We start from the raw sequence: 72,089 nt of genomic DNA, 5'->3' as shown, positions 1-72,089 counted from the left end.
GGTCATTTGGCTAAAGTTAGAAATTTGAAGGTTTTTGAGAAGTTTCACCGGAAGTGAAATTTTTTATATCAAGGTCCGAATGGAATTCCGAGACCGGGAATAGTTTTGTAATGTCATTTAAGACTTGCACATAAAATTTGGTGTCATTCCGAGTAGTCTAAGTATGATTTGACGCGTTCAGAGCGATTTAATACTTGAAGTTCAAAGTTTGATTCAATTTGGTTGTGGGGTGTGATTCTTGGATTTGTTGTTTTTCTACGCGTTTCGAGAGTTTGATCAAGTTCGTATTATGTTTATATACTTTTTAGAGTAGTTGGACGGGGTCCCAAGGGGCTCGGGTACGTTTCGGACCGCCCGTGGTTGAGTTGAAACACACCAGATTTCTGCTTCTGGTTTCCTTCTTCGCGAACGCGGTCAGACCCTCGCGTTCGCGATGAAGGACTTGGGGTACTGTGGGCTGGGGAGCTTTTTCCCTTTGCGTTCGCGTGTGCAGGACCGCGTTCGCGGAGGTATGGGCCCTCTAGCCTTCGCGTTCGCGTAGCCTGGTTCACATTTGCGTAGAAGAGGTTGAGCTGGGTGGCCGCTGTTCATTCTTCGCGTTCGCGAAGAAGCACTCGCGTTCGCGTAGGGTAGGCCAAGCGAACCTCCGCATTCGCGTTGCTCCTGTCACGTTCGCGATGGGTAAATTTCCCTTGGCCTGGGCCGTTTGCCTTCGCGAACGCGAGGCCTTTTCCGCGATTGTGAAGAAGGCAGACCTGGGCAGAAACTTTTTAAAAATGGGACTTAGGCTATTTTAGCTCATTTTTTCCATTGTTGGGCGGTTCTTAGAGCTCTTAGAGAGGGGATTTCACTTCGCACTTTGAGGTAAGTAATTTCTACACAATGTGAGTTAAATACATAGTTTATGGGTAGATTATAACATGTAAGTTAGTGAAAATCATGGGTTTAAGTGAAAACCTAGGTTTTTGATAAAAATGAGATTTAATCACGAGATTTGTTATGGAATTTAGTAGAAATCATATATTCATGTTCCTAAGGTTATGGGAAATAACTTTCTTCAAAAAGTTTTGGAATCCGAGCACGTGGGCCCGAGGGTTGCTTTATCAATTTTTTCGAGCGGAGTTAGAAATTGTTATAAATTGATTAATTATGAGTATTAGAGCATATTTTGATTGGGTTGCAACTTATTTGACTAGTTTTGGAGCAATGAGCGTCGGTTTGAGGCGTTAGAAAGGCCTTGAAGCCGGTTATAGAATTTCGGAGCGAGGTAAGTCTCCTTTCTAACCTTATAAGAGGGAATTAACCTCATATGTGAACTAAATTATTGTGTGCTTCTATTTGTGGGGGCTACGTATGCACGAGGTGACGAGAGTCTGTACGTAGCTACTAGCTATGCCTATGTCCGGGTAGTTTTAGGCTCACATCATGCCTTGTTGATATTGTTATTGATTTATGTTTATTGCCTGCCTTGGGAGGGAGCGAGATTGAGTTTACTTATTAAATATTTTTGAAAGGAGTTGAAATTGAAGAACGTAAGATTTAAAAGGGTTCGTTTGAACTTCGTAATTTCGAAATGGATTAAGTAATGCTATAATAGCTTAAGAAATCTTTGTGTAACCGCGTCGCATGTATGTTCGCGAGCGGGGTAATTTCCTTAAAAAAGCTACAAGCTGAATTTCCCTTATTTTGAAAAGAATCAAGAAAGAGATATGATTTTAATGTTAAATTTATATTTGACCGTGTCGCACGTATGATTCGCGAGCGGGGTATTTCCTTCTACCACTCTCATGGGATCGGGCCGTTCGCCTCGGTAGGATTTATGTACCACACTCTAATGGGAGTGGGTCATTCGCCTCGGCAGGTTAGTAGATGCATCTATGGTTCACATCGTTCGACCCTCGCCAGTGCACAATTTACTTTTATGTTGGATCAGGTCGTACGCCTCGGCATTTCCAATATATATTATCCTCATGGAATTGTGCGTAACGTTTGGCAAGAAGCCAGTGTATCTAAGGATTTTTCCCTGATTCGGATTATGACAACCTCTTTAATGAAATCCACTATATCTATACATATGCTCCGGTTACGGAGGGAACTTTCTAGTTGAGAGCTTGAGTAAATTGTAAAGAGGAAAATTGTACTACGTATTTTATACTTGTTTGTTTCATATATTTACTCTGTCTCATATTCATTCACTTCTTTACTGTACCTGATATTATTGGACCAGTAGTAAGTGTCGAAGTCGACCCCTTGTCACTACTTCTTTGGGGTTAGGAGAGATACTTACTGGGTACACGTTGATTTACGTACTCATACTACACTTGCTGCACATTTTTGTGCAGGTACACATATGTTTAGCGGCCTTATGGGCGCAGAGGCGCGATTATGGCGGGGACTTAAGTGAAATGCATTCTATATGTAATACCCTATATTTTGTTTTTTATAAGGGTGTATTGGTCATTAGCATAATAATAATAATAATTATAAGAAACTAACTACAAGGAAAAAAATAAAACAAACATCTATCTGCCAAATTGAAAGGGATTAGGGGAAGGGGAAACGCAGACAAAAGCAACGGGTTTCAGAAGAAAAAAAAAAGAAAAATCCCTAGAAGGAAAGGAAGAAAGCATCGAACGGGAAAAACAAAAGAAAGAGAGTCTCAGGTGTTTCTTTAGCACTGAAGATCATGTTTCATCTAATCTTTGGTATACAATTCCTTGGGTTTCAGTAATACACTCCAGGTAGTTACATGTATTTCTTCCTCTTTTAAGACAATGGAATTTTATATACATAATTTTGATACGGCCGAGTAGATGTAATTTAGGAATTGGATTAAGAATTTGAAAGATAAAGCTAGAAAATTTGGAGAAATTCATGAGACTTTTCCGTAAATTAACTGGGTATATTATATGAATAGGTTGGAGTTGATAGATTAGTAATTACTCATATATGGGTAACTATAATTTGGCGAATTAAGAGTTAAATATAAAACTTGGAGGATTGGGTATTCTAAACTAGTGATGGATTTAGTCTAAACAAGAAAATTAACACGAGATCGATATTATGTAATTATAGATTGACTGGAGGAAGTTGTACGAATTGCTCGAGGTGAAGCATTTTGTTCTTTGGCACGAGTACTGTGAGTAGTAATCTTACCGCAATTTATGTTTTCATAACTTGCATGATTTATACATGATTTTTAATATGAATATGTTACCGATTATTTTGAGTTGCATATGGGATAAGTCTTTTACTCAATATGATACCGAATAGATTTTTGACATGATTACAATTGTTTTAAATATTCTTGTTGTCATTAGATATATTTTACCGTTACTTGAATTTACTATTATCGAAATGAAATTACATGATTTGATAAGAACCGAAATGCCCTATATTGTTTTAAAATATTTTTCTATGAGTATATACGGATACAAAGACAAGTATAAATGAGAGTAGACCTTGAAGGATCCCGTAGCTAACAGCGGGTTCGTTAGGCCTGGTACACCTTGTAATTATCGATTACCGTTACAGGCCTCGCTAGAACTAGCATACCGTTACCGATTTCCCTCGAGTAGGGACTACCGTTATATTTGACTTCTTGCGAAGAAGTCCAAAGTTATAATGATTATATGATCCGTTCATAGAAACCTCCCAAAATGTGAATATTGATGTTATATAGTGGTTACCGAACTTATTAAAGAATTGTTAATTGTATTATACTTCAAGAAAAGCATGATGAGACTGAAAATTATTTATTGTTTCTGAAAGGGCATTTTTATGTTATTTTCTGTTTGAGATACTAGCATATTTTTCTGACTTGTCCCCAATAAATATGGTTGTGGTTAAGTGTTATTACTCACTGAGCTAGCGACTCATTTCTCGCTAATTCTTTTACAGAGACAACAGTTGACGCGGGCGAGGATTTCATTAATTAGAGCGCACAGGTTGATAGTTCTTGGTGAGCCTCGGACTTATTCGCGTGGGCGGAGATTTTATTTATTGTTATGGTCTTTATTTGATCTCTTAGAGTCACTCCATAGTTAATATTTTAGTGTCATGAGTATTCTTTTGTTATTATAGTCTTATGTTGAGTATCATTCTTTATTATCAAAGTTGGAGATAAATTAGTATTTCTGGTTGTTAGTGGGTTGATTAGTAATGATGGAGACTTGTTTTGGTTAATTGATAAGTTGTCGATTGTTTGGTTTGATATTAGGATGGTTGGTTATTGATTTTGAGACAGGGAAAATTTTTGGATAGTCCAAAAACAGGGAAAACGCTTCCCGATTTTCTGTAAAATACCGTTGAGGCTTACTTGGGAGCACTTGCTCCTAAGAGCCGGCCACAATCCTAAATTGGGTCGTGACACTATACGACGATCCACATCCAACAGAGTCTCCCTCAGAGTACTTACATTTTTCCTATTCAATTTGTATTCCGGACAGTTGTTGTATTTTATTTTATATTCCTAGTTAATTCTCATGCACTTGTGACACCGGGTTTTGGGGTGATTATGGGTTGTCTTGTATAGAAATTGTTGAAAATATTATTATTTACTTTGTAAACTCCATCTTTTGCTATTTAATGGAAGGAAACTATAATTTCAAAAGTAACAAAAATGAGAACCCAATTAAGTATTTATTGTTGGCTTGCCTGACAGTGGAGTCTAGCGCCATCACGACATTTATAGATTTTGGGTTGTGAAAACATGGTATCAGAGCACTAGGTTCACTTAGGTCTCACGAGTCATGAGCAAGTCTAATAGAGTCTTACGGATTAGTTCGGAGACGTCTGTACTTATCTTCGAGAGGCTACAGGGCTGTTAGGAGCACTTTCCTTCTTGATTCTTCATCGTGCAATTTGATTCCTTTGAGGCTAATGCCTTCATTTCCTTCCCATTCAATCTTGTGCTACGTGAAGCGCTGGTTACAAATCGGGAATTGAAGAATTTTAATGGAACTACAGATGTGGTGCAGAATGTTTCTCCTTGCGTAATTGTTTGGGCTATTGTCGTCGCCTTGCGGAAGGATATTTTGTCATTTCAGCTCAGTAACTGTACTTATGAGAGCTTTGAGGCTATGCACAGGTTGTTATGATGCTCAGGAGTTGTTGTTATACAGTATTGATGTGATGGTAGGATGCTTACCTATGTGTCGGGGCAGTGAATGACTTAGAAGGAGGTTTACTTAGTGCATGGTTTCGAGATTCAATATCTTATTTCGGCAGAGGAAAAGCAATTGGCCTATGAATGTCCAGATTTGGGTTGATGGAGTAACGATGCTTGGTATTTTCTAGTGTGATGGAATCTTCATCCGAGGTATGGTGTCGTCGTCCTTGATTGAATGTGTTAAGTTCGCCGGTGTTATTATTTTCTTTGATTCGCCTTTGGGGTAGGGTAACATATGGCTTCTGTGGTAGGATGACTACCCACCTTGAGAAAGTTTAGAGTGACTTGGGATTCATGGTGGACCGTGACTAGGTCTACAGACTTAATTTGGAATATTGGTTGCTATATTGAGGAAGATTGGGTGTGACAGGAGGGAGTTGCTTGATATGAAGAAGGATACAACATGACTTTGGATTGAAATGTATTGTCGCACCTTTAGTTGATGTCCATGAGGAGTGAACGAACATGTACAACTGGTGAATGAGCACGGGCTTATGATGGGTTACTGATTTCGTAGTTATTGTACCTAGTGCAGCGACATTGGATAATGTCGGCATGAATTTCTACAGGTGGGTTATCTCCTGTGAGCAGGTTAACGGTTGTGTAGTGTTGATGGGGCTGTCATGAAAAACTTCTACTGGTTATCCGGCAAGAGGTCGAATACGTGAATGTGGTTAGTGATTCAGAGTGTTCATGAAAGATCAAATGGAAGGATTTTGGCGAGTTGGTTGTGCAAGAGCAGTTCAACGATCAAGAAAGAATCTTGGTGGGTTCTAGAGTTATGCAATGATAGCTTCAAGCTAAGTGGGAGAGTTCCACCGCCTATGGTTGGATTGCATGGTCGGCTAATTGTGAAATTTCTGGTTATCGGCATATTGGTGGGGTATTATGACTAAGGAAGAGGGTCATCAGTGGTGATTTGGGCAAAGCATTTGAGGAACGTGTGCTATAATTGGCCTTATCGATTCATGTTCAGGCTTTGGGAAGACTTAGAGTTTAAGTTTCGTATGTATGTGATGTACAAGGAAAGTGATTCAGAGGGGTGCTTATTGAGAGGGTGTTCATGTGCTAGCAGATCCTTAGAGTTGATTATATTCGGAACCAAGTCAGAATGGGTGACTCTAAAAATGGCCCTAGTGGATTCAAAAGTTAAAGTGCGGTGCCTAAGGATTTCGGGCTTGTAGTATGGTTAAGTATCGAGCTTTTGCAGCAGATTATGACAGGGGCTTAGAGTGTTCTACGTTATCTTCGGGTTACGGTGTAGCATTGGAGGATTGGAAGAAAATAACTTCGAATTCATAGAGGGATTTTCCAGAATATGTGTACTAGTGGAAGATACGAACATGCGCACAAGGAGGGTGTGAGATGGTTCGTGGGATTTGAGACAGCGTGGTCTCGTGAAATAAGGTCACTCGGGACGAGTGCAGAATTAGGTTCATGATGTAATGCTTAAAGATATTATTATTTCTAATGCAAGTTAAGTATAAATTGGGAAAGGACGGGTCGGCTAACAATGGTTGAATTGGCATGACAGGGGCAATGATCAGTTCTTTCAGCGTTTTGAGTTATGCATGTGATTTGTGGCGGTATGTACGAGGCTTGACGACCACCATAATTGATTTTATTTTGAGGAATTCAAGTATTGTGGCATGTTATGTGTAGATAGATCTCGGAAATGTTATGGTGGTTTAGACCACTACTTGAGGTTGGTATTTTCTGCGGATATGAGGATTCAATTGCGTGTTACAATGGTTCTTTTGGAATGAGTAAGTAGAAGGTTTCTATATGATGAAGTGTTTACCCTATTAGTGGTTCAGGAGTTATGATAAAATTCGTGTACTCTTGCGCATTGGTGTGATTAAGCGCATCAAATAGCATGAGATTCGAAATTTGAGTATTCAAGATTGCGGTTCGGTGTTGACAAGGATGTCATGAGCTCGGATGAGCAGGAAAAAGTATTTAGATGCTTAGAGTAAGACGGTATTGTTTTCGGCGTTACCTAAGGTCGATGTCATGTGTAAGAGGCCATGTGTATTGATTTGTGGATTCTTGATTTGCTTTACAGCTTTAGTGCAGTTGGTGGTATGGATGTGCAGACTTGTTACCTGGTGTGGAAGGACGTGGGAGCGTATCCCACGGGAAAATGGTATAAGTATGGCGTGTAGTCACTTAATTGAATGAATATTGAAACCAAGTATGAATATTGTGGTAATATCGCTAATTCGAGAATTTATGCCTGGAGGGCGCTTGGTTCATTTGGTTGTGGACTGTGGAAGTTTATTTCGGTTATGATGGTTGTTCTCGTGTGTTATGGGAAAACGGGTTATTATGGATCCTTGAAGGTCCAGATGTAAATCTTGAAAGTTCTTAAGTTTCTTTGACAATCTCATCCGTTTTGGTGTCCGATTCATAGTTCTAGGTGTTATATTGGTATTTTAATCGTGCGAGCGAGTTCATATGATATTTTTGGACTTGTTTGCATGTTTGGTTTGGAGCCTCGAGGGCTCGGGTGAGTTTCGGACGCGTTGCAGAGTGTTTTGATAGAGTTCAACACTACTCGTTTTTGTGCACAAGCTTCAGGTCTCGCAATTGCGAGAAATGGGTCGTAATTGCGAAGTTTATTTAGGTCTGTTAAGGTCGCATTTGCGAAGGAGGGCTAAAGTGCGTGTAGCTATTTCGGGAAAACTATTTTTAAAACCTATTTTCAAATGTAAGGCTCACGTGGAGGCATAAGGAATGATTGTGATATAAATTTGAGAAATATGAACAAGAAGCGGTACCTCGGTTGTTATTCTTGATTATACAAGGCAGTACCTCGGTTTGATTTCATTGTGCACGAGGCGGTACCTCGTTATGTTTCTCGTTGTTATTTCATGTTGCAAAGTGTCGTGGAAAGAATACTTCTTGTTGCTCCATTCGTTATCATTCTAGTAGTTGTAGTCTATACATGATCTTTGTATCACTTTAGTTGTTCCTTTCATGTTATTTCTACTGTTGATTTTTCCGATTTTAGATCATGCTATCATCTTGTTCTGTATTAGTTGCTTTCTTACTTCCCATTTTATATCCGTAGTTCATTTTATACTATTTATTTCATATCCTAGTAGGTGCCTTGACCTGGCCTCGTCACTACTCTGCTGAGGTTAGGCTTGATACTTGCTGTGTACCGTTATGGTGTACTCATACTATACTTCTGCACATCTTTTTGTGCAGATCCATGTACGTCTGCTCATGCCGGTAGATAGATAGTCTTGCTAGCTGCTTTTACCAGAGACTTCAAGGTATGCATGTTCGGCGTCCATAGGCCTCAGAGTCACCTTCTCTTATTTTATTACTGTTGTATTTCCTTTTCGAACAGTGATGTAGTAGCGTTCTATAGAGCTTATGACTCAGTTCCACATGTTTTGGGGTATGAGATTGTGAGACTTTATTTACTAACGATTTTTCCATTATTTGGTCACTTTCAGTATCTTGTAATTACATATTTGTTCAGTGGTTTATAATTGTTAGACTTACCTAGTCATAGAGACTAGGTGCTATCAGAACATCCTTCGGATGAAATTTGGGTTCGTGATAACCCAACTCAAATTGGAAGATTCCTAAAATTTACCTCCGGGCCCACATTCCCGGATTCCGAAAATTTTTGAAGATAAATGTTACCAATAACCTCACGAACCCAAATATATAAGTTCTATTCAATTTCATTATCCTTTTCGTGGTCTAATCCCATTTTTACCAAAACATAGGGTTTTCCAACAATCCCCTAATGTTTCCACAAGTTCTATGTTTAAATCTACCCATAACACATGGTTTAAAATTATTGTGTGTAGAAATTACTTACCTCAAATTTTCTAGGTGAAAATACCTCGTCAAAGAGCACTAAATTCAACCAACAAGGAAAAAAGCCCAAGCCCAAAAACTGGGCTATCGCGAATGCGACCAGCGCCTTACGAATGCGAAGGCTTGTATGGCTTGTCGTACGCACACGCTAGGGCTTCTTCGCGAAGCGGCCACCCCTGCCCAGCCCACTCTATGCGAACGAAGGCCCATTCACGAGAACGCGAAGGCCACAGGTCCCACACCTTCGCGAATGCGGAATGGGTGTTGTGAACGCGAAGCACAAATCCCAGTACTCCAATTTTCCTTCTATGCGAACGTGTCCTCACCCACACGATCGCGAAGGAGGAAACCAAAACCAGCAGTGACAACATTTTGGAATTAGCTCCGGGCAGTCCGAAACACACCCGAGCCACCCGGGACCCCGTCCAAATGTACCAACAAGTCCATAAACATAATACGGACCTGCTCGAACTCTCAAAACATGTAAAACAACATCAAAACATATAATCGCACCCCAAAACCGAATTGAACCAAGTTATGAACTTCAAGCTCTTCAACTTACTCCAAATGTACCGAATCATACTTACACTACTCGGAATGACGCCAAATTTTGCATACAAGACATAAATCATCATACAGAACTATTCTCAGGCTTGGAATCCCAAACGAAGCTTGATAACACCAAAATCTACTCCAAACCAAACTTAAAGAACTTGAACGCCTTCAAAGCGCCAACTTTCAATATTAGGCGCCGAAATGCTCTCTGGTCATCCGAAACCCGATCGGAACACATGCCCAAGTCCAAAATCATCATATGAACCTATTGTGACCGTCAAATACCGGTTCCGAGGTCGTTTACTCAAAACGCTGACTTAACTCAAACTTGACCATTATAGGCCAATATTAAGGAACTAAGTGTTCCAATTTCAACCCGAACCCTTCCAAACCCAAGTGAACCATCCCCACAAGTCATAAAATAGTAAAGGTATATACGGAGAGTCTTAATCAGGGAAATGGGGATCTAAAAAGTAAAGTAACCGATCGAGTTGTTACAGAACCGGAACAATAGCCCAAAATATGAGGCTCGCCGTAAATTAGTTCCTCCGGCCAAGCTTCTTTTATAGGACAATGTTAAGAGGCAACGATAACCAGCAAAAGTATCAAGAACAACACTGAACTCAGTCCAAAAATTCTAAGGCAACAATAATGATTGAAAACACAGCAAGATAGTGAAAAACAATATTCCTAAACGGAGATGGACCAGTACGGCAAAACAAAATGGCAAACAATGATATACGATGGTCGCCGGAACAATGTCAACTAGATCTGAAAAGGCCTGGGTTTACCTGTAAAGGAAATTAAAGAAGGAGAAGAAGACCAAAGAAATGGAAGCCAAAACTTTAGGATTTATAGACGAAAATTTCCAGATCTATTTTTGTAAAGTGATTGCCGGTAATAGCCGTTTTGGATTCGCCGGTGGTACGAAGGCATGACAGTGGCGAGGGAAGATGGAGGCTGCAACGATAGTAGCCTTGGTGGCTCGTCAATGACGCTGGATTCCGGCCAATAGTAGTGGGAAAAGAGAGATGAGCGACAGTCATCTCTTAAGAATGAGAGAGAGCTCGAGAGGGGGAAATGGGGAAGGAAATAACGACCACTAGCTCTCTCGAAATATGAGAGTCCAAAAATGAGAATCCCCACTTAGGGTTCTTAGGAACCCCCCCAAAATATCTGATGTCCCCTATGTGTATGTAGTACATTTTGTACTTTATAGTAAGTGTGTTAAAGAAAATATGTGGACCAAATTTTAGTAGAAAAATATAAAATATAAAAAAGATATGTGGTCAAAATTGAAAGAAAGTCATGTCTCATCAATGTGACTTGTCATGTCGATATGACTTGTCACATCGAATCACATCAAGTCAAAACTTATGTATTTTAAATTGATTTGTATTTTAAAATAAACTTTATCGCCATCCATGAAATTATTGGAGTGTATTAATATTTGAAAAATAGGACAATTATCAATAAATTATTTAAAATTTAGAAAAATATACAAAAAATGGTAGTATTTAACTAATTGCAATAAATGATAAAAATTCTTATATCTCGTAAAAATAAGAATAATTATCAATAAATTACATTAAAGCTAAATAATGTGTAAAAAACTATATTTTTATCATTTTTTACTAGGAAGCCCGTAGAAGTTAATATTTTAATACGGAGGGTTAAAATTGAGTGTCAACAGGTGCCCATCTTTGACCAGAGATGATGTAAGAGTCTTCGGGCAAAGAAATTGACAACATACTCGATTTTGACCCGACATGACAGAGTGGGGAATGAAACGATTTTGAGGATTGTGACTGAACTCTAGTGTTGAGTTGCCTACATATCTCTGGTTGCACGAGAATCATGTCCCTTGTAGTTCTGGAAGATTGAGTACTACTCATGAATTGTAGCCTCACGGAGTGGAAGACAAATGTTCGAGGACAAAAGGTTCATGCGATCTCGACATTGCTTCCAAATTTGCCCCAGTGTCGGACTGTGGTAACATCGGGATGTGGATGTTGTGTAGTTGATGGATTGATTGATGGATATTGATGTGGATGCTGACATGCTCTGTGTTGCATTTTCCTACATATCTCATATTTAACGAGAATCAAGCCGATTATAGTTCGAGAAGCGAGGGATGATTTGATTTTTGATTTTTGATTTGAAAATTGCCCCATCATCAAGCTGTGATGGTACTGGGTGTTTTATTTTAACTATGGGGGTTCAGATTGCCTACACACCCCATGTCAATGGGACGTAAAATGATACTTGGGGACATGTCGTCAATTGTTGTTGGAAAGCTTGACGTTCGTCCTCAAAATCTGCCCAATTTATTTGCTAGAAGATAGTTCCATGTTGTGTCACGTCAGTAGAGTTGATGAGGTGTGGACTATGCTTTCGTTTGAGGAATATGGATTGTAATGGCGTGAATGATATGTGAAAATGATGATTATGGTTTGAGTGAAATAGGGTTCCAGGTTGGAAGTCTAATTCGAAAGGGATTTGGGCTAGATACCCGTCCGAAGTGATCGAAGCACTTGGATTATTGAAGGAAATTCGAGCTGAGTACCGGTCCGATGTGATCTAAGCGCTTGGATGAAAAAGAAAATCTAGATTGTGTACCGGTCCAAAGCGATATCGGAGCACTGGATGTAAAGTACCCGTATTAGAAGGTGGGCGCCTGCAAAATTGAAATTGAAATAAAATGACCATTGTTCTAGAGGGCACCTAAAATGTTTGAACTTCCAATGAAATTCCCATTGTTTAGGAGGGTGCCTGGAAAGTTTGGTTTTGAAATAAAATGCCTATTGTTCAGGAGGGCACCTGGAAAAGCAAGAATCTATATTTGTTTTCTATATAAAAAATTGATGAAGAGGGTTCTGTTATTAATGACTCAGGTAGGCAATATATGTGAAAATGATAGAATTTTGATATGATATGGCCGGGTCTGACCAAGACCGTCTACGTATCCTAATGGAATCAGGCCAAAACGCAGTTCGATTGCAAAAGATGACTGAATCCGATGTGGATTGCCCACGTATTCCTACAAAAAGAAATCAAGTCGTGGCGTAGTTCCGAATATGTAGAAATAATTTTTTGTTTTCTATTACAATAGTGGGACCGGACCCTATGTGGGTTGCCTACGTATCCCCTCGTGGGAAGTCAAGTCGGGCATAGTTCTGTTACAACAAAATCTAACTATGCCGTCAACAAAACTTGACTCTTTTTGTTTTCTCTATTTTTTCGTTGTTTGTAGCTTTTATAGAGAATGTTTGAAAATGTGAGAAGTAAAGAGAGACTGTGATTTTATTGATCAATCATTTTGACTTGACTTTGGTTGGTACCAACAATTAGTTTTGTGCATATGAATTTCCACCATATACTTTCCAACAAACCGTGATCAGCTTATGGGTAATTCCTAGCTTCGAGTGATACCTCATGTATACGTAAGTTCGACAAGATTTATTCATCTTGCTTCAATCAAAGGTTTTGAATTCTACCTATCCTCATCTAACTTTTGAGTTGGATTTCATCTCGGGAGTTCATCTTCCAATATTCCTGAAATTAAGCACATTTTATCAGTTTTCGGGAACACAATTAAAAACTTTTGGACTAAAACGAAAGCTAAAAGGCGCTAATAAGTAGTCAAAATCCCCACTTATCAATCTACAAGATTCAAAGGAGAAAATGTTCGAGTCTCTCTTGGATGAAGTTATAAAATTAAGAGGGTGTAGAGTTAGGCCGTGCAGCTAGTAGTGTATCCGGTAGTGATCGAAAATGCAATGTCGGCATCCCATGATGGTTTGTGTTGTCCCTCCTGCATCCAAAGAAAAATTCTTAGTTCGAGGGAAGGAATTGATTTTTGTTGACTTGAGGCTTCACTCATTCTTCTTTGTTTGTTCGAGTCGTGCGATCATGACAATTCTCAAAAGTTGACTAATAAAATGTCCTTGCAATAAAAGTGGAACGACTTATATCAAATCTCTAAATTTGGAAAGTGGAACTCAACACCATGACTCTGTAGCCAGGTGTTTGAAGAAAGGACTTACATCCCGTATGTTGGGATTTAAGTCAAGTGAGGGTCAGCGTAAGGTTGGCTTGGTATTTTGAGATTTGGATTTTTGGTGAAATTTGGTTGACGCTCTCGGAGATTTCAGGTTTGAGAGCATCATTGCACTGTTCCAAAAGAACTGCCCCAGTTCTAGTATTGAGGAAATTAATTTGAAACAGTTGGGAGACCGAACCCACCCTTATATAGTGTTGCATACCTATTGATAAGTTGGTATTTTACCAACTTATCTCTTCTTGATACTTAGGCTTTTGTATGATTTTGTTGAGAAACTAAGACATTTATTATGGTTTATTGGCATATTTTAGGTATCAAGTGCTTTAGAGAAGATGCGGAAGAAACCAAGTCAAAATGTGTTAAAATGAGAAAAAATGACAGCTGCCAGATAATGCTCTTCGCGATCGCGAACATTGACATGCGATCGTGAAAGGCCAGGAAAATATACATCGCGAACGCAGGGAAAATTTTACAAACGCAATGAGGAAGCTGATCAACGGCTGTCAAGTACCCTACGCGAACGCGGGTTGTGGTTTGCAATCGCAATGCTTTGAAGCATTACTCTTTACGATCACAAGCCTGTTTTCGCGAACGCGATTCACAAATCTGGGCAGTTTTGGCATTTCACATTTTTTTACCCCAAAACCATTTAATACACAACCTAGCTTATTGGAAATTGATCTTTGGATTATTTTCAGTCTCTTGAGGATAGAACACAAGTATTGGAGCTAGGGTTATTGTACACACCCTTGGGACTTGAAGATTTGAAGTTTTTTGGTTGAGAATTTCTTACCCATTTATGTTCATTTTTTCATTTTCTTGGTTTGTATTGTATATCTTAGTGTGTAGTATTTTTTCCAACACTTGAATCTTGTTTGTGGGAATATTCGTATTTAAAGTGTTGATAAAATACCTTATTGTGCTTGTGAATTGAACAATTTCTAGTTATTATGAAGTGAGTTATTGTTTCTTTAATTATTCTCGTTATTTAATGTTTTCAAAGGGATTAGCTAACCCTAGGACTCGCCCATTTACTTCAAATTAATTTTGGGAAAGATTAATTAACAAGAACTTGAGACGTTTTCCCTCACTTTATAGATTCTACCTAGGGATAGGATTAAACTACTTGTATCCAAATTCGGGTGTGCTTAATCTCTTAATTATTTTAGGGATAATTCAATTAGGAAGTCTTTTTAGTCTTCGGAAGAAGCTAATATAGAATTATTACCCGAGGCTAATTAATATAAACTCGCTCATATTTGTAAAATTGTGAAATACATTGGATCGTTACTTGAGTGTAATTCCCAATAAATCCATGCTTGTAACCATTGATCATTTTACTTGCTTTCTAGGTTAGTTTACATTTTCGCAATTAGTTATAAATATTTTCTCAAAACCTTTCTAAGTATTTCGCTTAGCATAATAAGTGATAGTTCTCTTACACGCCTAATTGCCTACATATTGTTCTCTGTGGGATTCGACTCCGACTCATAGTTGGATAAATTATATTGTATGCGACCGTGTCCATTTACTTTTTAGTAGTGAATTTGGACCGTGACCTAAGTGTTTTACTTTCCTAAGAATAGAAACCACCTCCACAAGGCGACGATAATGGTCTACCCATATTCGCAGGGAAAGGCACCATGCGCCGCATTTGTAGCATCTTAACAACTCGTCGGTGCCCAATTGATAACAAGAACTCCACACCGTATAAGAATGAGTAGAAAATAAATGAAGGGATAAGCTTCAATGGAATCAAATCGCACAACGAGGAATCGAGAAGGGAAGTGCTCCTAACAGCCCTGTAGCCTCTCGAAGATAAGTACAGACTTCTCCGTACCAATCAGCAAGACTCTACTAGACTTGCTCATGACTCGTGAGACCTAAGTAAACCTAATGCTCTGATACCAAGCTGTCACGACCCAAAGTATACTGTAGGCCTTGATGACGCCCAACATCGCCGCTAGGCAAGCCAACGGTGAACTACCAACTTAATTATTTATTTTATTATTTTTAAAATCATAAATATTATTTAGATAGAGAGGTCAGTGCATTAAAATAAATCATAGCTACGCACAATTTAATTAAAATAATAAGTTAAAGCATATCAATGTAGAACTATCCATAAACGAATTCTAGAATACCCCCAAAACCCGGTATCACAAGTGCATGAGCATCTACTAAAAGGTACAATAACAATACAACATCTGTCTGGAATACAAGTTAGACGGGAAAATGTAAATAAATTATGATGGAGACTCTGTATGCTGCGGGTCATAACATAGGATACAACTCACCGTAAAGCATACCCAGTAAGTATCAGGCCTAACCCCGGAGAAGTAGTGACGAGGGGTCAACATCGACACTTACTTTTGGTCCGATAAATTAAGTACAGTAGAAAGTAAACAAGTATGAGGCATGGTAAATAAATAGTGTAAACAAATATAACTACGCGGTACGATCCTCCTCTGAACTGTAAACACCAGATCTCAATTATCGTTTATCTCCTCAACCATAGTCCCCACCAGATAGGTCGTCACAACTCAAATCAGAAAACTTACAGATGCACTGGCTTCTTGTCAAATATTACGCACGATTCTGCCGAGGTGTACGACCCGATCCCATAAGAGTGTTTCATGAAGTTGCCAAGGCGAATGGCCCGATCCCATAAGCGTATTTCATAGAAATGCTGAGGCAAACAGCCCAATCCCATAAGAATATGACAATGCCGAGGTGAAAGGCCCGATCCTATAAGAATATGATACTGCCGAGGCAAACGGCCCTATCCATAAGAATATAATAATGCCGAGGCGAACGGCCCGTTCCCATAAGAATATGATACTACCGAGGCGAATGGACCGATCCCATAAGAATATGATATTACCGAGGCGAACGGCATGATCCCATAAGAATATGATACTTTAACGGGTCCTTGACCCTACTCACAAATATACGTGTGAGTATGAAATTTAAGGATGTTTTTCGATGAAAACGCACAAGGCAGGAGAAATTTGTAAGGGAAGCACAATTATTTCGCGGCTATTCAAGTAGCTCCTCAAACCTCTACAATAGCATGTCTATCACTCTACGCAAGCCTAGTCTCAGGTCGTAACGCTAAATCAAGTAACTAAGCCGCCAATAATAACTCAACCAGTACAAATAAAGCATGGTGTGAATCCTAGTCTACCCGGACATACTTAGGAATTCTAGCATGTGTACGGACACTCGTCACCTCATACATGTGCAACTCCCACAACATGTAACATATAACAAGAATATCACCTACAGGGTAATTTCCCCATCACAAGGTTAGACAGGAGACTTACCTCGCTCTGAAATTCCATAACCGGCTCAATTGCCTCTCTAACACCTCGACTCAAATCCAAACGATCCGAAACTAGTCAAACAATGTGCAAATCAATCAAAATATACTCCAATGCTTATAATTAATCAATTTATAACAATTCTCAATTTCGCTCCAAAAGTCAATAAAGTCAACCCTAGGGCTCATGTCCGTGATTTCGAATATTTTCAAAGATAACTTTACCCATAACCTCACGAACTCAAATATATAATTTATTCCAAATTCCATGTCCAATTTCGTGGTCAAAATCCAAAAATACGATTTCTAGTTTTTTCTTCACAAATCCCACAATTTCCACTAATTCCATGTTAAAATATGTATATAATCCATGTCTTTAACTCGAAACAAGTGGGAATAACTTACCTCACAATAGATGGTGATAATATACTTTTAATAACCAAGTAAAAATGTAAGAGGAATGGACTAAACCCCGAAATAAAGTTTCAATAACATCCTCAGATGTTCGAAATTGCGAACCAAGGCAATAATTGGCAGACTTCGCAAATGCGAAGAAATATTCGCAATTGCGAACCAAGGAAAAATTGGCAGACATAGCAAATGCGAAGAAATATTCGCAATTGCGGACCAAGGCAAAATTGGCAGGCATCGCAAATGCGAAGAAATGTTTGCAATTGCGAACCAAGGAAAAAATTGGCAAACTTTGCAAATGCGAAGAAATATTCGCAATTGCGAACCAAGGCAAAATTTGCAGACATCGCAAATGCGAAGAAATGTTCGCAATTGCGAACCAAGGAAAAATTGGTAGACTTCGCAAAGGCGAAGAAAAGATGTCGCAATTGCGATACCTGAGCACCAGCAACACCAACAGTCTATTTTTTGTTCAAAACCAATCCGTAATCACGAGTTGGACGCCAATACGCATGAAAATCACAATAAACTTCAAGAACTTCTAGAATTGCAACCAATCGTCCGAACCACATCAAATCAAACTTATGAAATTCTTAAACTTCTGAAATGTCAACCTTCCATTATAACCACCGAAATGCTTCCGGACCACCCGATACTCAACCTGAACATACGCCCAAGTCCGAAATCATCATAGGAACCTATTGGAACCCCCGAATCCTGATTCCGAGATCGTTTACTCAAAAGTCAAACCTTGGTCAACCCTTCCATTATAAAGCTTCCAAATTAGGAATTTTCCAACCGAATCCACTCTGAACTTCTCAAAATTCAATTCCGACCATACATACAAGTCATGATACATGAAGTGAAGCTTCTCAAGGCCTCAAATCACTGAACAACGCACTAGAGCTCAAAACGACCGGCCAAGTCGTTACATTATCCCCACTTACCCGGAGTTTCCCCAAAATCACTGTTCAACACCTTGTGTACCTACCCGTGTCACCACAACCCAGGTGAGCAGATTAGCTCGAGCCAGACTGAAGATCCCTCCTTTTATTTTTTCCAACAAGCCTTAGGACCAAATTACAACCTCTGAATTTCTTTACAAGACTTGGTTTTAGCATACGAACACTGTATCAATCTCCACACGCTAAACCCACACATGATCATGCACCCATGATGACATGACATCACAGAATGCACCACATAACTCATTTTCCCATGGTAAACTCCTCCAAGCACAACAATCGCAAATTCACTAACCTGACGCCTGTAGTATACTTTATAACACAACTAACCCCGGTCTCAACCATCACAATACTGCAATGATGAAAGAGATGCATAGGAACTCATAACCACCCATTAAATCAATAACTCACGGAGTTCCTCCGTTCGACAAGAACCATTACCTCATTCTACACTGAATAGTGACATTTTCCCTTTAATATACCTTACATAAATCCGATCGCACTAATTTTAGTTCCAATAATCTCGTCTCACCCAGTACAAGCTGCTCAGGCAATAAGCCACCTCAAACACTAACCAAGATCTCATATGAAGCCATTAGTGCTCCAACAAGCCACAACTTGAATATGATACATAAGGAAGAACGAATTAAACAGCCAAAAAGTTGCTATGAACCCTTCTCAGCGAATGAGAAACAAAATACACAGAAATAAGTATAGGGAATCGTACTCGACGTCTCACTGTTGCATCGTGCAACCCGATCCACACATGATACCATTGCGGCTTGCAACCTGATCCAAACAACATACCCGTGAAGACATGACACCCTATCCACACCTGACAATAGACAAGGAAATACCTATCAAGCCATAATGCTTATACCTACGAAATACCTGAATATCGGCCACAAGCACGCCAAGTGCATATATACGACTCCGGGGAGACGGATAGCGCCATGCCCCACAAAACTCGAGCTCGACTAAGGTGCAATAACGACAAGCTACACAACACCACAACACCCGAAGACTCCTCCATAAACAATGTTATGCTGAATGAACACATCTGACCTACGGTAGAGCAAACGTTCACATTAGATTTACTAGCGGACCTCAACCCGATTCCGATCATCCCATATTGGGCCAATAACCTTCTAATAATCCGCAATGACCTTATTCATGACACATAAGAACAGTCGTCGAATTCGTAACAAACTTCCACAGTCCACAACCAAAGGAATAGAGCGCCTCTCAGTCATAACCTCTCCCATTTGCAACATTACTAAAATCTCCATACCTATTTTAAATCTCTAACAATCGAATGACTAACACTTATACGATCTTCCCGTGGGATATACTCCCACAACCTTTCGCACCAGGTAGTAAAATCTGAACATTAATGGCTATCGACCATGCTATTTCTATAATACTGGCCAAGCATCTACGTTTCAATACCCAACACTCCTACCACAAAACATACCATCCTCAGGCTGCCCGAAAATAGTGCCAACATATTGTGAACATCTAAAATCTTCACGTGCCCCTCCGAACTCATGACATTCTTATCGAAACCGAACCGTAACCTTTATCCCAACTTCCAATTACTATACCGCTCACTGCACCTATCATGCCGCTATGCGAGAGTCCAAGAATTTCATCATAACCCCTAAACCACCAGAATAATACATACTTCATCGGCTAGAACCCCTTTAAATCCACTTATTTTTTAAGAACAATTGCAAGACCAATCAAATTCCCATAACCGCAGAAAATCAAACCTCAAGTTGTGGTCTAAACCACCATAATTCTTCCGGGATTCATTTACATATAACAAGACCATCAGAATCAACTACTTCCAAATCAATCAAATTACGGTGGTTGTCAAGCTCGCACGTACAAGCACGAATCACCTGTATGTCCTTAATACACGAATGAATTGATCATTTCCAAAACCATACTGATTTAATCCATTGTCAACTGACCCAACTTCTTCCAATTTACTCTTGACTTGCCTTCGAAGTAATAATAGCTATATTCAAACACATAACATGCCTCTAACAACACTCATCCCGAGTGACCCAAATCACGAGACTAATAAGTAGGGATTTTGACCGCTTATTTGCTCTCTTTTACTTGCGTTTTAGCTCAAAAATGCTTAAAGGTATTCCCGGGAACTAATAAAATGTGCTTTCGTACAAGAATATTGGGAGATGGGCCAAAGAAGTCAAAATCAACTCATAAAGGACTTAGAAATGAACAAGGACCAAAACAAGGCAAAAAGGCTCACAGTGCGGACCGCACAATACTGTGTGCGGCCACAGAACAATGAAACATCACAGTCAGACGTCCTTCAGAGTATGCGGACCGCACAAGTATGGTGCGGCCGCAGAAGAGAAGATTCAGAGAGTTAGTTTTGGGTAGGCAGAAGATATGCAGACCGCACCATAATTGTTCGGCCGCATGATGATAAGTGCGTCCACACTCATAATTGTGCAGTCAACAGAAGAGAAGAATCAGAGAGCCATGCTCCAGTCCAAGTTCAAGTGTGCGGCCTCACAATCAAATAAAGTGCGGTCGTATCCCACTTTGATGCGACCGCAGAAGGCCCAGTTGACCAGTCAAGCTCAGAGTACGAACAACACACAGAATTGTGTGGCCGCACAACCTCTGTAGGGGCATTTTTGTTAGATACTTTCAGCTTAGTATAAATAGAACTTTTTGTCATTTTTAGGGCAAATTCTGTTTTGGGAGAGCACCTGAGTCATAATTCTCTAATGTTTTGAGTAATATTGTACTAGATTAGCTTCTAAATATTATATTTTCTTTCCCTAATCAATTATTATGCATTCTATCTTAATTTCTTCTTGTATTTCTTCATTTTCCATGAGTAGCTAAATTTCTAGTTAGGGTTGTGGCCCAACCCTAGTGTGGGTACTTAATGGGTGTTTGATTTAGGACTAGTTTGTGATTGGGTTAGTGATATTTAGCCTAGTTCTTGATTGAATTCAAGAATTAATGATTGCAAACATTGATTCATGCCTAATTGACTTAGTCTCTACTTGAGAAAGAGAGACTATGTATAGGAAAACTTGGCTAACAAGAAATTGATAGCCCTAATTAAAGGGGTTAAATCTAGAGATAGTAAGACCCAACTTGAGCATTTATCCAAATGGTTTTATGCAATAACCATTTGGACTTGAGAAAGCCAAATTGGGCAAAATCACTCAAACTATCGAGAGGTATAGAGTGGGTAATTACGTGGATTCCTATATTACAACCCCGACCAATCAAACTTGCCCTAGAGTTTACAACCCATTAGGTAACCACTTAGGTGGAAGTCACGGCCCTAGATATTTTATCATTTGGAAAACAACCAAAATCAAAAATATTGTCTTCTAGTTTTATAATTGCAATCAATAGTTTAAAGTAGAAGTAGAAATAACAAACAAGAATGTGGAAGTATAATCTAAGTCATATCATACAATTACACTAAATATATACCTAATCCCAATTCTAACTCCTTGAGGATTTGACCCCGACTTGCGTTGGATTTTATTATTGCTTCGACCACCTCACTACGTATATTTGTGATGTTAGTTTGGGCGACATCAATTTTTGGCGTCGTTGCCGGGGAGGTAAACGGATTTAGCTATATATCTAGGTTTTTGTGTGATTTGTTTTATTTTCTTTCCGAGTCACTAATTTTGTTTTTGAATTGCTTGTAGGTACGAGAATAGCTCTCAACAACGAGCCTATTGGTAATTTTCCATTGGGGAAGGAAGTGTATTATGATCAAGGAGATAAGGTTCTTCGCGAACCTCAAGCAAATAGGCGAGGCCGACCGCCTCAGGATAATGTTCTCATCCCTCCCCCACCTCCACCAAGAGCGGCAGCTCACCGGGTGTTGCCGAACGAGGGTTATGCAAGTGATATAATCTCGCCCCACATTAGGGAAGGCAACTTTCAAATCACCAACGTGATGCTTACACTACTTGAGCAACATGGATTCTGCACCGGGGCTCCAAATCAAAATGCTTACAAGCAACTCAAGGGGTTCATCGATACTCGTTAGGGGAGCAAGAAAACCAATGTTTCTGAGGACGCGCAGAGGTTGAGCCTATTTCCCTTTTCTTTATGGGGAAAAGCACTGGGCTAGCTAGAGAGATTGCCCAATCATTCCATCCATACATGGAATGAGTTAGCCGAAAAATTCATTGCCAAATTCTTCTCTCCGGGGCACATGGCTACACTACATGATGAAATTCTATTGTTCAAGCAAGAGCCCAATGAGTCATTGCACGAGATTTGGGAAAGATATCGTACCATGGTTAAAGAGTTCCCGAATAATGATATGACCGAGGCCATGATCCAACAAACCTTCTACAGGGGGATCAACATAACAAATCAATATGTGGTAAATCAACTCGCCGACGGGAACTTCATGAACACACCTTACGCCGAAGCTTGTGAAAATTTGGATGAGATGACAGATACCACATTGGCATGGAAAAGTAGGGCCAATGTTCCGCAAGGTGACCCCAATGTCATTCACCTACACAATGAACTACATGATCATGGGCAAGCTATCGCAGAGTTAACAACCATAATGAACCAATTGGCAAAACCTCAGCTACAACAATTTCAAGGGACGAAACAAGTGAATACAATAGAAGGTGTAAATGTGATGATGAACAAGAGACGGGAAAAAGGTCAACAAGGGCAAAGCCATCCGGAACAATTCATGCAAGATAATAGTGGGTATGACCAAGGTGATTCATATAATGAGCAATAAGAAGAAGTGAAATACGTCAACAATTATCAAGGTCAAAGAAACAATGCTCAAAATCAACAACAATGTAGATCACAAGGAAATCAAGGAAATTGGAACAACCAAGGCCACCAAGGCAATTGGAGTAGTGGCAACAACAATCAAGGTAATTGGGGAAAAAAAATAATCAAGGCAATTGGAATAATCAAGGTAACCAAGGCAATTGGGGGTGGCAACAATCAAAGTAATTGGGGAGGTAATCGAGCAGGGTGGAACAACAACAACAACAACCGGGGGTCAGGTTTTCAAAGGCCCCCGATGTTCCAACAACCGAGCAATCCACCTCCTTATCCTTCTCAAGGCCCGAAATCGTCTAGCAATGAGATGGGATGGATTGAAAATATGTTCAAACAAATGATGGAGAAATATGCCAACTCCAATGCTCAATTAGCCTCCCACAACACTTCAATCCGCAATTTAGAGGTTTAACTTGGCCAAATCTCACAAGCAATTGAACACTCATCATAAGGGGGCACTACCAAGTGATACGGTGGTGAACCCAAAAGATGGGAATAATACAGGCCATGCTATGGCCGTGACTACGAGAAGTGGAAAAGGTGGAGATACAACCACCTCAAATCAAAGAAGAATTGTGGATGATGATGTTGTGGTTTAAGAAGATGAAATTCCAAGAAATGTGGTTCAATCTAATTACAAAGTGAGAATTGATATTGATGAAAATGTGGAGGAGACGCAAGAAGAGGTGAACCCGTCTAGGGAGCACGTGATTGACATACCAGAACCGGTGGTGCCAAAGGCTAAGGCACCAATGCCAAGGCCTCCTCCTCCATACCCTCAGAGGCTTGCAAAGAAAAATAGTGAGAACCAATTCAAAATGTTTATTGACATTATGAAGAGTTTGTCTATCAATGTACCATAGGTCGAGGCATTGGAACAAATGACAGGTTATGAAAAGTTCATGAAGGACTTGGTCACCAAGAAGAGGTCGATGAATTGTGAAACTATCAATATGACACATCAAGTGAGTGCTATTGTGCACTCAGCGGCTCCGAAATTGGAAGATCTGGGTGCTTTCACAATCCCTTGCACTATTGGGAGCGCCGACTTTGCCAAAGCTTTATGTGATTTTGGGGAAAGTATCAATTTGATGCCCTACTCTGTGTTCAAAACTTTGGAAATTAGGCAACCAAGACCCACATCTATGAGGTTGCAAATGGCTGATCGGACTATGAAGAGGCCATTGGGAATTATTGATGATGTGTTAGTCCGTGTTGATAAGTTCATCCTTCCAGTGGACTTTGTGACCCTTGATTGTGAGGTTGAATACGAGGTACCTATTATCTTGGGTAGACCTTTCCTTGCTACGGGGAAGGCTCTTGTTGATGTGGAAGCCGGTGAGCTCACTTTCTGGGTGGGTGACGAAAAGGTGGTTTTCCATGTGTGCAAATTGATGAGGAAACCAAATAGCAACGAAGTTTCTTCATTCGTGGATTTAGTGACCAAAGTAATTGTTGATGATGCTAGTGCCACAATGAATGTTGAGGATAATTTGGAAGCCGTATTGCTCAACCTTGATGATGAGGAGGAGAAAGAAGGCTATGTGGAGTGTGTGAATGCATTTCAAGGGACGTGGTCGTACACTTATGAACCCTGCAAGCTATCTTTGGATCTTGAAAACCGGAAGACTCCTCCAACAAATCCCTCAATCGAGGAGCCCCCAACTTTGGAGTTAAAGCCATTGCCTCCGTATCTCAGGTATAAATTTCTTGTCCCTTCTTCTAATTTACCGGTTATCCTTTCTTCTTGTTTGACTAACATGTAGGTAGAGTCCATATTAGAGGTGCTACAAAGAAGGAAAAGAGCAATCGGATGGACCTTGGTGGATATCCGGGGCATAAGCCCTGCCTTTTGCATGCACAAGATTATATTGGAGGAGGGTGCCAAACCCTCTGTTGAACATCAAAGGAGGCTAAATAAAGAAATGCAAGAGGTAGTCAAGAAGGAGATCATAAAGTGGTTGGATGCGAAGGTTGTTAACCCCATTTCCGATAGCTCATGGAGTTCTCTGGTGCAATGTGTCCTACAGAAAGGGGGCATGACTATGATAGCAAATGACAAGAATGAATTGATCCCCACAAGAACTGTCATCGGGTGGAGAGTGTGCACGGACTATAGGAAGCTCAACAAAGTCACTCGAAAAGATCATTTTCCGCTTCCATTTCTTGATCAAATGTTGGATAGGTTGGCCGGACGTGCTTTTTATTGCTTCCTGGATGGATACCCCGGCTACAATGAGATTCTTATTGCTCCTGAGGACCAAGAGAAGACCACTATCATTTGTCCATATGGTACCTTTTCATTCTCGAGGATGCCATTTGGGTTATGTAATGCACCGGCGACTTTTCAACGGTGTATGATGGCTATTTTCATCGATATCATGGAAGATATTCTTGAGGTCTTCATGGATGATTTCTCCGTCGTCGGGAATTCTTTTGATGATTGTTTGAATAACTTGGACAAGGTATTGGCAAGATGTGAGGAAACCAACTAGGTTTTGAATTGGGATAAATGTCACTTCATGGTCGAGGAAGGCATTGTCCTCAGTCACAAGATTTCAAATTATGGTATTGAGGTTGATAAAGCCAAAATTGAAGTGATCTCCAAACTCCCTGACCCTACATCCATGAAGGGAGTGAGGAGCTTCTTGGGTCATGCGGGGTTCTATCGCCGATTCATCAAAGATTTTTCCAATGTGGTAAACCCTTTGTGTATACTTTTGGAGAAGAATGCCAAGTTCCATTTCAATGAAGATTGCATGAAGGAATTCGAGTTGCTTAAGTTCAAGTTGACTACTACTCCTATTATTACTGCACCGGATAGGAGATTGCCTCTTGAGCTCATTTGTGACGCAAGTGATGTGGCGGTAGGAGCAGTGCTGGGGAAATGTATAAACAAAATCTTCCATCTGGTCTATTATGCAAGAAAGACCATGAATGATGCCCAAATCAACTACACAGGGACCGAAAAAGAGCTCCTTGCTATTGTCTTTGCTATGGAGAAGTTATGCCCGTACTTGATGGGTACAAAGGTGATTGTTCACACCAACCACGCGGTGCTTCGGTATTTGATGAGCAAAAAAGATTCTAAGGCAAGGTTGATGCGGTGGGTGCTTCTATTGCAAGAATTTGATCTTGAGATTCAAGACCGCAAGGGTATCGAGAATCAAGTGGCGGACCACTTGTCCTGATTGGAGGAGGAGGGGAGGCCACATGACGGCCTTAAGATCAATGATTCATTTCCCGACGAGTAACTTCTAGCCGTTTCAATGATCGGGATACCATGGTTCGCCGACTTAGCAAACTATCTTATGAGTGGCATTGTACCGAATGAGTTCTCTTCAAACCAAAGGAAGAAGCTCAAACGGGATTGCCTTAACTATTATTGGGATGAGCCGTATCTTTTTTGAATATGTACGATGGTGTGATCTGACGATGTGTGCCGGAGGAAGAAAAAATGGGTATTCTTGAGGCTTGCCACTCTTCACCGTATGGTGGTCACCATGGTGGAGCAAGAACAGCGGCAAAAGTTTTGAGTTATGGATTCTATTGGCCTACTCTCTACAAAGATGCTAGTGAGCTTGTCAAGCGGTGTGATGAATGCCAAAGGGCCGGTGGGATCTCAAAGAAGAATGAAATGCCTCTCACCACCATTTTGGAGATAGATATCTTCGATGTGTGGGGTATTGATTTTATGGGTCTGTTTGTTAGCTCTTGTGGGAACACTTACATTATATTTGCGGTGCATTATGTATCTAAATGGGTTGAGGCCATTGCTTTGCCCAACAATGAAGCAAAGAGTGTGGTGGCATTCTTGAAAAAGAACATCTTCACGAGGTTTGGTACCCCAAGAGCCATTATTAGTGATGTGGGTTCACATTTTTGCAACAAGGCTTTGGATACCTTACTCGCAAAGTATGGTGTCACTCACAAAGTATCAACCCCCTACCATCCTCAAGCAAGCGGACAAGTTGAAGCCTCAAACCGGGAGATAAAGAGTATTTTGTCAAAGACAGTCAATGCCAACCGGACGGATTGGTCAAGAAAACTTGATGATGCTCTTTGGGATTATAGAACGACCTACAAAACACCGATCAGGATGTCTCCATACCGGTTAGTGTTCAGGAAGGCATGCCATATTCAGGTAGAACTTGATCATAAGGCCATGTGGGCTTTGAAGAAGTTGAACCTTGAATGGGATGTCGCGGTAAATCTAAGGATGTCACAATTGAATGAGCTTGATGAATTCCAGTATCATGCCTACACAAGCTCATCGCTTTACAAGAAGAAGATGAAGTGCCTCCATGACAAGTACATCCACAACAAGGAATTTAAAGAGGGTGATCTTGTGCTATTGTTCAATTCTCGGTTACAGATGTTTCCGGGCAAGTTGAAGTCAAAATGGAGTGGCCCCTTTGAAGTGGTGAATGTAACCCTCTTTGGTGATCTAGATTTGAAAAATAAGAATGATGAGGTGTATAGAGTCAATGGGCACCGGGTTAAACATTATCTTGGCAAGGTTGATGATGGCCACATTGTGGCGGTTCTTCATTTCAAATGATTGGTAATCTGCGTCGTGTCACGACGTTAAATCATGCGCTTCTTGGGAGGCAACCCATGTATCTTTTTCTTTTTCTTGTTTTTCTTCTTTGTTAGATAGCTTTGTTTTTTGCTAACTAGTTTTGAATTGTATGCTGGAATGGGTGTGCATTACAGGGTCTGTGCAAGAAAAATTGGCTAAGTGTCACAAAAGTGCGGACCACACCAAAATTATACGGACCGCACAATCACTCTACGACCACACAATTCTGTGTGCGGTCGCAGAACTGGAAGATAAAAAATGCATGGTCTTTGAAGTTTGGCCTGTCAAATTTCCTTAACAATTTGCGGCCGCACTCACTCTTGTGCGGACCGCACTCAAAATTGTGCGGTCGCACTTACGTAATTTCTGGGCTAGACGGGTCAACCTATAAATAGGGCTTTTCATAAATTTTCACACTTTACACTCTCTGAAATTTCAAGCCCTAAGCAAGAACAGTGCATACCCCATTAGCTCTATATCTTCTCTCATTTCATCAAGTTAGATTCTTACCCGCATCATTCACTACTGGTAGGTTCAATCCATGTTAGATTTTTTTCTTTCTTCTTAATTTGTGTTCTTGCTTTCTTTGATTAGTTTAGTTATTTTTAGGCCTATAAATATCAAATGTGCTTAATATGTGCTACAAAATCATGTGGGTAGCCTCGTATGTGTTAATGAGGGACTGGGTAGACCACTAAGCTTGTCAATTTGTGCAAACCATGTCTAAATTGTGAAAAATTGCATAAACCCTAGTTTACTGCCCGTGATTTTCAAATTGTGTGGCAGCACACATATTTGTGTGGTCCGCAGTCCTTTAACTTAGGGATTCTATGTGCTTCAATTGTGCGGACCACACTCAAAAATATGCGGTCCGTAGTGAAATTGTGCGATCCGCAACAAAATTGTGCGGTCCACACTGATGAACGATCAGATAACCCAGTATTCTGAACCTGGGGCTTTGCTGCCGTACTCAAAATTGTATAGTCCGCACTTTTGGTTGTGCGGCCGCACTCATTTTTGTGCGGTCCGCACTACCTCTTCTCTTTTTCCACAACTGGCTTGCAACTGTCATGCATATATTTGTGTCCTATGAACGTGAACTCTAACTGATTCTTATTGTTATGAATTGCAAACGATGATTAGATCACGTGGTGGAGGAGATACATCAAAAGGGAGGGCAAAACCCTCCCGAGGCCGAGGCAAGAGTAACCTACCCCTTGCCATTCAGAGGACCATAGGCAAGAAACCAACCGCCAACAGAGTACCTGAACCCTCCGAGACCAGTGAGTATCTCCCATCTGGGGATTCTTCTGAGGGTAACTCCATGCAAGCACAGCCGGAAGCCCAATCACAACAAGTCCCAAGCAGATTCTACTTGGTAGATGAGTCATCTTCCGCTGCTAGTTCTTTTCTTCTGAAGGTTCGGAAGAGGGTAGCCGGGATTCTGAGCCCTCTTCCTCACATGCCCCGGCTGCACCAATCAATGTTGATGATGATAATGATGATGTCACAGACGATGGTAGATGGGGTGATGCTATAGTGGGGGGTTTAGAGAGGTCGAGGAGAAGGGACATATGGGAAGACATATTTGTCAGCTTGACTGCCTTCAACAAATTTAGAGAGTGGTGGCCCCAGAGATCGCTCACTCTTGAGCGACAATTCTAGATGAAGAATTTGGACAAGCACAACCCAAATATCCTCAGACAGTTCCAAGAGAGAAAAAGATGGATATGGTTCACCCAAAGCGTCCTCGATGCAAATGAGCACTTGGTTGAAGAATTTTATGCCAATGTGGCTCACATTAAGAAGGGTACCAAGGTGACAAAAGTGCCAAATCTGAAAATCCAATTCGACTCCTGTGCTTTGACCTCTTATGTGGGATTTGAAGAAGTGGAGGCAGTCCAATACTTGGAAAAGTTGGATATGGGTGATGCAGCTCGCCCGTGGCTAGCTGAGATTTTGGCTATTCGAGGACCAGCATCTCTGTGGCTTACAACAGGGGTTCCCATAGTTCGGGCCACCTTAAAGTTTGAAGCAAAAGGGTGGCAAATATTTGTGTGCACCCGCATTGATCCGTGCCTAAATGAGAACAACCTCCCACTTCCCCGTGAAGTCCTCGTGGCTTCGATTATGGCTGGGTATCCGATTAATGTTGGTGCCATCATGTACACCAATATCTCATTAGCTATCCTGAAAGATGAGAGATCATTCCCATACCCGAACTGCCTCACAGAATACTTCAAAGATCAAAAGGTGGAGCCGAGGAAATATTATACAGAAGTAAAGGCCAAGAAGCCTTTCTCATGGTACCACCTGCAGGATGCTGACAACCCAAAGTTCAAGGGTAAGGAAATTACCTTCGCTGACCAGTCTGAGGAGCCAGCGGTAGTAGTTACTGAGCCTTCCACAGTAGCCGGTCCTTCCACCGGGACAATTGCTATGCCACCACTGTCATCTTCTAGACCACCAGTTTTATTGTCAGTGCCAGCTTTATCCACTTATCCATAGACTGCATTACGAGTCTCCCAAACATTGGCGAGTCTCAACAACTAGATGCAGGTAGCTACTTCAAAGCTGTCTGACAAATCCAGTGTTATTGCAGCACAGTCAGCAACCCCAACAACACCATAGGTACCTCCGTCACTGGAGAAAATATTGAAAAATATTCTGGACAACCAGAAGACCATTATTGAGACTCTAGTGGCGCATGGGGAGGTCATTGAGGAGTTGGGAAAGCAAACAAAGAAGATGCAGAAGTCTCAGGCATCGAAGAGGTCAGTGGACAAGTTGAGAAAAGTGGTTGCCAAAATTACATCTACCGAAGACCTACCACTGGACTTACTTATGGAGGGAGCACCTTCAGACCCAGTAGCACAGGCAGCACCAGCAGTACCAAAGGCATCACATATAGCAGCCGACCAGTCTGAAGAGCCGGTTGCGACTGCCCACACCGCTGAGGAGATGATCCAGATGCTCAGCAACCCTGTTATCCCTCAACCAAGTGATGATGAGATGTAGCTAGAGGAGACAGAGGGTGTTGCGGATCCCATGCTTACTGAGACCACATAGGGAGTTCTCTTAACTATATACCCTTCCTTGTTCTTATTTTTGTTAAGCATTGGGGACAATGCTTATTTTTATTCGTGGGGGAGGTCTATTTTTTTCCTTTATCTTTATTTTCTCTTGGTATGTATATATTCCCCCCTTGATTTGATGTATATATTCAGTCTACCTTATGTATATATTCATTTTATTTCGGTTTATATATTCATTTATCTTGCTTTCCGTAGTTTATTTCGTAGCTTCTTTACTTTGTCGTTCTTAGTATTATAACTTCTTATTTACTTTAGTAGTTTCTTTTTGATTTGTTCGCTTCTTTTTACATTTGAGTGATCACTAAGCCTTTGGTTTTCTTAATGCCACGGTTCTTTCCAAATGTGGATTTTGTATGAACCGGGTGGCTCTTCCCAATGATGGATGGCGTGACAGCTTTCTTAAGGGATTGAGTCTATTTTCTTTTATGTTTAGGCAAATATAGTAGTAATGAATAAAAAGGTCTCAAGCATGCTTCACTTGGTACCAACACATTTACTTCTAACCTTATGGTTAAAACAAAGTTATTGGCATAAAATTGCTCTAGTTGCGACCTTTTGACTCTTGTGTTGACTTAAATAGTCATCGAGTGGTTCAGTCAAGCCATTTGTGATTCTCAATCTTAACTAGGGTTGTTGTGGGCCCTCGACTTCATTCTCTTTAGCAATCCAGCAGCGTGAAAGGGGAGGTATTGAATTGCAAGTCCAAGTTCCAGTGCTAATAGTCTAGAACTTGCCCCGAATGTTTTTCTAGGCAAATTTCTAAGTGTATCTTGGATTGAGAAATGATTGTAGGCTCTACTTGATCCAATTTGAAGTTTGAAATCTTCCATATCCTACCAATGTGATATCCCAAGTCAACTCATTTGAGTCTAAGCCTTTATCCCTAGTCAATAAGCACGTTACAAGCCTCTATCCGTTTTGTAATGACCCTCTCTTGGCACCCAATCTTTCCTTAGCATTCTTGAGAAACAATTGGCAAAAATATAAGTTTGGGGAGAGGCGAGGAGTTTGAAAGTGATAAAAGGTACAAAGAAGAGAAAGAAAGGAAGAAAAGGAAAGGCAAAGAAAAGAAAGAAAGAACAAAAAGAAAAATGCCAAAAAGAAAGTGAATGAGCTAGAAAGTAGAAGGGATTCAAAGAAACCAATGATGAAAGGCATGGAGTAAATAGAAAAGGAGAAAAATGAATGTCATGACCAAGAAAGAGTGACGTTACGTCTCTCTAGTTACCCCGAGGAAAAAGGAATTGACTCAAAGAGTCGACAGAAAATGGAGTGCTTAAGGAAAGATGAAACCATTCTATTCCAACAAGTTCTACCTTAGTTCAAAAGCCTTCAATACATCCTGCAAAATCCCTATATGATTTCAAGTTGAGTGAGCTTACATTAGTGGTGATTTACATAAGGGGCAAGCTTATGGTACTTAGAGCCGGACTTATGACATTCTTTTGAGAGATATGAGTGAACTTTTCACAATCCTTGCATCGAGTGTTACATTCTAAAGTGAGATATGCTAATGGAGAGTAGAGTAGGAGGAGTTTGGGATCCACAATGACCTACGTGAAAGAGTGAGCTTCCTTGATGAATAAAGTCAACTCTTGATGCTCTAGTGTCATATTAGAACTATTGTACTCAAAAAGTCAAATCATTGCATTGCTGATAATTCATACGTGTAGTGGGTAATTGTTGGTCCCAATTGATGTGTGATTGATTCACCTTAGGCTAGCTAAAATATCCCTTTTTCTTGTGGAGGTGGGAATTGCCTTAATTTCTTGAGGACAAGCAAAAGCTTAAGTTTGGGGGAGTTGATAAGTAGGGATTTTGACCGCTTATTTGCTCTCTTTTACTTGCGTTTTATCTCAAAAACGCTTAAAGGTATTCTCGAAAACTAATAAAATGTGCTTTCGTACAGAAATATTGGGAGACGATCCAAAGAAGTTAAAATCAACTCATAAAGGAGTCAAAAATAGACAAGGACCAAAACAAGGCAAAAAGTCCCACAGTGAGGACTACTGTGTGCGACCGCAGAATAATGAAACATCACTGTCAGACGTCCTTCACAATATGCGGACCGCACAAGTATTGTGCGGGCACAGAAGAGGAGATTTAGAGAGTTAGTTTTGGGAAGGCTGAAGATATGTGGACCGCACCATAATTTTACGGTCGTAGGATGACAAGTGTGGCCGCACACATAATTGTGCGGTCCACAGAAGAGTAGAATCAGAGAGCCATGCTCCAGTTCAAGTGTGCGGCCGCACTCAGAATTGTGCGGTCCGCACAATCAAATGAAGTGCGGTTGCATCCCACTTTTATGCAACCGCAGAAGGCCCAGTTGACCAGTCAAGCTCAGAGTGCAGACCGCACAACCTCCGCAGGGGTATTTTTGTTAGATATTTTCAACTTAGTATAAAAAGAACTTTTTGTCATTTTAGTGCTTGTTTTGTTTTAGGAGAGAACTTGAGCCATTTTTCTTTACTGTTTTGAGTAATATTGTACTAGATTAGCTTCTAAACATTAGATTTTCTTTCTCTAATAAATTATTATGCATTCTATCTTAATTTCTTCTTGTATTTCTTTATTTTTCATAAGTAGCTAAATTTCTAGCTAGGGTTGTGGCCCAACCCTAGTGTGGGTACTTAATGGGTGTTTGATTTAGGACTAATTTGTGATTGGGTTAGTGATATTTAGTCAAGTTCTTGCTTGAATTCAAGAATTAATGGTTGCAAACATTGATTCATGCCTAATTAACTTAGTCTCTATTTGAGAAAGAGAGACTAAGTCTAGAAAAACGTGGCTAACAAGAAATTGGGGTGAACTCAAGAAATTGATAGCCCCAATTAAAGGGGTTGAATCTAGAGATAGTAAGACCCGACATGAGCATTTATCACTTATTTTGTGCAATAACCATTTGGACTTTAGAAAGCCAAATTGGGTAAAATCACTCAAACTACCGAGAGGTATAGAGTGGGTAATTGCGTGTGATTTCTATATTACAACCCCAACCAATCAAATTTTCCCTAGAGTTTACAACCCATTAGGTAACCACCTAGGTGGAAGTCACGACCCTAGATCTTTTATCATTTGAACCAAAACCAAAAATATTGTCTTCTAGTTTTATAATTGCAATCAATAGTTTAAAGTAGAAGTAGAAACAACAAACAAGAATGTGAAAGTGCAATCTAAGGCATATTGTACAATTACACTAAATATAAACCTAATCCCAATTCTAACTCCTTGAGGATTCGACCCCGACTTGCGTTGGGTTTTATTATTACTTCGATCGCCTCACTACCTATATTTGTGGTGTGAGTTTGGGAGATATCAGAGACCCCATCATCTCAATACCCATAAGCCATCTCATACCCTACTTATGCACTCAATAGTAGTCCCAACTGATACACCCGTTCTAAAAGACCCCTTGCATACCGAAGCTATTTCTCCCATTTCTCTAACACTGCACCATAGACCCGATGATAACATAGAAATTTCCCAAGTATTCTCCACACTCTGCTGCAAAACCCAGTCCTCAACCACATAACAAACCCAAAATATTTAAACACCGCACTTTAATTCTTGCACCCACTAGAACCATTATTGAGAGTCACCTACTCTGACCTGGTCCCGATTATGTAACTAAACTTTAGTGCTCTGCTAGCACGTGGATACTTTCAAGGAAGCAACCAGATGAATTCTTTTTCTTGCCCATCACCTCCATTGGAACCATAAATCTTGAGCCATCCCCAGCACCTACATATGAATCAATAAGGCGAATGCAACTCATATACGCCAAATTTCCTTATCCAAAATACCTCTTGGTCATAACAAATCTGCCAACGCACCGATAACTAGAAACCGCACAAAGTCACTAAACTAGAAGTTTAATTTGTAGGAGTTGACCGTAGTTTGCCTTGTATGGAGATGACTCTGTATGTTAATTTGGAGGTCCGTAGGTCAGTTCGACGTTATTTGGCGAAAGTCAAAAAGTTGAAAGGTTTGATCGGAAATGGGCTTATTGATATCGGGGTCCGATTTTCGGAAGTTGGAGTAGGTCCGTAATGTTATTTATGACTTGTGTGCAAATTTTGACGTTAATCAGACTTGATTTGATAGTGTTCGGCATCGAATGTTGAAATTAAAAGTTTATAAATTCAATAGGCTTGAATTGGGTGTGATTCATGTTTTTGATGTTGTTGGATGTGATTTAAGCCTTGACTAAGTTCGTATCGTGTTTTAAGACTTGTTGGTATATTCAGACGGGATCCCGGGGTGGCGGATGTTAATTGGATGGAAATCGGATCATTTTTGAACTTAAGGAATTTGCTGATGCTGGGCTGGTTCTAGTGTCTTCGCACCTGCAGAGGGATTGGCTGTAGGTGCGGGCTCGCAAATGCGAGCCATTGGTGGCAGGAGAGGATTTGGTCTAGCCTAGCTTTGATTGAAGGAGCGATCATGTGTCCGCAGGAACGGACTTGCAGATACGGAAGTTCCCTCATAGAAGCGGAACTGGAGAAATAACCTTGAGGCTTGATTGCACGTGCAATCCTTTTCCAGTAGAAGCGAGCCCTCATCCGCAGAAGCGAAAGCCCTGGATTTAAGTTGGGACTGCACCTGCGATGGGTTTTTTGCAAGTGCGGCACCACAAAAGCGACCCAAAGGCCTCAGAAGCGACCCAAAGGCCGCAGATATGGAAGTCGCTAGCCAGAAAAGGGAAAAATTGAGGGTTTGATTTCATTTTCACTTTGGGACTTTGAGAGCTCGGATTGCGGCGAGATTTTGAGATATTTTCATAGGAAGCATTTTCGTAAGGATTCTTGACTCGTTTTGATTAATTCCCATGAATCTACTATTAATTACACCTTTTAATTTTTTTGTTTTGGAGTTTAAAATTGGGGAAAAAATGTAGAAGCTCTTAGACCAAGTTTTTGAGTTTTGGAAAGCTAAATAAGGTCGGAATTGGATAATTCTTGTATGGTTGGACTTGATATCGAATGGGTGATTGAATTTTATAATTTTGGTCTGGTTCTAAGATGCGTGCCCTGGGTGACTTTTTGGAGCGATTCTCTAATTCTTGCAAAAATTATTATTTTATTATTTAAACTTGTTTCCTATAGTTATATTCATAGTATAAAATTATTTTGGCTAGATTGGAGCCATTCGGAGTTGGAAAATCACGGGAAAGGCCTTCTAATTGATAGATTGAGCATGGTTTGAGGTAAGTGACTTGTCTAACATTGTGTGGGGGAAATTTCTCTTTGTTTTGGTATTTTGGTGAAGGTTTGTGATATGTGATGGCCGTGTACGCGAGGTGATGAGTGCGTACACAGGATAAATGTTGAAATTTTGATTTTATCTACGCAGTTTCTTCTTTATGCCTTAATTGAGTTACTTTAGCATGTTGTAATCATAATGTTTAGCCTAATTTCATATTTCTACTTGTTTTATCTCATATTTGCAACTTGTATCACATGTTTAGTTGAATTACTTGATTTCTGTATTCATCATTTAACTGTGGAATTCTTTACTTGAAATTTTCTATCCTTGAAATATCTTGATGTTGAGTTTGGTGTTGAATTGCTAGGCCGTGGTTCTTTTGAGGCAAGGTGTAAGTTGTGAAATATCATTTATTTAGTTGTTGTGTTTTGGATTTCGTGTTATTGTTGAGGTGATTGTTTGGTTATTTGCATGAGGTTTCTGTCATGCTGTTGTTATAGATGCACGAGGTTTCTGTCGTGCGGTTGTTATTGTTAGCATGAAGTTTCTACCGTGCCATTTTGATTATTGATACGCATGTGGTGGTAAAAGGTCTGGGTGTTGAAACACATACGGTGAGATAAGATGGGCTTGATACGCGTGGCTAGTAAGGGAACTACTAGAAGCCATGCGGTGTGATAAGGTGGGCTAAAATACAGGATGCTATTTCGGTAAAATAATTTTCAAAACCAAATATAAAGGCTCTAGCGGTGATATAAGGAAAGACTGTGATTTGTGTTTATGATTTGGGACTCGGTAACTCGGGAGTGCCCATGTTGATCTTCTCTACATATTGTATTGTTCGATGGTTGTTTCCTTAACATGTAAAATCCTTGTTTTCTTTTTGTGGTTTTATTTTATTCCTTGATTCCGTGTTGTTACTTTCTGATCTCCAGTGGGTTGGTTTGAGCCGGGTGAGGCTAGGCTATTGGGTATAGACTTGGTTTAGGATGCTTTGGAAAAGGTTAAATTGATTCTGGATCGACTTCCTATAGCCCAATCCAGGCAGAAGAGTTATACGGATCTAAAGGTTCCCAACGTTGCATTCATGGTTGGGGAGCGACTCTTTCTTTGGGTTTCTCCCATGAAGGGTGTTATGAGGTTCAAAAAAAAGGTCAAGTTGAGCCCTAGGTATATCGGACCGTTTGAGATTCTTGAGAGGGTTGGAGTGGTGGCCTACAGACTTGTACTACCACCTAGTCTAGCTGCAGTTCATCCAGCGTTCCATGTTTCTATGATCCTAAAGTATCATGGTGATTTGTCTCATGTGTTAGACTTCAGTTCGGTCCAGTTGGACAAGGATGTATCTTATGTTGAGGAGCCGGTGGCCATTTTGGACAGGCAAGTCCGAAAGTTGAGGTCGAAGAACATTGCTTCAGTTAAGGTCCAGTGGAGGGGTCAACTAGTCCAGGAGGCGACTTGGGAGATCGAGCATGATATGCGGAGCCGTTATCCTCATCTTTTCACCATTTTGGGTATGTCTCTATACTTGTTCGAGGACGAACGTTTGATTTAAGAGGGAAAGGATGTAACGACCGGACCGGTCATTTTGAGTGTATTAGCCCCAACCCCTATTTATTGCCTTCTCTGTGTTATACTATGGTTATGTGACTTGCTAGGATATTTGATTTTTGGTTTCGGAGTGAAATGGGACACATAGTCCCTAAACTTGAGGCTTAAGTCGTAGGAGTTGATCGTAGTTTTCCTTGTGTGGAGACGACTAGGGAATGGAGTTTTAATGGTTCTAATAACTCCGTAAGGTGATTTGGTCTTAGGTGCATGTCCGGATATTGATTTGGAAGTCCGTATGTCATTTCGGCGTTAATTGGCAAAAGTCAGAAAGTTGGAAGAGTTTGGAAAGTTTGACCGGGAGTGGACATTTTGATATTGGGGTCGGATTCCAATTTCAAGAAGTTGGAGTAGGTCTGTAATGTCATTTATGACTTGTGTGCACAACTTGAAGTCAATCGGACTTGCTTTGATAGGGTTCGACATCAAATGTAGAAGTTAAAGTTTATAAGTTCATTAGGCTAGAATTGGGGTGTAATTCGTGTTTTTGATGTTGTTGAATGTGATTTAAGGCCTCAACTAAGTTCGTATCGTGTTTTATGACTTGTTGGTATATTCGGATGGGTCCCGGGGGGGCCGGATGTGAATCGGATGGAAATAAGATAATTTTTGGAATTAGGGAATTTGCTGGTGTTGGGCTGGTTCTGGTGTTTTCGCACCTACGGAGGGATTGGCCGCAGGAGTCGATTTGGTCTAGCCTAGCTTGGATAGTAGGTACGATCACGTGTCCGCAGGAGCGGACTCGCGGATGTGGAAGTTTCCTCGTAGAAACGGAACTAGGGAAATAGCCTTGGGGCTTGATCGCAGGTGCAATCCTTTTCCCGCAAAAGCGAGCCCTCATCCGCAGAAGCAGAAACCCTGGATTTAAGTTAGGACCGCACCTGCGATGGTTTTTCCGTAGGTGCGGCACCGCAAAGCGACCCAAAGGCCGAAGATGCGGAAATCGCTGGGCAGAAAAGAGAAAAATTGAGGGTTTGATTTCATTTTCACTTCGGGACTTTGAGATCTTGGATTGAAGTAAGATTTTGGGGAATTTTCAGAGGAAGCATTTGGGTAAGGAGTCTTTACTTGTTTTGATCAATTTCCATGAATCTACTGGTAATTATACCTTTCAATTTTTGTTTTGGAGTTTAAAATTGGGGGAAAAGTGTTGAAGCTCTTAGACCAAGTTTTTGAGTTTTGAAAGGATAAATGAGGTCGGAATTGGATAATTCTTGTATGGTTGGACTCGATACCGAATGAGTGTTCGGATTTTATAATTTTGGTCGAGTTCTGAGATGCGGGCCCGATGTGACCGTTTGAAGCGATTCTCCAATTCTTGCAAAAATTATTATTTCATTATTTAAACTAGTTTCGTATAGTTATATTCATAGTATGAAATTATTTTGGCTAGATTCGAGTCATTCGGAGTTGAAAAATTAAGGGAAATGCCTTCTGATTCATTGATTGAGCATGATGTGAGGTAAGTGACTTGTCTAACCTTGTGTGGAGGAAATTCCCCTTAGGATTTAGTATTTTGGTAATGATTTGTGATATGTGAAGGCCGTGTACGCGAGGTGACAAGTGCGTACACGGCTAAATGTTGAAACTCCGATTTAAGCAATGTAGTTTCTTCTTTATGCCTTAATTGAGTTACTTTAGCATGTTGTAATCATCACGTTTAGCCTAATTTTACATGTCTACTTGTTTTATCTCATATTTGCAACGTGTATCACATGTTAAGTTGAATTACTTGCTTTTCTTGATTTTCGTATTCATCACTTAAGTGTGGAATTCTTTATTTGAAATTTGTTATTCTTGAAATATCTTGTTGTTGAGTTTGGTGTTGAATTTCAAGGCCGTGGTTCTTTTGAGGCAAGGTGTAAGTATGATATTTAGTTGGCTTTCGTGTTATTGTTAAGGTGATTATTTGGTTGTTTGCATGAGATTTCTGCCGTGCTGTTATTATTGATGCACGGGGTTTCAGCCATGCGGTTGTTATTATTCGCACGAGGTTTCTATCGTGCCGTTGTGATTATTGATACACATGTAAGGTCTGGGTGTTGAAACGCATGTGGTGAGATAAGGTGGGTTTGATATGCGTGGCTAGTAGGGAAACTACTAGAAGCCATGCAATGTGATAAGGTGTGCTAAAATGCAGGATGCTATTTCGGAAAAATGATTTTCAAAACTAAATATAAAAGCTCCCGCGGTGATATAAGAAAAGACTGTGATTTATTGTTTTGATTTGGGACTACGAGGCGGTACCTCGGGAGTGCCCCTGTTGATCTTCTCTACTTGCTGTATTGTTCGGTTGTTGTTTCCTTAACATGTAAAATCCTTGTTTTCCTTTCGTGGTTTTATTTGTTTCCTTGATTCCGTGTTGTTACTTTCCGAAAATTCTTTACTGTTTCACTTCCCTGTTATTTCATTATGTCATTATATTTTTTGCCTTGTTTCTTATTTCACCAGCAGGGCCTTGACCTGACCTCGTCACTACTCTACCGAGGTTAGACTTGGCACTTACTAGATACCATTGTGGTGTACTCATACTACGCTTCTGCACATATTTTTTGCAGGTCCAGGTACATCCTATTAGCCTCGGTATTAGTGTGTTGTGTTGTTGCTTTGGAGACTTCAAGATACACATGCCTACGTCCGCAGGCCTCGGAGTCCCTTTCTATCCTGTTTTCCTTATTTCTATATGTTTTTGATAGATAGTGATGTATAGGTTGTTCAACATTGTATCTAAAGCTTGTGACTCATATCTCACAAGGTTTTGGGAATTTGTACGTATTAAGCTTATAGTCTATTGATGAAATTGTTCATGTTTTTGAAATTTTATGTTTTTATTTGATGTTTCCACATATTGTTAGGCTTACCTAGTATTAGAGACTAGGTATCTTCATGACATCCTACGAAGGGAATTTAGGGTCGTGATAATGAGTAAAGTAGTGACGAAGGGTCGACATTGACACTTACTAGTGGATCGATAAATTAAGTATAGTAGAAAGTAAACAAATATGAGGCATGGTAAATAAATAATGTAAAAAAATCAGGAAAACTCAATTAAACGGTATGATCCTCCTCTAAACAGTAAACACAAGATCTCAATTATCGCTTACCTCCTACCCCAGAGTGTGTGTGTGTATATATAATGATCCCCACCAAATAGGCCGTCACAACTCAAATCAGGAAAACTTACGGATACACTGGCTTCTTGTCAAATATTACGCATGATCCTGTCGAGGCGAACGACCTGATCCCATAAGAATGTTTCATAAAGTTTCCGAGGCGAACGACCCGATCCCATAAGAATATGATATTGCCGAGGCGAACGACCCGATCCCATAAGAATATGATACTGCTAAGGCGAACGGTCCGATCCCATACGAATATGATACTTTAACGGGTCCTTGACACCACTCACAAATATACACGTGAGTATGAAATTTAAGGAAGCTTGATGAAAATGCACAATGCGGGAGAAATCCGTAAGGGAAGAACAATTATTCTGCGGCTAATCAAGTAGCTCGTCAAACCTCTACAATAGCGTGTCTATCACTCTAAGCAAGCCTAGTTTAAGGTCGTAACGCGAAATCAAGTAACTAAGCAGGCAATAATAACTCAACCAGTTAAAATAAAGCATGGTGTGAATCCTAGTCTAGCCGGACATACTCAGGAATTCTAGCATGCGCACGGACACTCATCACCTCATATGTACGCAACTCCCACAACATGTAGCATATAACAAGAATATCACCTACGGGGTAATTTCCTCCTCACAAGGTTAGATATGAGACTTACCTCACTCTGAAGTTCCATAACTGGCTCCAATGACTCTCTAACATCTCGACTCAAAGCCAAACAATCTGAAACAAGTCAAACAATGTGCAAATCAATCAAAATATACTCAAATGCTTATAATTAATCAATTTATAACAATTCCCAACTCTGCTCGAAAAGTCAATAAAGTCTACCCTCGGGCCCACATGCCCGGATTCAAAAATATTTCGAAGATAACTTTACCCATAACATTACGAACTCAAATATATAATTTATTCCAAATTTCATGTCTAATTTCGTGGTCAAAAATTCAAAAATACGATTTATAGGTGTTTCTTCAAAAATCCCACAATTTTCACCAATTCCATGTTAAAATCTGTATATAATTCATGTATTTAACTCGAAACAAGTGGGAATAACTTACCTCACAATAGATGGTGAGAATCTACTCTTCAAGAGCTCCAAAAATTGCCCAACCAAGTAAAAATGTAAGAAGAATTGACTAAACAAAGATTGGTAGACTTCGCAAATGCGAAGAAATGTTCACAATTGTGAACCAAGGCAAAATTGGCAAACATCGCAAATGCGAAGAAATGTTCGCAATTGTTAACTAAGGTAAAATTGGTAGACTTTGCAAATGCGAAAACAAATGCCGCATTTGCGATACCCGGGCACCAGCAATACCAGCAGTCAATGTTTTGTTCAAAATCATTCAAGAACATGTCCAAAACTCATCTGAGCCCTCGGGGCTCCAAAACAAACACAACACAACACAAGTCTAAAAATATCATACGAACTTGTATGCGCGATCAAAATGCCGAAACAACATCCTGAATTATGAATCGGATGCCAAAACGCTTGAAAATCACAATGAACTTTAAGAACTTCTAGAATTGCAACCAATCTTCCGAACCACATCAAATTAACTCCAAATGACACCAAATTTTGCAGGCAAGTTTCAAATGACGAACGGACCTATTCCAAGTCCCAAACCCAAAATACGAACCCGATAGCCTTAAAGTCAAACCATGGTCAAACTTAGGAAAAATTTCAAACTTTCATACATTCGAACTTCGACGAACGAGTCCGATTCATACTTAAACATCCCGGAATGACGCCAAACTTTACGCACAAGTCATAATTCCCAATACGAATCTATTCCAAGGCTCGAAACCCCAAACGGATATCGATAACACCAAAATTCACTTCAAATCAAACTAAAGAAATTCTTAAACTTCCAAAATGTCAACCTTCCATAATAAGCGCTGAAATGCTCCCGGATAACCCGATACTCAACCCGAATACACGCCCAAGTTTGAAATTATCATACGAACCTATTGGAACCCTCAAATCCCGATTCAGAGGTTGTTAATTCAAAAGACAAGCCTTGGTCAACTCTTCCAACACAAAGCTTCCGAATTAGGAATTTTTCATCCGAATCAACTCTGAACTTCCCGAAATTCAATTCCGACCACACGTACAAGTCATGATACATGAAGTGAAGCTACTCAAGGCCTCACACCGCCAAATGATGCACTAGAGCTCAAAACGACTGGTCGGGTTGTTACAATAACTATTTCATTTATGGCAAGATATGTATAATGAAATGTACAAAGAAAATTAATAAACGAAAATATTTTTGGATTTTGATTGGAAGAATTGGATTCAAAGGAAAGTATAAGGAAAACTCTTGACTTATAATTTGAAACTAAGTGATTAACTATACAAGATCATCCCTAGTTGAATATATATAATGAGAGGTAACAAATTATCTTTGAATAAAAATAGTCATCAACTAACATAAGAGGAATAATCAAGTAAATTAGAAAACTTATCACAAATAGGGGAGTAAAGGAAAGAAATTATTCACATAAATCTTACATGTGACAATAGAATGATCTGTATTTTATCCTAAAGAGTTAGTGGAATAAATAAGATTTAGGGAGACTTATCAAGAATATACAAGCAAGAAAAGAATAATTTTTCAATGAAAGACTATGTGTAAAATAAAACAATTCATTCCTATGAGTAAGACTTCACACATGACTAAATTGCTAATACCTTATAATCACATTGTTAGCCAAAGAATTATCCACAAAAATGAATTTGAGTGTATGAGTAGAAAATATTGTAAGAGTAGAGAAAAATTCCATAACAATTAAATATACCAAAATTATACTAAACTTAAGTAAATTATTCATAAACTCAAATTTATTCAAGTTAAGCTAACTAGTCCGATTAGCTAATTAACATGAATCAAATTACTCAAACCGATCACGAGAGCACGTCTAAGATGTAAGTACTCGATATGAACTATTATTAACTAGAGTTTAGGCGATTAGATTGATTATTACCTAAGCATGATATTCAAGGCATAGTTAGTCTAGAACATACAAGTGAGCCTAAGATAAGCATATAAATAAAAGTAAATACGATATCCATTTGTATTTTACTATACTTGTGTCTTGAGTACAATCCAGAATGGGAAGTAACGAGGTGGGGAGTTTGACGGGGTATGCTTCGTTTCCGAGCTTCATCTTTCTGAAGCATTTCAAATAAAGTACCTCGCAAGACAATAGAAGTAAAATTGTTAGTAAAATAATATGTAAAAGTCAAACTAGAGTGACATGTTTTTGAAATGGTATTTGTTTTAAAATGTTTTTTGAAATATTGTTCTTGAAAATGATTTGAAATGTTTTTGTTTTTTTGAATGATTGTTTTAAAAATGTTTTTGGAAAAGGTTTTTGAAAAATAGTTTAAAAATATTATAGAGGCTCAGACATATATTTTTCAATATCCGTCTAGACATGAGAACGGGAACCACCTCGATAGCGACTCTGGTGGCAAACCGTGTCGCCTTCCATAGGTTTTATTGGTGTCACGACCCACATTTTCCTCCGTAGAATGTCGTGACGACACCTAGTCTCTAAGACTAGGTAACCCTAACAATTTTGCGAAATAACTAAATATAAAGATAAAACTCAACCTCAACATCTAAAATGAATAAGAACTGCGGTTCAAAATATTTACAACTCCCAAAATCCGGTAGAAACGAGTCACAGGCTCTAAAGAGAAAATGTTAAGTGTCTCTATATATCAAAGTCTAATTAAATAAAGAAAGCAACATCATAGAGATAGAGGAAGACTCTGAGGTCTGCGGACGCTGGCAGATATACCTTGAAGTCTCCATGTACGGTCTACCTCACTAGTACCTGGTCTGGCCAGTACCTGGATCTGCACAAAAAGATGTACAGAAGTGTAGTATGAGTACACCACAACAGTACCCAGTAAGTGCCAAGCTTAACCTCGGTATAGTAGTGACGAGGCCAGGTCAGGGCCCTACTGGAATAACAAGGGAACAAGGCACAAGATATAATAATATAATAAAATGACAGAGAATTTAACAATGAGAAATTATAAAAAGGTAACAACACAGCAAATAGAGGTAAACAACAAGGGCATTCTTGAGGTACCGCCTCGTAGTCCCAAATGTAAATACACAACAGGGGGAGCTCCCGAGGTACCACTGCGTAGTCCTAAAAGTAAATATGCAACAGGGGTGCTCCCGAGGTACCGCCTCGTAGTCCCAAAAGTAAATACACATCAGGGGGAGCTCCCGAGGTACAGCCTAGTAGTCCCAAAAGCAAATACGCAACATGGGCGCTCCTGAGGTACCGCCTCGTAGTCCCAAAAGTTAATACACAACTCATAACCTATGGAACGACGAATTTATAGGAAGGAATCCTACAGTTAAAGACTGAATACAAGATCAAGAAATCAGGTAATTTAACTAAGTATGTTGCACAAGTTGCAAGTAAGGCTTAAGACACGTAGGCATGCGACATTAGGCTAAACATGAAGACTATACAGGCTAGAACAACTCAGTTAAGGAATTAACATAAAACTACTCATGAAAAATAAGATTTTTCAATATTTAACTCGAGTACGCACTCGTCACTTCGCGTACACGGCCTTCACGTATTGCAAATATCATAAAAGTATCAAAACCTCAGGGGAGGTCCCTCCCCCCCCCCACAAGGTTAGACAAGTCACTTACCTCAAATCTCGCTCAATCAATCGATAAGAATGCCTTTTCCTCGACTTTCCAACTCTGAACGGCCAAAATATAGCCAAAAGCAATTACATACTATAAATACAACTATAAGAAACTAATTTCAATAATAAATCTATGAGTTTAGGAAAGAATCAGAAAATTGCCCCAAAAAATCAACCCGGGCCCACGTCTCGAAATCGGGTAAAAGTCACAAAATATGAACATCCAGTCGAGTTCACCCATACCAAAATTACTCAAATCTGATACAAAATTCTTGATCAAAACCTCAAAATTCTGCCTAAGAATTTTTCCACCTTTTTCACAAATTTCTCAACCCAAATCCTTAATTAATTGAAGAATAAATTATATCTTAGTGGAGATTAATCAAAAACAAGTCAAGAATCCTTACCCAAATGTTTCCTCTGAAAAACCCTCAAATGTTTCCTCAATCCGAGCTCTCTGTCTCAAAATATGAAGAAAATCACAAACCCTCGATTTAATATAATCTGCCTAGGCTTTTCGCACCTGCGGAACCGCTTTTGCACTAAAATCCTCCGCTTCTGCGAAAATCACTTAAGTCCCCCAGGGCCCGCACCTGCACTCCAGGTTCCGAACCTGCGGACGCGCTTCTGCGGCCTGTGATTCGCTTCTGCGGAAACAACCTTTGCCTCACTACTCTGCATCTACAGAGACCTTCTCGCACCTGCGGGCTCGCAGATGCGGATTTTCCTTCGCACCTGCATACTCCCCAGGTCAGCCCCAGCTCCGCATTTACACAATCCCAGCCGCACCTGCGGCCAACCCCTCGCAGGTGCGATCACACCAGAAGAGTCCCAGCTTTAGCAATGCACTAAGTCCCATTTTTGATCTGTTAACCATCCGAAAATCCGGGACCTCAACCAAACATATCAACAAGTCCTAAAATATCATACGAACTTAGTCGATCCTTTAAATCACATCAAACAACGCTAAAAATATGAATTGCACATCGACTCAAGCCTAATGAACTTTAAAACTTCAAACTTCTACATCTCACGCCGAAACATATCAAATCAAGTCCGATTGACCTCAAATTTTGCATACAAGTCATAATTGACATTACGGACCTACTCCAACTTCCGGAATCAGAATCCTACCCCGATATCAAAAAGTCCACTCCTAGTCAAACTTTCCAAAAATCATCCAATTTTCCAACTTTCGCCAATTGACGCTAAAATGAACTACAGACCTCTAATTCAACATCCGAATACGCTTCTAAGACCAAAATCACCATACGGAGCTATTGCAACCGTTGAAACTCCATTCTGGAGTCGTCCTCACACAATTCAAACTACGATAAATTCCTAAAACTTAACTCCCAATTTAGGGACTATGTGTCCCATTTCACTCCGAAACCAAAAACCAAACCTCTCGGTGAGTCACGTAACCAAAAGATTAGATGGAGGGAGCAATAAATAGGGGTTCGGGGCTAATACTCTCAAAACGATCGGCTGGGTCGTTATAATTGGTTTGTCGTGTCCTCGTCTTTTATTTTCTGATGTTTATCATCATCGCCTCGTTATTTAGGGCCCAGTTCGGAGTGTTATTCAGGGCATCATGACCTCAAAAGTTATTCTCATCGACCGTATTATCCATAAAGCAATTTTTGTTTGCCGTTCCAAAATAGGCTGGAGAAAACAGTGTTACGGCAATAGTCAATATTTTGTTCATAAGCATTTAACGACATACAGAGTACACAAAATAATCCCAACAAAAAGGCACCACCAATCCTTCACAGTAGCCGAAATAGTGAACAAACAGAGACAAGTTCCAAATCTCAGTTCAAATTTTAGAATGAAAATAGCACCAAACAAGCATTTCCAAAATTAGTCTGGTCGAAGAGCTGTTAGAAATAGGAGTTTCGACGGAGTTGTAGCAGTAATGAACCGGAAAAGTATCCCAAAATATGAGGCTCGCCGGAAATTAATTCCTTCGGTCAAGCTTCTTTTACATGCAATATTAAGAGGCAACGATAACCAGTAAAATATCAAAAACAACACTGAACTTAGTCCGAATATTCTAAGGCAAGAATAACAACGACAAATACAGCCAAATAGTGAAAAATAATGTTCCCAAACGGAGATGGACGAGTCCCGAAAAACAATACGGCCAACAATGGTATACGATGGTCGCCGAAAAACTGTCAACCAGATCTGAAAAGATCTGGGTTTACCTGTAAAGGAAAAGGATAAGAAGACCAAAGAAATAGAAGTCAAAACTTTAGGATTTATAGATGAAAATTTCATGATCTATTTTTGTAAAGTGATAGCCCGTAATGGCTGTTTTGGCTTCGCTGATGGTGCAACAACGTGGCAGTGGCGAGGGAAGATGGAGGCGGCAACGATTGTGGCCTTGGTGGCTCGTCAATGGCGCCAGATTCCGGCCAACAATAGTGGAAAAAGAGAGATGAGCGGCAGTCATCTCTTAAGAATGAGAGAGAACTCGAGAGGAGAAAAATGGGGAAAGAGAATATCGGTTGCTAGCTCTCTCGAAATATGAGAGATCAAAAATAAGAATCCCTCTTAGGGTTTTTAGGAAGCCCTTGTAGCAGTAATGAACCGGAATAGTAGCCCAAAATATGAGACTCGCCGGAAACTAATTCCTTCGGTCAAGCTTCTTTTACATGCAATGTTAAGAGGCAACGATAACCAGCAAAAATATCAAAAACAACACTGAACTTAGTCCGAATATTCTAAGGCAAGAATAATAACGACAAATACAGCCAAATAGTGAAAAATAATGTTCCCAAACGGAGATGGACGAGTCCCGAAAAACAATACGGCCAACAATGGTATACGATGGTCGCCGAAAAACTGTCAACCAGATCTGAAAAGATCTGGGTTTACCTGTAAAGGAAAAGGATAAGAAGACCAAAGAAATAGAAGTCAAAAGTTTAGGATTTATAGATGAAAATTTCATGATCTGTTTTTTTAAAGTGATAGCTCGTAATGGCTGTTTTGGCTTCGCCGATGGTGCAACGACGTGGCAGTGGTGAGGGAAGATGGAGGCGGCAACGATTGTGGCCTTGGTGGCTCGTCAATGGCGCCAGATTTCGGCCAACAGTAGAGGAAAAAGAGAGATGAGCAGCAGTCATCTCTTAAGAATGAGAGAGAACTCGAGAGGAGGAAAATGGGGAAAGAGAATATCGGCTGCTAGCTCTCTCGAAATATGAGAGATCTAAAATAAGAATCCCTCTTAGGGTTTTTAGGAAGCCCCCCCCCCCTAAAAAAATATCTAATGTGCCCGATATGTATGTAGTACATTTTGTACTTTATAACGGGTGTGTTAAATAAAATATGTGGACCAAATTTTAGTAGAAAAAATATAAAATATAGAAAAGATATGTGGTCAAAATTGAAAAGAAGTCATGTCTTATCAATGTGACTTTTAATGTCGTTATGACTTGTCACATCGAGTCACATCAATCAAAACATGATGCTTTGTCATATCAGATGTGACAAGATGTTAGATTTGACTGGACTTGATCTGTATTTTAAAATAAACTTTATCGGCTTCCGTGAAATTATTGGAATGTACTATAAATTAGAATAATTATTTAATTAGGAAAATATTTGTAGTATTTTGTTTTAAAATGTAAGTGTTACAATTGTGTTGTAGTAATTTTTTTTTTTAAAAAGACAATAAATTCATAGAATATCCTAATATTTAAAAAATAGGATAATTATCAATAAATTATTTAAAATTTAGAAAAATACACAAAATTTAGTATTTAACTAATTATAATAAAATGATAAAAATTTCTATATTTTGTAAGAATAAGAATAATTATTAATAAATTGCATTAAAGCTAAATAATGTGCAAAAAATTATATTTTTATCATTTTGACTATGAAGCCTGCATAAGTTAATTTTTAAATATGAAGGGTCAAAATTGAGTGTCAATACTACTTACGAAGGATAGATTGCTAAGGTTGAAGATAAGCCAAGACAATTGGTGCCTGATTTGTTGAAACCAACAAGAGACAATGGAACATTTGTTTTTTGAGTGCAAATTCTCGTCGGTATACCTACAGCTGCTATTAAAATGGATGCAGAGAGGTACAACAAAAAATGATCTCATGGAGGTATGGCTTAGATCAATAAGAGGGGTCAAAGGGAAGAAGTGCGGGGCGCTTATTACAGCAATGATAGCAGCGTTGATATACAGAATATGGTGGGCAAGGAATGAAGCTCAATAGAACGAGCGAATCCCTACAACTGGCGTTATCTGTGCACAAGTCCAACAAGAATGCAAGATTAGAGTAGTATATTTTTTAAAACCGGAAATGCATCAGGAATGAAAGGGAGTGGATTGATCAATTGTATAGGAAGCAATGACAACAATAGAGTAGGAAGACAGAGTAGGGAAAAGAGAAGTAAGTAAAGAGAGGATAAACATTTAGGGACACTCGCATGCTTGGCTAGGATTTTTGTACAGTTATTTGTTGGGTACTGGTAATAAATAAAGTTTTTTGTTTCATCAAAAAAAAAAAAAAATTTGAACTTCATAATTGAAAAGAAAATAATCTTTTTCTTCTTGAAACAAAACAAAAGTACTCTTTCAACAATATGAAAAGAAAGTGCTTATTTTATTGAAGTGAAAGAAAATACTATTTCAATAACATGAAATGAAATTACTCTTTTTTTTAAATAAAAGAAATTATTTTTTCTACAACATGAAAAGGAAGTACTTATTTTGTAAAAAGAAAATAAAATTTTTACATCAAGAAAAAAAAGTAATTATTTTATTGAAATGAAAGAAAATACTTTTCAACATCATAAAAAGAAAATACTCATTTTGTTGAAATGAAAAAAAAAAATACTCTATCTACAACATGAAAAGAAAATACCCAGCTTTTTTTTTGTCAGCTTCACATTACCTTACTCTCCCTATAAATTGATCAAGGAGTTCTCAGAGTTTGCTCACCAACTTACAAAACATTTCAATAGTTGAAGATATAATGAGGAATTGAGGATGGCAGCAATAACCAAATTGTTGTGCATTTCGTTTCTTTTCCTTTCAAGTGTATTTCTTGCAAGATCTGGAGAAGTTGGTAGGTTAAGATCATTAGAAATAGCATCTCCATTGTCTTTCCAAATCTATTTTTTTTATTTTAGCGCATGTCTGGCCTTTTATTTTGGAATTAACTTATACAAATGAGAGTGTAAATAATTTTTGCACTATCAATATACTTAACCTATCTTATGTTTTTAGGCTACTAATGCACACTTTTTATAAACAGTTACTCGTAGTTATTATGTTTTAGATTGATGACCACTCAGCTAGTGCAAAAATTATTTGTTGTGTTAGTGTACAGAGTTAAAACTTTCTTTATGTTTGGGCAATTGCAGATGTTGGGAAGACTATAGTGGCAAATTGCAGTCTCCTATTGATCTTTTTGACTTAAGGGCTGAAGTAGTTTCAAACTTGGGAATACTTCAAAAGGGCTACAAACCTCTTGAACAGAGGCCATGATATAATGGTAAGAAGAAAAATAACTGCTAGCTACGAGTATAATAATTGCATATTGTGAAGACTACACGTACTGCTCATGATATGTATTAAACCATTTTATAATTACAAATGCAATTGGGATGATGGAGGATACTTGAAGATAAATGAAACTCAATATCATGATATGTATTAAACCATTTTAAAATCTTATTTGCATGACGATTTCATTTATATTAACAAATGCAGGTTTAATTTGGAGGCTCATTTGGTGTACATGAAAGCAATAAAGGAAAGTTTGTTGTCATTGGAATCGTCTACGAGATCGGATTATGACCCGATCCCTTCTTATCTATGGTAAACAAGAATTATATTTTATGTAACACAAAATATTTAACATATATCCAAGGATAATATTCTAATTTTTTTATATAAAATAATTTAATTTATTGTAGAAGGTCACTTGCCTTGTGTTTCAGATTCTTAATATTGCTTTACTTCTGATCACAGATAGAGAATGATTTGAAAGTTCCTCCTGATAAAAAAGGTGTAGACAGAGCCATTGGAACTATTGATCCAAATCAAATAAAATTGGATGGCAAAAAATATTTCAAGTCTTGCCATCGAAGGTGTTGTCTGGACAATTGATAGAAAGGTAATCAAGTGTTGCCCTTCTCCTTATAAAATTAAATGTAACTACGTATATTTTAAAAATAATATTATATAATTTTACTTTTTCAATTTCCCAGGGAAAAACTGTAACCAAAAGACAAATAAAACTACTCCAGGAAGCTGTTCAAGACGTGAGTTGCTACCCTAAAACTTTTAGCAAAAATATTTTTTTTTCCTAATTATATTATCACTTATATATTTGGATCCAACTCTTATTAAACAAAGATTTTCATGAAAGACTTAATTGTCAGATCCAAAAACTCTATATAGTTTTAATTTTAATTTTTGTATTTTTAAAGGGTGATTCTTCAACTAAAAAACTCAAGAATCTACTTGTATAAATAAAAATTCTAAGGCAATGTGCCATTGACTTTCTTGTTTTGTTTTCTCACAGGGATTTGAAACCAACGCTGGACCAACTCAACCAGAAAACAAACGTTCTATCAAACTCAACATACCATTCCTTTGGTATTGAAAAGCAGCAGTGAAATGATTCTCTATATCTAGTTGTTATTTGTTATCGACGTTATTGTCTATTGTACTACTACAATATGATATATTTAACAATTTCCTTTAGAAAATAAGGATAAAATAAATGTCGACGAAATAGCTGGTTTAACATGTACTTCGTGCTCCTGCAGGTGTTACTTCTTTGTGGGCATATGATAAATAAAGAAGTGTAACGTTTACCTAAATCGGTCGTATTTGTGTTTTATGGGTCAGTTGTTGGATAGTAGAATTAAGATAATACGTATACCATTTGAAAAATAAAACTCCAACAGGGAATCGCAAGTTCCACAATTTTTTAGCAAATAAATTTTTAGAATGTCTAAGGTTTGGTAATTGATATGATCAACAACTTCACAGAAGTAATCGTTCAAACAACAAATTATCAATCTATTAGATGGTTATACAATTCCATATATTATTGATCATATGTATACGTAGTTCGTTCATGAATGGCATGACCCCTTGGAATCCACTAAAATAAGTGAAATACATAAACGGCCCATTTACGTTGTCCCTAAAGACAAGTTAGACAATTCAACTGAGCCATTTTCAGCTAGACACTTTATTCATTCACAAAATACGATCAACTAACACCCGACCCTGTCAATCCCCATCGCGTGAAATACACTTGTTGAACAATGAGCGTGTGAAAGTAAAGTTTAAGTTGTTTAAATATTCCAGCTACGATCCAGCTCATCTTAAGTTAGTTAAGCTATTAGAGGTGTTTGTGTAATAGTTAGGTAGTTGGTTAGTTAGTTAGTTACAGCTATAAATACACTGTACATGTAGCAGTTAAAGTATAATTCATTTCCTAGAAATATAGAGCATTTTTGCATCTTCTCTGATTCGATCCTCTTCTTCGTCTTCTCTCAAGCTGCAAACTCCATTTTCATGGAAGTTATCATGGTATAAAAGCCTGCGATACCGATCGCCGGCACTCGATAACTCAGCAGTCTTCATTAGTTTCTTTGATTCACTCAACTAAGTAGGTGAATTCTCAGTGACGGAACTCAATTGAAGCTAAGGCTTGGGTTATTTGTTATTTCTATCCTTATCTAGTTAGAGATGGCGATTGAAGATGAAATCAATGGTACTACTCCTGCAAATGCTGCTGAAACCTCAAATCCAGTGAATGCTACAACTGGAGGAAGTGTCTTCCCTGCAATTGATCACAATCACCCCTTGTACCTCCAACCAACCGACATACTAGGTAGTTCTCTGATCTCTCTTCAGTTAATTGGATTTGAAAACTATGCATTGTGGAGTCGTGCTATGTGAATTAGACTGCTAGGAAAAAGCAATCTAGGGTTTGTAGATGGTCGATATCCTAAGTCTAGATTTGCACGAGAATTACATGATCTATGAGAAAAGGTGAATGTTGTTGTCCTTTTATGGATTATGAATGTTGTTAGACCTGGTTTACTGAGTAGTGTGTTGTATGCATCGAGTTCATATAAGGTCTGGGAGGATATGAGAGAAAGGTTTGATAAGGTGAATGGCTCGAGGGTGCAGTTTCTTCACAAGGAAATTCACTCGCCGAGTCAGAATACTATGACAATGGCTGATTATTTCTCTAAACTTAGAGACTTGATGCAATTATGCCATGTCTAGAGTGTTCATGTCCAGAATCTAAGAAGTATTTAGAGCACTTTGAATATCAAAGGCTCCTTCAGTTCTTAACTGGATTGAATGAAACCTACACTCAAATAAGAAATCAGATCATGATGATGCATCCAACTCCTTCCTTGAATAAGGCATAGTCCTGGATTATTGATCAAGAGAGCCAAATGAGCTTTGGCAACCTTATTCAAATTGTTCAAACCTTTGAGCATTTGGAAGGAGCTGCTTTGTATAGTAACAAGGGAGAAGGCTACATTGAAGGTAATATCAAGTCTAAGAAGAATCTGTTGCATTGTGAGTACTGTCACTACAAAGGTCACACAAAGGAAAAATGCTACAAACTGATTGGCTATACAATAGATTTTAAGTCAAAGAAGAAGGGAGGTAATTCAGGTAGTTATGAAAACTATGCTTATAATTTTGATGCTAACTCAACAGCAGGAAACTATGTGAGCAGACCAACTCCACCAACTCCACTTCAAACACAACAAGGGAGGAATGGTCACACACCAGCTGATATTCCTATGACACTGTCATCAGCTCTATTCTTTACACAAGAACGGTATCAGCAGATCATTTAACTACTAAGCAAGGGATGTGATGACGGGCCATCTGTAAAAACTGCAGCTGCAGGAGGTACAATGAAAACTCTATTCACTTCCTATGTTAATAAAGAGTGGATAGTAGATACAGGAGCAACAGATCATATGGCATCTACCTTAGAAATGTTGAAAACTTTTAAACAGATACCTGAATCTAAAAGGAGTTAGGTTCATCTACCCACAGGTGATGTAGCTTTTGTATCCCATATAGGAAAAGCTTTTGTGTTTGAGGGTTAGGACATATCTAATGTACTTTATAACCCAGATTTTAAATACAACCTACTGTCTGTGTCTAAGCTTACAAAGGAACTACAATGTTCAGCCATGTTCTTTCCTGACTCTGCATCTTCCAGGATCTTTGGAGTGGTCAGTTGAAAGCGATTGGTAGGGAGGACCATGGACTATATGTGCTAAAGAATAACTCTACACCGCAAGGTTCAACACTGGCAGGAAATAAAAGTGTATGTACAGCTAGTCATTCTTCTACTACTAGTTTACTGTGGCATAGAAAGTTAGGACATGCACCTCTTGATGTAATAAGAAGACATGATGTGCTTAGACATTTAAAATAGGGTGAGCATTATCCTTTTAATGTTTGTCTTCTAGCTAAACAATCAAGACTGTCTTTTCCATTGAGTAATACAGTGTCAAAATATGCTTTTGAATTGATTCATTGTGATATTTGGGGTCCCTATAGAGTACCAACCTATGATGGTAAAAGGTACTTTGTGACCATTGTGGATGATTTCACAAGATACAATTGGATATTTACTATTCATTCCAAGTCAGACACATTGATAGTGCTGAGGAATTTCTTTGCCAAAGTACACAACTTGCTTTCTACTCAAGTGAAAATACTTAGAACAGATAATGGGTATGAATTTTTCAGTACTGAGTTTACTAGTTTATTACTAGATACTTAGTACATGGTGTTGCGGAGAGAAGGCATAGGACAATTCTAGATATGGCCAGATCACTCAGATTCCAAGCCTCAATACCTTTAAAATTTTGGGGAGAGTGTGTCAATACTGCTTTGTACCTGCTCAATAGGCTCCCCTCCAAAGTCAGTGGGTACAAGTCACCTTTTGAGAAGCTTTATTTGCATTTTCCTTCCTTGAATCATTTAAGAGTGTTTGGCTACCTATGCTATGTAACCAGTCCCAGTATACATTATAAGTTTTCCTCCAGGACAATTCCATCTGTGTTCATGGGATATTCTCCAACTCAAAAGAGATATGCACTATATGATCTACATTCTAAGTCATTCTTTGTAAGAAGAAATGTAGTGTCTCATGAAGACATCTTTCCATTCAAGCACATGAGAACTCAGGCACTCCTTTATTTCCAGTCTTGGACCTATTATCCCCAACATTATCTCAGCCTCATCCTGGCTCCTCTATTCCAACAGAACCTACTGAGGCTACATCTGAAGCACCAAGTCCCACAGCTCCATCACATGGGGAGATATTAGTGCAAGAAGGAGTACCTGACCTGCTTAATATTTGTGGTGGTTCTAAAGAACCAGCTCCACCAGAAGCCTATGACTCAGCAGAAGCTTCAGACACTTCAAATCTCAGAAGATCACTCATACACAGTAGACCTCCACTGTGGTTGAAAGATTATGTGACAAAGTCATAGAGTACTACCTGCACTTATCCTCTGTCATCATATGTGTCTTACAACCATGTGACTCCTCATTTTCAGAGAGCTCTTATAGCCTATTCCTCTGTGGCAGAGCCACAAACCTTCAAGAGATGATGTTGCTGACCCAAAGTGGACAGAAGCTATGCAACTTGCCCATTGGCTGTAAATAGATCTTTAAAGTAAAATATAGAGCATCAGGAGAAGTAGAAAGATATAAGGCCAAGTTGGTTGCCAAAGGGTACAGTCAAAAGGAGGGTCTAGATTACACAGAGACATTCTCTCCAATAGCCAAAATGGTAGCTGTGAGGTCCATTATAGAACTTGTAGCCTCACGGAAGTGGTGTCTCTATCAGATAGATGTCCACAATGCCTTCCTCAATGGAGACCTTCAAGAGGAAGTCTATATGCACATTCCTGAAGGTTTTGCTAGACGGAGGGGGGGGGGGTCTCAGAAGATCTGCAAACCACAAAAATCCCTTTATGGCCTTAAGCAGGCCCCAAGACAGTGGAACTTGAAGCTTACTGAGGCTTTGTTACAGATAAGATTCAGACAAAGTCACTTGATTATTCACTATTTATTAAAAGGAAAGGAAGTGGCATAACAAACATCTTGGTCTATGTGGATGATTTATTAATCACAGGTAACAATCAAGGCATGTTGGATCAGACTAGAAAAGATTTGTAGAACAAGTTTAAAATAAAAGATCTAGGTGAACTCAAATTCTTCATGGGAATTGAGTTTTCTAGGTCTAAGAAGGGCATAGTGACGAGTCAAAGAAAATATGCTTTAGAGCTCATTTCTGAATCAGGACTAAGTGGAGCAAAACCTGCAGGAAATCCACTAGAGATGAACCAAAAAATGACCTATGTGTGTACTATGATACTTGGCTACAAAATGACAATGTAATTGCAGATGAAAAACTAAAGGATCCTAGTATCTATCAGGGACTGGTGGGCAGACTACTATACCTCACCATGACTAGACCAGATCTGGCATTTGCAGTCAAGTTCTCAGCCAATTTATGTATTGTCCTAAAGCATCTCACCTAGAAGCTGCTCTCAGAGTGGTGAAATATATCAAGGCAGAACCTGGCCTAGGACTTCTAATGCTTGCAGAGAGCATAAGTAAGCTAACAGCCTAGTGTGACTCAGATTGGGGAGCTTGTATGGAGACAAAGAGGTGGTTTATAGGTTATCTAGTGAAGTCTGGTGGTGCCCTTATCTCTTGGAAGTTAAAGAAGCAAGAAATTATTTCTAGGAGCTCAGCTGAAGCTCAATTTAGAAGCATGGCCTCATGCACTGCTGGGATTACTTGGCTTGTGGGGTTGTTTACAGAACTGGGAATTCATGTGGATTTACCTTTTCAGCTAATGTGTGACAACAAACCTGCAATACAAATTGCAGCATATCCAATTTTTCATGAAAGAACTAAGAATATAGACTGTCACTTTGTAAGAGAGAGGATCATACACGGCTTGATTAAGACAGAGCATGTATCTACAAAGGAGAAACTGGCATGCCTACTTAAAACAATCTTGGGCAAAGCACAACATGACTATCTACTAAGAAATCTAGGAGTGGAGAAAATATTTCAACCATCAGCTTAAGGGGGAATGTTGAACAATGAGCATGTGAAACTAAAGTTCAAGGTGTTGTTAAAATATTCCAGCTAGGACCCAGCTCATCTTAAGTTAGTTAAGCTATTAGAGGTGTATGTGTAATAGTTATGTAGTTGGTTAGTTAGTTAGTTACAACAATAACATTGTACATGTCGCAGTTAAAGTACAATTCATTTTTCAGAAATATAGAATATTTCTGCATCTTCGTCTTCTCTCTAGCTGCAAACTCCATTTCATGGAAGTTATCATCACTCTCGGAGACGTGAGTTTCCTATATAAAATTAAGTTTTTATTTTCCCCCTAAAAGTAATGTGGACTCCACCTAATTTTCCCCTTCTTTCTTCTCCAATTTTCTCCTCCACCATCTGACGCCCTCTTCTACCCTAAATTACTTCTGCCTCTCCATTTTCTCTTCATTCACTTCACACTTCAACACTCTATTTTCTATCTCTTAAATCACCCCTTGCATGGCTTAAATGACTAATAACTTAAATATTGTGAAAATGTATTCAACAAATATCCTCTCACTCTTACCAACTATATATGTCTAATGCTATAAAAAATTTAGTTTTTCATATTTATGCATTTTCTTTCTCAAGCCTACCATTTTCTTGTTCCGTGTACAAACCATTTGGATTTTCATGGCTTGATTTATTTTTATTCAATTTTTTAAATATACGAAATTTTTATTAACCAAGAGAATTTATGATGGATTTTTTATTCTTATCCATATTACCCACTGTGACAAAGAAGAAATTAAAGTGTGCAATGAGCATTACAAGAATAAAGAGGTCATGGAAGACTTTTTTTTTTTTTTTTTGGAAAGAAGAAAGAGGGGCATGGTTAATTTTAATTAAAAAATATTACGATTTTTTAATAAGAGAGTTACTAGTATTTTTTAAAAAGATTCACGTGTCAATTAATAATTGGTCTGTTTGATAAGCCATTCGCGATTATAACTCACGCATGAGGTTTGTTGGACACGGGTGTTTAAGAGACACACATTTGTGAATGAATGAAGTGTTTATCCGAAAATGGGCTCAGTTGAATTATCTAACTAGTCAATGAAGATAATTTAAAGGGTCGTTTATGTATTTCGCCATAAATATACTAATATATATACGATGCTCTTTTGTTTGGAAGGAATAGAGATAAGTGATATTTGCGAAAAGCACTACAGAGGGAGTAGTAGGAAGAATGTGAAAGACTATAAATAGATTAGAAGGGCAGGATGTGCACTGGATATGAGTTGCTAACTTCCGGAATAAGGGTAGACAGAAGAATTAGGCATTTAAAATATTGTTCTCCCAATTCGCAGTTTATCTAAGATTAATTACTTTGGAAAAAAGTCAACAAATCTTTTTATTTTAACATTTTAAATAAGTCCTTGACTGAAACATGGAACGAGGCCCCTTTAGACATGGCAAATCTTTCCAAAATAATTTAACGTGCATGTTTTTACACTTCTGATTTTCTTTCAAGTAAACTAACCTTGAGTAAGTTCTTGAAAAGCTTTCATTTTCTCGTGAATGGAAAAAAAAATCCTTAACAAAGAATCATTTAAATTTACAGAAAAACGTCAAAAACCATTGTAAAATAGCCCCAGTTAGAAAGAACTTCGACTATTTCTTCAAGGATCTTCACCAGCCCGACCGTTTATCTTGGAAACGACAGACATCAATATACATATTCCTTGGAAATTAAGCACCTAGCTTTTTGCCCAAGTACAAATTAAAATCCCAACGTTTAATTTCATCTGGCTTTGTTAATATACATTCTAAACTTCGTTAACAAGAATGTTCTCGCTTACATATGTATGGGCTGATCTACAGCTGAAGTGCCTCGCATCACTATGCTTTGTCCTTTTATGTTGCACCGGATTCTTTTCCATGTTAAGAGAACTCATATTGTCACATAATAAGGGTACATAATCAGAAAATACATCAAAAATCTCTTTTTGTTGCTTGATCCATAGCAGTTGAGCACAACAAGAAACAACAACTACATACTCAGCTTCAGTAGTAGAAAGAGCCTTGGAATTTTGTTTCTTTGTACTCCATGAGATCAAGCATCACCCAAAAAAATATGTCATTCCATATGTGCTCTTTCTATCCACCAGATATCTATCATAATCAGCATCAGCATATCCAACCAAGTCAAAATTATCTCTTGAAGGATAGAAGAGGACCAAGTCCTGCGTTCCCCTGAGATACCTCAAAATTCTTTTGGTAGCCTTCAAGTAAGATTCTTTTGGGCTTTATTGGAACCTAGCACACAACCCAACACTAAAGATAATATCCAATCTGCTTGCATTCAAGTACAGAAAAGACCCACTGATACCCCTATATATACTTATATTGACTAATCATAGTGCCTTTCGAGGTTTGCTTTACTTGCAACCCAAATAAGAAATTTCGCTCACCTATCATACTCATCTCGAACTCACTTCTCATGAACTTTGCAAATTCCTCGCAGAGGCAATCATTAGCTACACCAAAAATGATATCATCAACATTGACTTGCACAATCAACAAGTTTCTTTCTCTTTTCTTCAGAAATAGAGTATTCTCAAATTTTCCTCTAGTAAAGCCATTCTTAAGAAGAAATTTTGACAATCTCTCATATCATATCCGAGGGGCTTGCTTCAAACCATATAGAGCGTTGTCAAGCTTGAAGACATGATTAGGATGCTCATGACTTTCAAAGTTGCTTGACAAAGTCTTCCTCCTTCAGATATCCATTTAGAACGGCGTTTTTAACATCCATTTGGAACAAGTTGAATTCCTTATGGGATGCAAAAGCAATAAGAATCCTGATTGATTTTATTCATGCAATAGGAGCAAAAATATCATTTTGGTCGATCCCTTCTTCTTGGTTGTAACCCTGAACTATCAGCCTTGCTTTATTTCATGTTGTATTTCCAAATTCATCAAGCTTGTTCCTGAACACCCATCTAGTTTCAAACACTAATTTGTCTGAAGGCCTAGGGACCAGGTGCCACATTTTGTTTCTCTGAAACTAATGGAGTTCTTCTTGCATAAAAGCTATCTATTCAGCATCTTTCAATGCTTCCTTGATGTTCTTAGGCTTGATTTGAGACAGAAAGGCTGAGAAGACAAATATGTTGCTTGCCTTAGATCTAGTTTGAATACAGAGTCTAAGGAAATGATCACATTTTGATGGGGATGTGAGATCTTTTACTTCCAGTTGAATACTTGAACTTCAGGATTCAAGGGACCAGGTTCCTCCATATTCGTACCATCATTGACATTAACATAAGTATGACTTCCATTCCTTTTTTCGGCATCAAGAGTACCTGATACAGCATCAGCAACCCTTTGTTCAGCTTCAGTTGAGGTAATAGAGGGACTAGGTTCCTCTGTGCCTTCTGGAGATTCTGTTGCATCTTCTTCATCGCTCTTCTTGACTTGACTCATCAAATTAGTCTTTCCATTTACAATATCTATAGCTTCACCGGGAACTTTTGAAAATTCTCCATCTTCATCTTCCTTTTTATGTGATCCTTTGCCACTTGAATCATGGGATTCATCAAAGATCACATGCACACTTTCTTCTAAACACTGGGTTCTTTTGTTGTAGACTTTGTATGCCTTGCTTTGACATGAGTAAAAGAAAAATTCCCTCATCACTTTTTGCATCAAATTTCCCAAAGCATAATTACAATTGTTGACAACTAAACATTTGCATCCAAAGGCTCTCAGGTAAGTTAGCTTGGGTTTTCTCCCATTGAGTAATTCATAGGGAGTCTTCTCGAGCAGAGACCTGATCATGTACCTGTTAATCAAGTAGCGGGCAGTGTTGACAGCTTCAACCCAGAAACTTTTAGGCACACCACTGTGGATCAATATTGTTCTAGCCATATCCTCAAGTCCTGTTTTTCAGCTGAGGTGTTCTAGGAGCAGAAAAGTTGTAACTTATACCATTTTCAGCACAGAATTCATCGAACTTGGCGTTGTAAAATTTAGTGCCATGACCGAATCTAATACTCACAATGTGATTTCCTAGTTGCACCTGAATCTACTTCACAAATGCAACAAACACGAAAAATATTTCATCCTTAATTCTTAGAAACAATGTCCAAGTAAATCTAGAATAGTCATCAATAGTCACAAAGATGTATTTCCTTCCTCCTCTACTTGGAATCCTTATTGGTCCACAAATATTCATATGAAGAAGATCAAGTGGCCTTGAGGTGATCACTTATTTCTTTGATTTAAAAGAAGACCTGACTTGCTTCCCTTTTACACAAGCATCACAGATTTAAGACACACTCAACATGCTATATTTCAAGATATTCACATAGTACACATTTTCAATTGAATGGGAGAGTGTTTTTGCTAATTTTGCCAACACCAAGAATGTAGCCTCTCTTGTCATTTTCAAAAGACACACTCCCACCTTGAAAGCCTTGAGTGATAGGAAATCATCCATTATTCTAGTCATATGCTTCGAGTAGCCACTATCCATGTACCATTTTTTACCGTCACCTCTCGCTCCAACATGCACACAAAATCACTGATTAGATTTAAGAACACAAGCCAGTTTGGGTCCCTTAAATGATAGAATAGGTGAATCAAACTTCTTTTAGCCCATGCAGGCAGCATATATTATCTTTTTCAAGGAACCAAGTTCCTCCACTATAGGCTTCTTTTCAACAAATGTTTTATTTTTTATGCAGAGATTGAATTTTAGCTTTACATGAATCTTTGTAATGGCCAGTCTGACCACAATGAATGCATATCCAATTATCAGTCACTGTGACATACTTGTTATGGGGATTATAGGGAGTTTTGGCCTTTTGGACCCCAATTTTTTGCCTGCCTACCATTACTCTTGTACATAGAATCAATTACATCAGATGACCAGGTCCAGTGGAGTGAGTTATCAAGATCATTTTTAACCCGTTTTAGATCCTGTTGAAGTTGTCTATTCTTTTTTAGCTTAGTAGCAAGATGTATTTTGATTTTCTTAAGCTCGTTCTCAAGCTCAAGTTGAGCTTCAATAGCCACTTCTTTTCCTTTAGGGGTGTCCATCTATTTTTTTAATTTGGTTTTTCAACAAAGTATTTTCTCTAGTCACTTCATCCATTTGTTCCTTCAAATATACAATAGAAACTACCATATCATTCCTCTCTTGTTCTACATCACCAATTTCTTCAGTTAGAGCATTTTTCTCATTAATGAGGCTACGATAGGCACCAATCAACACATTTGCTAATAACATCAATTTTGTCTGAGAGTAAGTTTTTAATTTTCTTTTAACATCAAGAAAGATTACCTCATCTTCCTCCTTGTCCTCATCATCATCAGATTTAGCCATAAGTGTATAGATTAACTCATATTCTGAAGATTAATTGTCAACGGCCATCATAGATGTATCTCCTTGGTCATCTTCACCTTCAAATTCACTGAAGGAATCTCCCCAGTCAGCCAGAGCTTGCTTCACTACATTGTCAACAACATCTCTTCATTTGAACCTCTTGTTAGGGACCGAGTTCCTCTTGGCCGCCTTATCAGTGTTGTTTTTTTGTGATCCTACTTATGAAGAGGACTGTCTTTAATAAAATATCCGATCTTTCCACGCTTATGACAACAATCATTTCCTTTTTAGTTTATGCTGGAACTTCCTTTATTTGGAATCCCATCATTTCTTCGAACCATCTTTTGGAATTTCGAGTGAGATAGCCATGTCGGATTCATCACTACTTGAATCGTTAATGCAGCTTTGAGAACCAGGCTCTTCTCTTTCTTGGGCTCTCTTCTTTCAAGATCTTTCTTTCTCTTCATCTCATAGGTTTTGAGATTTCTAATAAGCTCATCAATAGTCAGTTTTTGCAGGTTCTTGGCTTCAGTGATGGCATTAACCTTGCTTTCCCAAGAACCTGGTAGAACACTAAGTATCTTCCAGACCAACTTGTTGGTTGGAAAGATTTCTCCAAAAGAATAAAGCTCATTAATTATAGAAGTGAAACGGGTATACATATCTTGAATGGACACATCCCCCTTCATTTTAAAAAGCTCATACTCAGTGGTAAGCATGTTTATTTTGGACTGCTTTACCAGAGTACTTCCCTCGTGAGCAGTTTGAAGAGATTCCCAGATTTTCTTGGCAGATTCACACGCCGAGACACGACTATACTCGTCTGGTCCAATACCATAGACAAGAATCTTCTTCTCCTTGAAGTTCTTCTCAATAGATTTTCGGACAACATCATTGTATTCTTTTTCTAGTTTTTGGACAGGTCCTTGTTCCTTCTCCAACAGTTTTCATAGGGACCATCACAAATCACGTCCACAGCTCGAGTCCTCATCCATAATGAAGTCATGCATTCTAGTTTTACACCATCCTTAATAATTTCTATTGAACTTTAGAGATCTTGTGGTTGATTGTCCTTCCTCGAGGTTTGGTTTAGCAGCCATGATAAAGATCCTTTCTAGGTGTTAACCTTTTATAAAGAACCTGCTCTGATACGAATTGATAAAACTAGAGTCCACCAAATAGTATAGAGAACCATGTTCTCTATCTGTTTACATAGTAAAAAGACAGAAGGTAAATGACACACGATATGTAAGGCCCGAAAAAAAATAATTCACCAAGGAATTTAAGGTTTCGTGGTGTCGAGGTAGTATTACGTATTTGAGGGTTGGTGGAAAATTTTTTGCATCGAGGTGTTGGTGGAAAATGTTTTGCTGAAGGGCCAATTATGCGGTCAGATTCGCGGCCGCGGATCCATTTTGCGGGCCGCATAAGCGTCGCAGAGTTGAGCAATGAGTTGTTGAATTTTGAGGGTTGTTTCGCGGTCCATTGTGAGATCGCAAACCTGTTTCGCGGTCCGCACTTCTGTCGCAGAGTTCTACAAGGAAATTACGTTGGGCGATTCTACGACCGCATAAGTGGTCTACGGGCCACAGACCGGTCGCAGACTTGTCCAAATCATCCCAGTTTTTGGGCATCACTTTTGCGGTCCATTATGTAGACCGCATACCTGTTCTGCGGTCAGTTATGTGACCACAGACCTGAGTTTGGAGGATCCAATCTTCCACCAACCTTCAAGAATCAAGGAAACCAATCACTAGATTATTATCTATCCGGGTAATACCTTGTCATAAAACCTCCATGCAATTGTTATGGGTTTAATTAGGTTATGGGGGTTGGAAATAGGCCATTCATGTGACAATATGTTGTAGTGTGTGGGTTTAATGAACTAGTTTGAGTGGTTTCTTGTTGAAATTGGTTAAGGGAGGAAGAGATTAGCATTGTAAAGATTTGTAGTCCATTTTGCATACTAGGTGTTCGACAAAATTCCTAAGAGAGTTACACCATGTGAATTCTTCTAATTATTATCTGATTTTTGCTACCTTCTTATAGATTTTTATTGCTAGAAATGTTAGGATGTTATGGTAACTTAAGAAAAGCTCAAACAAGGTATGTTGGCTAAATTCATCTTTTAGAATTGAACCCCACAATGGATTTGTAAGTCTCGTGTTGCTCATTATAAATTGATTATTCCGAACAAGCCTTGTATCAAAAGATATATGCGTTGGAATTGTATTCCAAACGTTCTTCTTTGTTGAGTTACCATTTGAGAAGGTGATTAAACATGGGATGTGTGTAAATATGTCATGATTTGAAGCGTGATTTTAATGAAAACTAGCATGTCGAATTGTGTAAGAAATCATATGTGTCTAAGACCCTTAATTTGGTTAGTTGCTCAAATGTGTATCTAAAGTCTTGAATTAAAATGTCTTGTCATTGATAATCTATATGGACGCTTGAAAGTGAAAGAAGTGGGTTGGAGATGGATAGTGTGGCCATCGTGCCAATAATGAGAGTTATATTTGTGCCCAAACGTGGCTGTTTTAACTAATGTTATGATTTGTAAGTATTTTTTAATGTGTTTTGCGTTCTTACATATTCGTGAGTGAAAATTGTGTATTTCCCTTTTTGGAAAAAGGTATTTCAAGAATAAATGGTGTGCTACTTGTTTATAATTTTAACTTGCGCTTCGATTGCCAATCATTTTACTCCATTTCTTGGAAAGAAATCTAATGTGTTTAAAGCCTTCATTTCTAACGAACTTAAAGTTTTGATTTTTGGAATATTATATATGTTGATATTTGTGACGATGATCCATGGAAGGAAAGATATGAAAGTGTGAAATTTGAAATACAACCACCGTGCCTTGAATAATGAATCTTATGAATGGCCAAAGAGCCAAGAAGGTATTGTTGTTGTGATTGGTTGAAAATACTAGTGGAGATTTATAAAATATGAAAGATGATGAGGTTAATACATTTGTAATTATACTACATTGTGTGCAAAAACAAAAAAAATATTTCTTTTAGTATCATTAGCAAACCGAGGAAGAGTGAGTCATAAGGCCCACACCTGAAACTACACGTGCCGGTGTAGGGGTGGATTGTGATTATTCCCCTTATTTGGGATGAGATTGTTATTAGCTGTGAATTGAAAAAGTCAACCCACACGGCATATGTGGGAAGGCGGCCTAGCTGATCGGGTGGAGATCGGACGCCATGTTACGCACATGGTGGTACTACTCTTGGTAACACCCTTTTTTTCATCACATGTCAAACCACATTGTCCGTGGGGAGATGGCCTAGCCGATCGGGTGTGATCGGACTCCGTGCTAAAAATACGGTGGTATATCCGTGCTAATGATCTCCCAACCAAAAATATATATATTATTTTTCGTATTTTGAAAACTGGTATGTGTTAATTGGGCATTTGGATATTGTTGATTGTGACTTGCTGTTTCTATGGTTTTTCCTTCCTTATAATGGCATTCTATTTTGAAAGTGGACATTTAGCTTTACATACTAGTACTATTCCATATGTACTAACGTTCCTTTTGCCGGGGGCGCTGCATCTTCAATGGATGCAGGTGATTCGTCAGCAGGTGGTTTTGACCCTCGTTAGCAGTTACTCTCTATTCATCAGATTTTGGTGAGCCTTACTCTGTTTCGAGCTTCATGTCATTTGACGTTGTATGTTACATTCGAGGTATATCCGGTGCCTTGTCGCCGGCACATCCATACTACTCTTCTGTTGTACTTAGAGGCTTCGTAGACAGGTTGTGGGTGGTATATGATGTTGGGAATTAAACTACTAAGTGTTGGTATTTGGGCGAACAGGTTTTTATCATATCAATAAACTTGTTATATTTTGAAAATCATAAATGAATATCCTTTAGTAATGGAAAATATTATGGAACACTTGACTCTTCCCATGTCTATCACCTGTACTGGTTCTTATATTGTTAATGGGCAAGATTTGGTAGAAGGCATCTAACAGGCTTGTTTAACCAGGGTATCTCGGTTGAGTGTCGGTCGCGCTCCCCGAGGTCGGGGCGTGACACAATATTTACGTGAAAAACTTCTTGCTCAAGGGATTAAAAATCATGACCTACCCAACTAGGATTTTAACTCCACTAAACAGGGAAACTTCAGATTATAACCGATTACAATCTAGGAATTAAACTCTTAATCCATCACCCCATATAATAACTCTATTACAAGCTCTTTGTACTAACTATGTAACAATCTAATTGGTCGTTTTATTTTTTATATCTCTGTTCTCATAATTAAGACTCCACGTATGTACTTATACTATTTTATGACCTGCGGGGATGGTTGGTTTATGTTTGGAAGGGTTCGGGTTGAAATTAGAATACTTAGTTCCTTAATAGTAGCCTATAATGGTTAAGTTTGACTAGAGTCAACATTTTGAGTAAACGACCTCGGAACTGGGATTTGACGGTCCCAATAGGTTTATATGATGATTTTGTACTTGGGCGTGTGTTCAGATCGGGTTTCAAATTACCCGGGAGTGTTTTGACACTTAATATTGAAAGTTGGCGCATTGAAGGTTTTTCAAGTTCTTTAAGTTTGGTTTAGAGTAGGTTTTGCAAATCATAGTTTTGATGTAGTTTTATGCGTTCCGAGGGTTCGAACGAGTGCGTTTTATGTTTAAGAACTTGTTGGTATGTTTCGACGAGGCCCCGGGGGCCTGGGGTGCTATTCAGACGATGTGCAGAAGTGGTTGGCTAGCCGGAGGTACAAAGCTGGGCTGAGTCCGCAGGTGCGGATGTGTGAGGTGCAGGATGGTGTTCTTCGGTTCCAGGGTCGCCTATGTGTTCCTAATGTTGATGGCTTGAGGGAGAAGTTCTAGATGAGGCATACAGTTCTCGGTATTGTATTCATCCAGAGGCTACGAAGATGTATTGAGACCTGAGGCAACATTATTGGTGGTGGCGGATGAATAAGGACATAGTTGAGTATGTGGCGAGATGTCTAAATTGACAGCAGGTCAAGTATGATCACCAGAGGCCAGGTGGCCTCCTTCAGCAGATGATTATACCATAATGGAAATGGGAGCGCATCACTATGGACTTCGTTGTTGGGTTACCGATGACGTTGAGGAAGTTTGATGTCGTTTGGGTCATTATTGATTGGTTGACCAAGTCGTCACATTTTATTCCGGTGGTGACTACTTACTCTTTAGAGAGGTTGGCATAGATTTACATTCAGGAGAATGTCCGGTTGCATGGTGTGCATGTTTCCATCATATCAGATAGAGGCCCTCAGTTTACTTCGCATTTTTGGAGGGTAGTACAAAGTGAGTTGGGTACCCGAGTAGAGCTCAGCGCAGATTTTCATCCGCAGACCGACGGGCAGTCGGAGCGAACAATTCATATTATGAAGTATATGCTGAGATCATGTCTCATTGACTTCGGAGGTCAGTGGGATAAATTCCTTCCCTTGATCGAGTTTGCTTACAACAATAGCTATCAGTCTAGTATCGAGATGGCTCCATTTGAGGCTTTCTATGGTTGACGATGTCGTTCGCCCATCGGATGGTTTGAGCTCGGCGAGGCTAATTTATACAGTACTGATTTAGTGAAGAATGCCTTGGAAAATGTAAAGTTGATTCAGGAGTGACTTCGCACAGTACAACCCAGACAAAAGAGTTACACGGATCAGAAGGCGCATGATTTATCATTTATGGTGGGAGAGAAGGTTCTCTTGAAAGTTTCGTCGATGAAGGGAATCATGAGGTTCGGGAAGAAGGGAAAGCGGAGCCCAAGGTTTATTGGCCCATTTGAGGTGTTGAGGGGAATTGGGGAGGTTGCTTATGAGCTTGCTTTTCCTCCCAGTTTATCGGGAGTTCATTCGGTCTTCCATGTGTCTATGCTCAGGAGGTATCATGCCGACAGGTCGCACGTGCAAGGATACAACACGGTTTAGTTATATGAGAGCTTGGGTTATGAAGAGGAGCCAGTTGCCATTGTTGACAGGTAGGTTCGCTAGTTGAGGTCCAAGAAGATTGCTTCGGTGAAGGTCCAGTGGAGGGGTCAACCAGTCAAGGAAGCGACTTGGGAGGCCGAGGAGTACATGAGGAGTAGATATCTGCACCTATTTAGCACTCTAGGTATGATTCTCGAGGACGAACATTTGTTTAAGAGGTGGAGAATGTAATGACCCGATCGGTCATTTTACTTTATAGATCCCCATTCCCCTAATTAAGACTCCCCATATGTGATTTTACTGTTGTATGGCCTGCGGGGATGGTTGGTTTAGGTTTGGAAGGGTTCAGGTTGAAATCGGAATACTTAGTTCCTTAATAGCAGCTTATAATGGTTAAGTTTGACTTGACTCAACATTTAGAGTAAATGACCTCAGAACCAGGATTTGATGGTCCCAATAGGTTTGTATGATGATTTTGGACTTGGGCGTGTGCTTGGATCGAGTTTCGGATGACCTGGGAGCGTTTCGGCGCTTAATATTGAAAGTTGGCGCATTAAAGGTTTTTCAAGTTCTTTAAGTTTGGTTTAGAGTAGGTTTTGATGTTATCGAGGTCCATTTAGGATTTTGAGTCTGGGAATAGTTCCGTATGGTGATTTGTGACTTGAACGCAAAATTTGGTGTCATTCCGAGTAGTTTAAGTATGATTCAGCGCGTTCGGAGTAAGTTGAAAAAACTTGAAGTTCATAAGTTGATTTGATTTGGTTTTGGGATAAGAATCGTAGTTTTGTTGTTGTTTTATACATTCCGAAGGTTCGAGCAAGTCTGTTTTATGTTTACAAACTGGTTAGTATGTTTAGGCGAGGCCCCGGGGGCCTCGGGTGCTATTCGGACGATGTGGGGAACATATTTGGACTTGGAAGAATTGCTGAAGCAGCATGGGTATGATGCTTTCGCACCTGGGAAGAATTGGCCGCAGGTGCGGCACCGCAGAAGCGGCTGGCTAGCCCCCTGGTGTGAAGCTAGGCTAAGTGGGCTGAGTCCGCAGGTGCAGATATGGGGGAGTGCAGATGCGAAAGCTCGACCACATTTGTGAGCCCGCAAATGCGAAGAAGGCGTCATAGAAGCGGAAGGAGGCTAGCCGGGGCATACTGCATCTGTGATGCAACCTCCGCAGATGCGGAGCCGCAGAAGCGGCCAAATATTCCGCAGAAGCTGAAATCACTGGGGGCAGAAGGGTGTATTTTAGTCGAGACTTAGGCTCATGTCTTCATTTTTCTCATTTGTGGGTCGAAATTAGAGCTCTTTGAGGAGGGGGTTTTCACTTAGCACTTCGAGGTAAGTAATTCCTATACTGTGTGAGTTTAAAATATGCATTATATGTAGATTGTAACATGAAAATTGTGAAAATTATAGGTTTAGTGGGAAAACCTAGGTGTTTTATAAAAATGGGATTTTACCATAAAATTAGTTATGAAATTAAGTAAAAATTATATATTTGAGTTCGTGAGGCTATGGGTTATATTTATCTTCAAAAACTTTCCTGAATCCAGGCACATGGGCCCGTGGGCGAATTTTAAGAATCTTTCAATTTGGGTTGAGTTATGACTCTAGAAGCTAAATTATGAACTTTTGAGTATATATTGATTAAATTATATAATATTTAACTAGTTTTGGATTGTTCGGCATCGACTTGGGGCTTTTATAGCGGATTAGTGGACCGGAAGTGAGCTTGGGAACGAGGTAAGTCTCTTGTCTAACCTTGTAAGAGAGAATTCATCCCTTTATGCGTATTATTGTTGTGTGTTACTTGTGTGGGAAGCTACGTATGCACGAGATGACGAGATTCCGTGCGTAGATATATTCTATTATATGTCTGGGTAGACTTAGATTCAAATCATGCTTTTAATTATACTGTTGTAATTATCATGCATATTAATTGTCTTGATTAGAGTTGAGACTAGGGATTTAAATTTGTAATTATCGACTTAGCCTTCTTATTTCGGAGAATATTGGGAATACTTAATAAACTTTGAAAAATCCATGTCTTCTCGTCTCGCATGTACTTCCGCGAGCGAGGTAAATTTCTCTACTCTAATGGGATCGGGTTGTTCGCCTCAGCAGTATGATAACATCATTCTTATGGGATCGGACTATTCGCCTCGGCAGTATGATAACACCAGTCTTATGGGATCGGGTCGTTCGCCTCGGCAGTATGGAGGTAAAACTATTCTTATAGGATCGGGTCGTTCGCCTTGACAACTTCGTGCTTAATAATCGAAATAAGTTCTTGCTTGGGTAATTAAGTTACTGCCTTCACGGCTAGTTATGAGTTGTTGGTGATGTGATACGGACTCATGTTGTATTTATTGTAGTTGCTTTTATTTGTTTCATTGATACCTCACCATGTCTACTTTATGCACTTAAATTATTACTATTGACCTCTAGTAAGTGTGAAGTCAACCCCTCGTCTCTATTTCCTAGGGGTTAGACTATATACTTACTGGGTATGCATTGTTTTCCGTGCTTACGCTACACTTATACACTGATGTACAGGTACTGAGACAGATTCAACTAGTGATCACGCAGGCGCATAGACGATCATCTACGGAGACTTAGTGGTGAGTTGTTTGCCTTGCTACGATCCGCAGCACCGGAGACTCCTTCTATCATCTTTATTTTTCTTGTCTATCACTTTCAGACAGTAGTTTTAGTAGTTTTGTATATTCTCTAGATTGCTCATGTACTTATAACGCCAGGTTTTGAGAATTTGTAGCACTCATGTACTGTTGTACTTGTTATTTCTACTACCGCAGAGTATGTACTTATTATATTGGTATTTTGTTTAAAAAGATTGGTCGTAGTTGCATGAAATCTAGTTTAAAGTGTTCTCTAAAAAGGGAAACTTCCATATTGAAATTATAAAAAAGGGGATAAATAAATTGTAGTTACACTTGTGAGCTTGCCTAGCGGCGGCGTTAGGTGCAGTCACGACCTATTACGGATTTGGGTCGTGACAAACCCTATTACAAATCAAATACATGTTGACTAATTGTAGTCAAGAAAACCAAAACAACAATGGTTCAATATTGTCCTACAAAAATACTTCTCGAAAGTAGTGTAGGATTACGAGTAAAGAACAAATGACAAAGACACAACAGACTTGAGGACT

At 39.1% G+C, this 72,089-nt stretch overlaps 1 protein-coding gene, 1 long non-coding RNA gene and 1 pseudogene across 2 annotated transcripts; all 3 read left to right on the top strand.

Moving 5' to 3' along the window:
* Positions 1–25,687: 25,687 nt before the first annotated feature.
* LOC138894365 (uncharacterized) lies at positions 25,688–27,845 on the top strand. The gene is made up of 3 exons (XM_070179059.1): positions 25,688–26,197; positions 27,058–27,684; positions 27,822–27,845. Exons 1-3 carry the CDS (start codon positions 25,688–25,690, stop codon positions 27,843–27,845), a joined length of 1,161 nt encoding a protein of 386 aa, XP_070035160.1.
* A 23,223-nt stretch (positions 27,846–51,068) lies between these two features.
* On the top strand, positions 51,069–52,267 carry LOC104088266 (bifunctional monodehydroascorbate reductase and carbonic anhydrase nectarin-3-like; annotated as a pseudogene).
* Positions 52,268–52,900: 633 nt separating this feature from the next.
* On the top strand, positions 52,901–55,037 carry LOC138893361 (uncharacterized). The gene is made up of 2 exons (XR_011408722.1): positions 52,901–54,406; positions 54,726–55,037. It is a non-coding gene; the product is annotated as an uncharacterized lncRNA (long non-coding RNA).
* Positions 55,038–72,089: the final 17,052 nt, after the last annotated feature.

The sequence above is a fragment of the Nicotiana tomentosiformis genome, chromosome 6, assembly GCF_000390325.3.
Source record: "Nicotiana tomentosiformis chromosome 6, ASM39032v3, whole genome shotgun sequence".
NCBI lineage: Eukaryota > Viridiplantae > Streptophyta > Magnoliopsida > Solanales > Solanaceae > Nicotiana > Nicotiana tomentosiformis.
Note: the sequence above shows the minus strand (reverse complement) of the source record. Positions and strands in the feature narration are given on the sequence as shown.

Bases quoted from the DNA above. Each gene is read 5' to 3' on its own strand.
- LOC138894365 (XM_070179059.1), top strand. From the start codon at position 25,688: ATGGTCGAGGAAGGCATTGTCCTCAGTCACAAGATTTCAAATTATGGT. The intron at 26,198-27,057 runs GTGATTGTTCAC...TTTTGCAACAAG, and splicing joins CGTACTTGATGGGTACAAAG to GCTTTGGATACCTTACTCGC. The intron at 27,685-27,821 runs GTTGATGATGGC...CTTCTTTGTTAG, and splicing joins TTAAACATTATCTTGGCAAG to ATAGCTTTGTTTTTTGCTAA.